This window comes from Bidens hawaiensis, unplaced genomic scaffold, assembly GCF_021521415.1.
Source record: "Bidens hawaiensis isolate Kalapana, Puna unplaced genomic scaffold, B.hawaiensis_p1.1 tig00000237_1, whole genome shotgun sequence".
NCBI classification, from domain to species: domain Eukaryota; kingdom Viridiplantae; phylum Streptophyta; class Magnoliopsida; order Asterales; family Asteraceae; genus Bidens; species Bidens hawaiensis.
Genome location: NW_027491021.1, coordinates 6,223,102 through 6,295,190, shown reverse-complemented (window position 1 = coordinate 6,295,190; position 72,089 = coordinate 6,223,102). Strand labels below are relative to the sequence as shown.

Here is a 72,089-nt window from a genome sequence, read left to right as displayed (position 1 = left end):
GGGGGGTTGTTTGTAACACCTTTGGCAAACACAACATCGTCCCACTCTTAGGCAAATCCCACATCGGTCGTAGACAAGAGAGATCCTTGGTTCATAAGTAAATGTCCTGCCTCTTCAATCACCAACGCGTTTTGGGCTTAGGTGGCTGTGAAGCACACGAAAACTCCACGGTTAAGCGTGCTTAGGTGGAAGTAGTAATAGGATGGGTGACCTCCTGGGAAGTCTTCATCTGGGCAACCGAAAACAAATCCGTGAGCTCTTCGTGGGCAGAGCGGACAATATTGGTGGTGCGAGGGGCCGGATGTTACAATATACACATAAGCATGTCGACTATAATCGTCAATAAAAGAAACAAAGTATCTTTCATGGTTTCTAGACATGGTTCTGGAAGATCCACATACATCTGTATGTATGAGTCCTAACAGATCTCTTACTCGTTCACTTTTATGAGTGAAGGAGTCTTTGGCGAGTTTGTCAGCTAAGCAAGATTCACAATCATCAAAAGAGTCCGGTCCTGTGGATTCAAGAATCCTTTCGGATTGGAGTCTTTTTAACTCTTGCCTTGCTTATGTGACCAAGTCGGCAATGCCATAGAAATGTATCATTGATGCCAGATCTGATACGTTTTGAAAGATTATATACATTATTATTAGTTTGAATATCAATCTCATAAATACCATTTCGAGGTTTAGCCTCAAAATAAAAGATATCATTCAAGTAAGCAGAAATAGCCATGCCATTAAAAACGTACTTAAATCCTTGTTCAAACAACAATGAAACTGAAATGATATTTCTGGTCAAGCCAGGAGCATACAAACAATTATTCAAATAAAAAACTAGGTCAGATGGACAAGTAAAATGAAAAACTCCAGTTGCCAGAACTGGTACTTTCTTCTCATCTCCAACGATGAGTTCCATGCTGCCTATATTCAGTTTCCTTTACTTCTTAGGCTCATGCAAGACATTAACGATGTGGAAACCATATCCGGTATTAAATACCCATGTGTTGCTAGAGACAGTGAAAAGTTCAATAACGTATATGGAAATACCTCGAGAAGAGCCTTAACCATTAGCTCTCTTCATCTTGATCTCAGCAAGGTATTCGGGACAGTTTCGCATCCAATGTCCCATTTGGTTGCATCGGTAGCATTGGCGCTCCTCAGGGGGCGGCAGTGGTATCTTTGGAACTCCTTTGTTAGCATTGGTGGCACGAGGGGCAGCAATGGTAACATTCTTCTTGCCTTTACTCTTATAACCCCGGTTCTTGGGATTAGGCTTCTTGACACCAGCAGATCGGATCATTAGAACTTGATTGGTCCTTGAAGGAATGTTCATCGCAGCCGTCTTGAGCATGTTGTGAAGCTCCGACACTGTCTTCACCCAGACGTTCATATTGAAATTCATTACGAACTGGTCGTAAGAGCTAGGGAGAGAGTTGAGAATGAAATCCGCTGCCATCTCATCAGGCAGGGGATAATCAAGCTTTTTGAGTTGATAGATGTGCCCCTTCATCTTTAGGACATGCGCACTGACGGGAGACCCTTCTGCCATCTTGCAGCTAATGAGTTGTTTCATGGTGTCGAATCATTCTTGACGGGCTTGTTTCTGGAACATGCCCTTGAGTTGTTCCAGCATCTCATAGGCACCAAAGTCTTCTAAGCCCTTAGAAAGCTCAGAAGTCATGGTGGCTAGCATAATACAGGATACATCAGCCGAGTCATCCCTATGCTTGTCAAGAACTTTTCGAGCAGCGTCTGTGTTGTTTTCAGGCTCGTTTGGAATAGGTCCATAGAGAACATACAGGCTTTACCATTGTAAGAACTAGTCTTGAGTTGCGGTGCCATTCGATGAAGTTAATGCCGTTTAGTTTATCCTTCTCAAGGATAGACTTAAGGGCGTAGGGTGAGATTTCGTTTGATGATATCTGATTAAAAAGCAAAAGTAATTTTAATTAGTATTTTCGATATAGTAGTCCTATTATTAATGACCCAATAACATTAATGAAATAGGAGTATGAGAATATGGCTTCTAGTTATTAAAGGCAGCTGTAGCACACAACATTAATAAGTGGTTAGGCAGACTGACAACGATTGCCAATTGTGAATAGATCACAACTCTCGGTTATGAGGCCTATAGAGACAACGATTGTCTGTATCGATACGTTTAGCCTCATATTTGCCCACTTTAAGTCTCCAGACAGCTGCAGCATGTAACAGGAGAATAAAGTAATAGTTATCCTATTGCAGTGACATGTGAAAGAGCCGGACGTGTCAAAGAAACGCTTTCACCTTGATGGGATAGGCTAGAAAACAAGTGCGGTGCTTTAGCTCCAGACACTCGAAATTTCGCAGTATGCCTCAAGCGTGACTTGTAGTAGGATTGACATAAACTACTGGTTTTAAATTGGGATTAATTTTATAATTACCAAATAGAGTAAAAGTCAAATTTTACTGTATTTATTATCAGGACAAAATTGATGAACTCTTTCATCTCTCAGGACACTTAGTTTTAAATAACCTATTAAAAACTAAGTTTGTCGCGATACGGCTAGCCAAGTTTAAGTTAATAGAAAACTATTAAGTTATTAGTTTTTGGAAATCAAAACGCTTTTAATTTGCAAAACATAATTGGTTAATAAAAAATGTTTATTTTCCAAATTTATTTGGTATTAACTTGGTGATATTATAATCCTATTATAAACAATCCAAGCAACAAAAAAGCAAATAATAATTTGTAAATCCTTATGACCAAAAAGGTGATCGGTCTCGCTAGAGCCAATTAGGGAGACCGATCGTGTCAAGGGGTTCACAACACAAAACAATCACAAGGATGGACTTCAAAGTGCATCCCGTCATCTTGTCCGAACTCCCACTAACTCCAAGAAATCCTTGAGCTCGTCCTCGGTTATCTTCGCGTCTTCTTTATTACAAATTTTAATACTAACATAATATGACCTATTACAAATTTGAACCATCCAAATGGCCAAAAGAAAACCGAAAAATAAATATAATAACCGTTTACAATTTTGAACCATCCATATGGCCAAACTACAAGCTCAACAACCAAACAAACATAGGTCGGGACGGATTTACATATTCAAAATAAGTAAAATTCGGTTCGTATTGACTTGGTCAAATAAAATAAACAAAATTTTGACCGAGTCCAAAATTACCCGAAAACAAATCTAGTCAATAAACTTAAACGATTTAAAGTTTGAGATGTAGATCTGGTTTAAACGAACTGGGATCGACTCGTACGTTGTAACTGCAGCTCTGATATCACCCTTGGGTTTCAACGGTGGTTCGGAGAAAACAGTTAAACAATTTTAACATGTTTTAAATTATTAGATTCGTTTAAATAAATATTAATCATATTAATATATAAAACGAACCAAAAACGCAGCGGAAAATAAATGATTAAAGCGAACCCGAAACCCGAACTCAGATCCGGTTACAACATATACGAGCACGAATAAATGAAAAACAACCATAGATTAAGTTAAGGTTTTATACCTCGGTTATCAAAACCGGGTGAGACACCGAGATCTAACGAACAACACTAGATTTGGACACAATCAACGAACAACGACGATTCCGGCGGTGCTAGCAGCTCCGGACGGCGGCGGCACATCGACTAGCAATGGCGGCGCGACGTCGGAGTTGCGGCCGAGGCGGAACAGTGGTGGTGGTGGCGTCGTGGTGCAGCAACAGCAGCAAACGGCAATAGGAAGCTATTGGTGGCGTTTTTTCGGTGGCCGGAAAAACGGGCAGCAACAAAATCCCGCAACAGCAGCCGGAAATAGAAGATCCAGGCAGCAGCAGCAACGTCTGGGCTGTGGTGGGGTCTTGGCTTAGCTGTGGCGGTGCTCTGGTGGTGTGTAGTGGCCGGCGAACGGTGGCGGCGGTTTTCCGGTGGTCGGAAAAACGGCCGGCGGCGGCGGCGGCTGTGTTATGGAGGAGCTAGGGTTTTTGCTTGGTGAGTTGGTTAGTTTAATAATAAACAATAAGTTGTTTATATATTAAAAGATTATGGTTAAAACTTAAACACAATCTTAAACCCATTGGGCTTTTAGCCCAATCACCAACTTAAAGCCTTGTCCACTAAAAGTCCTTGATTAATCATGTCTAGCCCAATTAACGATTAAGTGGGCTCGATGTTTGTTATTCTCGGTGTAACTCTTACCGGGTCATAATCGGGTCGACCCGCGTTAACTTGACCTGAACCGACCATTTTTCCAACACCTACATCTCTATTTTACTAATCTATACTTGTTTTCTACTCCAACTCGAATTCCTAATAATACTTAAACACATAATAAATAAACTTTATCTTTAACTTTAACAATCATCTCTACAACTCCGTGATTATCTTTTCTTTTGTATTGATTATCTTTATCATCAACTTTCAATCTTTCACCCTCGTCTTTATTGGTTTAACTATTTAGCCTGTTTACTTGTGAACCATTAGGATTAACCCTTCACGCATGTTGAGACATTTTAACTCGCAATTCAATCGGGCACAACTTTTAAATGCACAAATAAAAGGAACCATAAACCATAGAGAGATCCTTATCTTATAATTGTTGGTAATTTCTGACTCTAACTCACAAGTTGATGATCAACCTGAGGGACCAATAATGACAAGTCGGTCATAGTTGGTTATGTTTCCTAATTACAACATGTTTCTTTGTTTTGTAATTATAATTGGTAATGTCTTGGCTATCAAGTTAGGTTATTCTATATAAACCAAGTTATGGTTAGATATTGACGAATACACAAGATACAAATGAGTTAGGGTTCATCAAGAACACAAGAGATGCAACCGAGTTAGGGTTCATCAAGAGTTAAACCTTGTTAGGGTTTGAGAGATTGTAATAAGTTTTTTGAGTTATATTTTCTGATTAATATAAACGAGAGTTAGTCATTTAGTTCGTATTTGTTTACCGATTGTTCTTGAATAATGAGTATATACATGTTAAACAATAACAACCGTTTTTTTTTTATATAGAAAAATATAAGTGCGTAAATGGTTTGTTGGAGAGAGATTTTTTTTCTTTCTTTTTTTAGGTAAACCGCATTTACAATAGCTGATCTCAAAAGTTGTTTTGGCATTGTCAGATCTTATTCGACGAAATAGAGGTTTTGTACGAGATCCGCAATTTAAAATGGGGGAACCTATAAAAATAATGAGTGGTTCGCCATAGGGGTGTTAAGGAAATCCGAAATCCAAAAAAAAACTGAAATCCGAAACGAAATCGAAACCCAAATAATTCGATTCGAATAACTAATTCAAATTCGGCTCAGATTCAAATAGGTATTTAAAAATTTTTGGAAAGTTTGGATTATTCATATGGTAGAATAATCCGAATAAATAGCACATTTTTAAATTATTTGAAGTTTAGTTTTATTAGATTATTTTTTTAATATTATAATTATGATGGATTATGGATTTAATTAGACTTTTGTTTGAATTTTGACTTTCATTTGTGTATGCTATATTTTAATTTTTTGGTTTTTTATTTTTATTTAATTAGATGTTTGTTATACAGTTTATTTCGGGTTATTCAGATTATTTCGAATTATCAGACTCAGATCCGAATCCGTCCAAAATCAATTCCGATCGGATAGGAACACCTCTAATTCGGATCAGATAGGGTCTTAAAAGTTTCAAAACCGAACCAAATAAACCGAATAATCCGTTATCCGATCCGATGAACACCCCTAGTCCGCCATTTGAAATGACATATATTGAACGGTACACTGGTCAGTCAACTACATTTAAGATATGATGTCATCTTTTTTCAGGGAGCTCCCATTTCAAATAACAGATCACACATTATTTTATAACTTTCTCTATTTCAAATGCGGATCTTAGACAAAACCTCCAGATCATCGAAAATAAGTGACAACACCAGAACAACTTTTAGAATCCACCGTTTCAAATGACGGATCACCTAAAAAATAAATGAAAAAGAAAAATCTCCAACAAACCATTATACTTGCCGGCTTAATTCTTACCAATTTGAAAAACAAATCAATATTAACCGGTTTTAAGATATAACAAACTAGGTTATTGACTCGTGTGATACACAAGTTGGATAAGTAATAGTTTGTTTTTAATGAATGAATAGAATAAATTACAAAAGACAAAAAAAGTGCATGATAAAGTTATCATAAAAAAATGTCTTTATATACAACATTTATAGTCTTATTTGAAAGTTTACCATCTTCATAAGAAAATAGTACTTTCAGTATGTCTCTGGTTTTTACTCTAAACAACGCAACATATAACTGATCATGACTGAAAATTGGTTGTCTAAGATATAAACTAACACTCGAAAGTGATTGCTAACCATCATTACAAAACAAATACCAAACGGAAGTTGTCTCCTTTGAAATTGAAACAAAATTATTTATATGATAGTATAAAGCTTGTTCTTGAAATAAATATGTGATCTCCGATATTGGTTTCAGATATTACTTTAGCTTCCATAACTCGACTTAAAAATCTTCTTACATGTACTCTTGTTTCTTTGCATAGACCACAAACATTTCTTAGAAGCATGAATCAAAGTCCATTTTATAGTAATAACTTACGATTTGACAATCTAGAAATTTTTAATCCAATTAGATTAAAATGGTTTCACCATCTATACACAGCTGCAAGCCTGCAACCTTGTTTAACCGCTATTAATTTATTACAAAACAACTTACATTAGATAATGATTAATTATTTAAATATGCATTTTTCTGCATTGTAATTTCATTGTATTTCAATTTAAAAGTAAATAAATAAAGATATTGAGAAGTAACATTCTAAAAGATAGATTTCACCACTACTAAAAATATATACCCAAAAGCCATATAAACATGTACATTAAATCTTTCACTTCATACTTCTCGTCAATCTTGTCATCCGTTGGTTTTCAATATAACAAAAAACACAGTAAGATCCCAAATTAAGATCACAAACTTTACATGCGTTCAATGAACATATAGTAGTAATCTTCACAAGATCTTGTATATACTTAAAAACGTTATTCAACTTGACAAACGCTTGGTGTCAGAGTGAATGGTAAAAGTCAGGCTCTGATATCTGAAACATGTCTAAAACCTTTGAAATCTGAAACAATTAAACATTAAGCTAACGAAACATAAAAAGAAAAGGGAAAAAAATCTGAAATTCCTTTATCATCAATTATAATATTATATGTAACAATTAGTGAAACAATAATCACATGATTGCAACAATGTTGATAAACACTCGCATTTTCTTAATATTGTAAGATGTCACATTCATGTTTACTCCAATAACATCATATGGGTTATAGTTTCTCCAGGTGTTTAAACAAACAAAGCACAAACAGCCCAACGACATTATTTGCGAGTGTTAAATTACTAAAAGACTTGATGTACACCACAAGACATAAATCAAACAAACTTATGACAAAACGTGTTTAAACAAACAAAATGGGACTAAAAGTGAGTTTTTATAAAAATGAAATGAGAGGAAAAAATATTTATTAAAATAGGTGATTCTAAAACTATTTTCTAAAATGACTATTTTAATAGTCTATTGTAAATAATTTTTCTTTTATTTTTATTCAACCAACCTAATATATTTTTTAATAGTTTTTTTTTTCAGTCATCTAATTATAGCTAATTTGTATGTTTTTTTAGCTAACTATTAAAATGATTCTCTCTTTATATTTTATTTAAACCATATAGGAAACAATTAAAATCGTCTAAAATTTATATAATGAGTTAAGAAGCATACAAAAAGTTAAATAAATGTTAATAGGGTCGAGTCTGATGATAATTCAGCGTCGATCGAGCCCCAATTTCGATTATGTAATCAAGGAGGCACGAAAATAGATTTTTTTTACACTGGTCGGTATGAAAACTGAATTTTGGTACATTTAGTGAAAACTTGTTAGATACTTAGATCCATGGATGCATGTGATTGTAGAGAAGGACCAATGAATATGGAGAAAATTAATTATAACATTTCGGGTTATTTTCTAACACACAAAATTGATTTTAATGATTAATGAACATAAAATTGCCAAGTGGCCTAATTTGTCCAAATGCTATGTGGCACAATCTTATTTTTGTTTATTATAATAGTAGATTTTAGTATGTTCCATGGTTGTGAAATTACAAAAAAAAAAAAATCTTAAAAATAAATAAATGTGTAGCCGTTCATAAATAAATATAGATTCTCACATAGTCACATTAATTTCTCATTAAAATCATTGATCTCAAAGTGAACCGGGACCATTAATTATGTATCCGATGATAACTATTGACTTGTCTTTATAGTCCGGACTGGTTGAACCGGCAAACTAACCATGATTGGATCGATTTTTATTTTTCTTTAACGAATTAACACGAATAAGGAATCGATATCTGGTTCCGTGTTTGATCATTTGCTATATATATTTTTATAAAAAAAACACACTTTTTTTAGGTTGATTTATTATGCATCATTACATATCTATGACGTTGCATAATTAACGTATAATTGTATGTTATTATATATGTTGTATAATTATAGACGGTGGCGCATAATAATGATATGTAAATAGATGGAGGTGTGTGTATATATATATATATATATATATATATATATATATATAGTCGTCAAATAAGATGCATCGCGGCATCCTTCTTCCTATACTTTGCATGTTAAAAACACTTTGTATATTTGTTTTTAAATCTGTTAAGAAAATTAATTTTGTTGCATATTATTTCATCTACCTGGAAGTTGCCTTGACTTGCTATCCCCAACCCAAAAAAGTGGTAAATGAAAATAAAGTAAAGAGAAGACCTTGACTTGACTTGACTTGACTTGACTTGTTATCCATCTACCTATATAACTTGACTATATATATCCTTGTTGGTTTCTTCACTAATTAACTTGACCAGTAGTATAAGTCTTGTTGGGTTAATTAATGACAATGGTGAAGACTTGTACTGGCATTGATCTGAACGCCACACCCACTGATGATACCCCCGTAGTAAGTGTATCTTAATTTGATTCAAATCAAAATTCATATCCATATATGCATGCTTGGTATATTATATCAAATCATATATAGGTAACATTAATATATAATCATGAAACGTGTGTGAGAATTAATCCATGAATATATCCTCTTTACAAAGTTAAGCGTTTATTAATGTAGCGAATTCAAAAAATTGTTTTTATTCGTATATCCACCTAGGGGTGTCAATTCTGGACACGACCCGAAACCGACACGAAAAAAACAGGTTTTGGGTCGGCTAACATGACTCGTTTAAAATACGGGTCAGGTTCGGGTTGACCTGTTTTCTAAACAGGTCGGGTTCGGGTTGACATGTAAAAAAACGGGTTGACCCGTTAACCCGTTTAATTTTAGATAATTTAAAATTAATTTTATTTTCCCTCTTTAGTTCTAAAATGTGTTGGAGAATTTAATTATTTTTCAATCTCCATGTTATCTTCTTAAGTCTCCTCTTAAATTCTATTTTTCGTGTACGAAACTTTTAAATTCTCGACCAGAATTTTTATTATCCAAGATGCATTTCTCCTGTCCATTCACCAATATACATGAACATATCGTCAAATCCATCTATATCTAAATCGATTCATGCTTAAATTTCATTTGAATTTTGCAATATATGGTTTTGATTTTATTATAGTTTGTATATATAATTATATAAATTAAGTTGTTTAAAAATATGGGTTAAACAGGTCGTGTTCGGATTGACCCGAATTTATGTGTGTGCGGGTTAGGGTTGACATATTTGACACGAATAATAATATGGGTCGGGTTCGGGTTGCACATTTCAACCCGTTAACCCGCCAACCCGCAACCTGTTAACCCGCCAACCTGCCAACCTGACACGTTTGACAGCCCTATATCCACCTAACCCATCGCCCTTTGCCTGATTTGAACTCTCGGTCTCTAAAGGGAGGGAGCATCTAGTATCGTATTAAGAAATTAATGAGTTGTAATTTTTAACTTATAAACAACTAATAATATTCTACTCCTAAATTCACCTTTACACCATTTTATATCGATGCACAACCTACTAATGCTGCTGATATATATAATTTATATATAATCCTAGCTAGCATGTGTTATTTTGTATGGATATGAATATCAGAATCTGGGTGATGACACGGCTGCGGAGCTACACAGGATGAAGTTAGAGAACAATAAGCTAAGGGAAATGCCGACACTTGTTTGAGAAGGCAACTTCATCACAACTCATGTTAACGAGCCAATTGAAGACCCTGAGTTTTTGAGAATATCTAATCAAAACAAAAGAAAGTTGAAAGAGAGTGATTATGAATGCAACACCAGTGAGAGCACGGAGCGCATCAAAAGAGTTTGTAGACGGGATGACTCATCTTACAACACCATGGTACTTTTTGCCTTTTAAAAGAGTTACCACCAAGCTAATTTGTTTATGACTGAAGTTGAATATTGTATTGTGTAGGTAGTAAAAGATGGATACAAGTGGAGAAAGTATGGGCAGAAGGCGACCAAAGATAACCCATTTCCTAGAGCGTACTACAAGTGTTCTTTTCCTTCTTGCCCAGCTAAAAAGAAGGTCATCTTGCTATCAACTCATAAGTAAACTAAAAAACATTGATAAACGATTTTAGCAGCGGGTTATGTCTACCGACGCTGACTAATTTTTAAGAACGGATCCCTAACACAACACTGTTACTAAAATAAAGTGGATTTTGAACTATTCTCAAAAGTGAATTTTCTTCGTACACTCTTTTCAAAATGAGAAAAATTTGAGACCGGAATAGTTGTCAAAAAAGCAGTCATGGTTCAACTGGTCACTAATCAGTCATAACTATCTTTTGTGACAAAGTGTCATTTTGACCGTCGGCAATGCCTTTTTTAATTTATCAAAATGGTAGTTGCAAGTACTCATTTTTAAGGAGTGAAGTGGCTTAACATGTGTTTGACGGTAAAGATCAAAGCAAGACAACATAGTGGATAATCTAAAATGTAGCATATATGATTCAATTCCAGGTACAAGGAAGTGTGGATGATGCAAATTCACCGGTTGTCGTTTATGAGGTGAACACAACCACCAGAAAAGAATGGGGGATGAAGAAGAAGATCTCAACTCTAAACTTGATCAAGTGTTGGTTGAGAAGGTGGCAAAGTCTTTAAGAACAAACCCTGACTTCATTCAAGAGCTTGTTCAAGCCATTTCCTCCAAAATTTTTGAATACGATTTACCCGCTCTTCAATAGATAACGTATTATATGTTGGAAAAAGTTCCTAGTTGCAAGATAGAGATAATAAAGCCGGGATATATTATCTGTTTTGTAAGGAAATCGTTTTCAAAAGTAGTATTTGATTCTTTAGTTCCCGGATTACATGACAACAATATTTGTTTGAAATGTTGAAGCTTTAGCGACGAAACATATCAATATGTCGTCAGTATAGGCTTTACGTCATGTCTAGTCGCAAGTACTTCGACACTAAAGGGAAGAATGCCTTCGTAAATTGTGTCGTCGCCGTATGCTTTCTTTCCTAATGCATGTCATCGCTAAAGGTCAACCTGACAACCATTTTCCCAACTAAAAATAAATACTAAATAAAATAAACTTCATACTTTTACCTACATGTCGTCACAAAATGGTTGAAATGAAAACTATTTTCCTCGTTGAAAACAATATCAAACAAAATAATTTAAATTCTATTAAGACGACATATCGTTGCTAAATGGTGTTTCTTCGAGATTTATTACCGAATACTAATCGAAAGAAAATTGTAAATTGACAACTAATTAAAATTACAAAACCGTCAAATTACATAATTAATTAATGATCAATATGTATATTCTAGTACGGATTATCAAAACTAACTAACAATCATCTTCCTATTTGTCTTCGTCTTCTTCTTGACTCGACCACGCTTTTTGAACCTTTAATCATTAATTTCGTCTTGCATATGTTTCATATGCTTGTTGCATTTCATTCCATTATGTTAGTACGCGGTTTTGCGTCTCGGTCATTGTATAACGTAAAATTTGGAATTAGAATTTATAACAACACATTCTGCGTGCGGTGCTAGTAATATTATAATGGATGAGAGATTTAACTTTGCACAACATCGTGTTTTAAATTTATAAAAGTGATTTCTACTAAAACTAAACACACACAAAATAAGCAAGTGTACCTATCGTATATGTAGAATAGTATTAGTAAGAACCAAGTATCGATCTGTGGACACAAATGTTTCTAATAGTGAATCTTCGTTTTAGTTCAATCTGAGAGTTTTAATCATTTTGAGGTTGATTTTTAAACTTTTTATATAAATAAATACTTCTATATAATATATAGGTGACAAGAAAAGAAATTCTAAACGAGTAGTTCAATTATGTGAAGGTTACCATCTAAGATCAAGAATCCACTCCATTATTCCTTGATGATTATTGAATAAACATGTAATAAACTTGCCCTAATAATATATGATAGACTATGTTCCTAATTTTTTAGTGAACATATTCTATGACATAAAAGAAAATAGCATGCGTATTTTCAAGTCCATCATATGCTTAATATCATGCTACCACGAGAATGTCAATTTAAGTAGACAAGCAGTTGGTAAAGTAGAACGATTAGGATTGACTACGATTTCTCAAATACAAACCCTAACAACTTCGAGTGGCTGTAGTTAACTCACACAACCTCCCCTTGGTTGATTAGATTAGGTTATAATTACACATTCCATTAACATATGATTTCTTTAACTAGCATGATAACCTAAGCAATCGTGTTAACAATGTTATTTTAGAATTATCAAAACTAGAGAAATAGATCATAACCTATATCTCATCATTTCTAAGTACAACATAAGGATCCATGTTTTATCTTAAATAAGTTATCAAAGTATTCTTTTTACCATTTCTAGTCTCCAAGAACATGAGTGATCATGAATGATTTTTGGTCATCAACCTTGATGTATTGAGTTAAAGTGATAAAACATTTCTTCATCAATGGATAATTGCAAAATAACTATGTACTTTACCAAACTAAATTACATGTTTAATATAACCATCAAGTAAAACAAAGCTTCTTCATAGATTTTAGATGGTAAATGGAGTTTAGCTCATAATGAGCATTGTTATTAACATTAAAAGAGATAATGATAACAAACACATGATTAAACTAGAACAATCTAACCAAATGTGGATGAATCTCCCTTCTTAATGATGATGATGGATTATGATGATGTTGATGATGATGGTAACCTCCAAGCCTTCAAACTCTTCACAAGATATTCAATATGAGTGTAATGTGAGTTTTTTTTATAAGAGAAGTCTGTATAGAGATTTTCTTCAAGCACATTTGATTAATGAAACATTCTCCTCTATTTATAGGCAGTCTGAGGAAGTAGGCATGACCCCGCGTCTCTAGAGACACGATCTCGTGCCCAGATGTCCAGTTGCATTAATGCTGTTAGATCTTACATGATGACTCACCACGGGGGCGTGCTTCCTGAGGAACGGCCCCGTGCTTTTTAGTCATATGTGCTAATTCTTTTTTGTCTTATCTGAAAGGTGACCACCGCCCCATGGTTGCTTAAGCACGGCCCCGTGCTTCTTGTCCAGTGTTTGTCTTTTATTGTAGATTTTTGTCTTTTCTTGTGTTCAGAAGCATGGGGGCGTGATTCTTGAAGCACGGGGGCGTGGTTGAGGTTTTTCTTGGGTTTTCTTTCGTTTTTCTTCGTCTTTTCACTTGTTTCTTTGTTTAAGGCTTGGGTTTACCTAAAATTGCATTTTAATGTGATAAGTAGCCTTCTGAGCTATATTATTCGATAAAAGTTGTAGTTTTTAGAGATTATTTGATGCTAAAAAGATATATAATTTTATGTACATCAAACATCCCCACACTTGAACCTTGTTTGTCCTCAAGCAAGCTACTTATAAATTTTCTCTAAAAATAGCAAGTTAGGACCATAGTTTCAAACATTCCCAAAAGAGTTCTAAGAAAATGGGAACAAAATAACTAACCTTAAATCATAGGAATATATGTAGTGATATATAAAAAGGTGATTCTTTTATGAGCTTCTTTTTGCAAAACGTCACGCTGTCACAATGTTCACTCACACTCGGTTTGTATATCTGATCATACATGTGATGTATGTATGTGAACACTCTTAGTCTAAATGTGACCTGTGAAAAATAAGCTTGTAACAAGTTCAAATCTCCACCTTTGTGAAGGGTTGCATAGATTAGAAGGTAATATGGGTTGGTTTTGTCTAAATAGGAATTGATATTTGTCAGTTCAAGGGTTTAGGTTGATGAGGATGGTAAATACAACTTCTGCTGATTGTCGGGAATCTTAAGATGTCTTCAATAGTCAGCATATTTTCTCTCGTTTGTGTGAATTTTTTTTAAACAAACCTAGTGACTCTTTTAAGGTCAGATCGTCAAGACCAGTTTTGTCGAGGATGTGAATCAGTTCTTCCTCAATCCTGCTCTAAACATAACTCCCAATTCTAATGGAACGTTCAGCTTTGAGCCTAATAGCCCCCACCCTCATTAGTTCGGTATATTCATGTTGAGACTGAGTTTGACTTTTCCTACATTTTCCTTCATGGGACCAGTTTCCGCATCCTAAGCATCGTTCATATCTTTTTGTTCTTCTTTTCATTGCGCTTTAGGAAACTCCACAAAATGGTGGCATTTGTTCGTCTTGGCGCCACTTTTTCCTGACCTCATTGCTAAAGAGAAAAATTCTCTCCATAAGTTCTCGAGGCAACCTAGATTTTTCGAAATTCATGAAGCAAAGGAAATTGAAATCGAAAGAATGCATTTCCAGTTCTTTAGGGTATGCCGGTAAAAGACCAGTGTTGTATTTTACCGGTGAGAGGGATAAAGTGGTAAGGTTTTTGTTTAGGGTTTTTGGGGTTTGTAATTTGGAGAATGGTTTGAGGGGATTGTAACAATATTACCTTCTTCCTTATACAACGCTTTGTGCAGTCTTGAAATGAATAATTGCGACAAGTTCTAAATCGAACGAAACATATGGCTCACTCAATGCTTCCAAAAAAAAATATTTATATGGCATGAGGTTTATCTCATAGTAACGGAGGAATTGGGTATAAACGCCGTATTTTGCATAAATTTATTCTCAGTATTACAAAACTTCTTTTTTACTTTTTCACCTTTTGGTTATAAAAGATTATTAGTTGGTTATTTGCAAAAATTTTCTTTAGACTTTCTTTTGGTTTAATTATGAAAAATAGTCTTTGTTTGCAACAAAAGTTTTTGTTTAATAGAGAATTTTATAATTAGTTGAGCAAGTAGTTGGTCAAGTAATTCCCCTCCCCACACTTGAATCTTACATTGTTCTCAATGTGAAAAGATTCATAAAAAGAATCATAATCAGATTTATATGAAGTATGGTAGGTAAAATGGAAAGGTACTTCCCTACGGGTTAACAAAATTTAGAAAGAGCGTCCCCTGTTTTTCGTCCGTTTTCTTGTTTTGTACATGGATAATAAAAGGTACTTCAAGAAGCACGACCCCATGCTTTTTGTCACTGAAATTTTTCTTTAATTTTCCAGCCAAACGCGCGAGCTGGAATTTTTATAATGATGTTTAGCATGTTACATTAACAGTTTGATCATCCTAAAAATTACTTTTCATTAAATTTAAAAGTCCTAAAACAGTTACGGGATAAGCCCGGTTTTCCTAAAAACATAAATTTACTCGGGTTAAGCCCGAGAGTCCTAAAACATTGTGCCTAGTGCACTTATTTACACATGAAAACATAAAACTAAAGTCTCTACATCCCACCGAAAGGTTCACTTCCGTCGAAAGGTCCAGGCAGAGGAAAGTACGTGAAGCGGAGAACTTGAAATTGGAGTTGCTCGTTGATGTCCCGAAGCTCCATTTTCATACTCTCCACAGACTCGGTGAGCTGAATGAGACGTATCTCCGCAAGGAGATTCATCTCGGTGAGTTCTTTAACAAGTTCTTGCAATTTCATTAAAAGCTCGGTTTTAGATACGTGTCGGATTTCGTTCCTCGATTAACGAGGAACGGAAATTTCTTCGTTTATCTCAGCAGACATTATGTTATCCCAAGGGAGAGTGTTTGGTTTTGGGTTGGTGCAAGAAATGCATGGGAAAGAAGTCAATTTATAGACAAGCAATTGTCTGGTACGACACCGTGCTTGTAGAAGCACGGCCCCGTGTTTTTGGCCTGACAATTCTGTTACAAACTAGCCTGACTGAGATTTTTGCAGCGAAGATTCCGGCCCGCACTTTGTGGCACGGGAACGTGCTTCTAAGAGCACGCCCCCGTGTTTTAGGCACTTAATATTTTTTTAAGGAAAACAACAGAACATATTTACAAGGCCTAGTTTAGCGAAGGTCTTGGCTAGACCCTTCTTCCTGCATGTTCATTGGTTTGGGTGGAGGATTATTACCTCCGAAACCTCTTTGAATGGTCCATCGATGTATGGTTTTAATCGATGTCCATTTACTTTGAACTTGTGGCCGTTAGAATTTGAGATCTTAACTGTCCCATAGTAAAAAACTTATTCCACTACGTATGGAACTGTCCAGCGAGATTTCAGTTTTCCTTGAAAAAGACGTAAACGTGTGTTATATAACAACACTCGATCGCCAACTTGAAAGTTTTTGGTTCCCTTCAAATGGGCGTCGTGTAAACGTTTAGTCTTTTATTTGTAAGACAAGGAGTTTTAATAAGCCAGCGCTCTTAGTTCTTCTAGCTCGTGAATTTGATCCTTCCGGTTTTTACTGGCGGACATTAGATCAAAATTCACTGCTCTGAGAGCCCAGTAAGCTTTGTGCTTTAGTTATACTGGTAGATGACATGCTTTCCCATAGACAAGTTTGAAAGGTGTTGGTCTTATGGGGGTTTTTAGGCTATCCTAAGGGCCCACAAAGCGTCGTCTAACTTTTCCGCCCAATTTTTGCGATTCATTCCTATAGTTCTTTCGAGAAGTCTCCTAATCCCCGGATTCGAGACCTCTACTTTCCCACTAGTATGAGGATAATATGGTGTTGCCAATCTGTGGTAAACTCGATATCGGGCCATGACTTTGTCCATTAAAGCGTTACAGAAGTGAGTTCCTCTGTAGCTAATTAGGGTTTTCGGAGTATCGAAACGTGAAAATAACTTTTTCAGACAACGTACAACTACTCGAGCATCATTTGTGGGAAGAGCTTGTGCTTCTACCCATTTAGACACTTAGTCAACTGCTACAAGGATATACTTATTTCCGAATGAGTTAGGAAATAAGCCCATGAAATCTATCCCCCATACATCAAAGACTTCACAAATTTGAATGCCTTTTTGAGCCATCTCATTTTTGGCTGAGATGTTTCCGGCTCTTTGACAAGCATCGCACGCTTGGATCAAAGTATGAGTGTACTTATATATGGTAGGCCAGAAAAATCCTGCATCAAACACTTTCCTAACCGTGGTGGCGGTACTGTGGTGTCCTCCAGTAGGTCATTCATGGCAGTGTTTGAGAATATCTAAGGCCTCCTTTCCTGATACACACCTACGAATAACCCGATCGGCACCTATCCTAAACAAGTATGGATCTTCCCAGAAATAGAACATAAGGTCGGAGAAGAATATCTTTCGCTGTTGATGAGTTAGCCATTTTCTTAGGATTCTACATGCTAAACAGTTTGCGAAATCGGCAAACCAAGGGCTTTCATCCTCTTCCTGCATGACTGCTTGGATATGCATGAGAACTTCTTGTGGAAAATTATCATTGATAATTTCCTCATGATGTTCTTTTGAAGCTGGGCATTCTAAGCGTGAAAGATGGTATGCGGCTACATTCTATGCTCCTTTCTTGTCCTTGACTTATATATCGAACTCTTGGAGTAGTAAAATCCATCGGATAAGTCTGGGTTTTGCATCTTGCTTGTTGAAGAGGTAGCGTATGGAGGCATGGTTGGTGTAGACTATGGTTTTGGAAAGAACTAGGTATGATCTAAATTTTTCAAAGGAAAAAACTACTTTTAATAACTCTTTTTCTGTTGTGGTGTAATTTTCTTGTGCATCATTAAGAGTTTTACTAGCATAGTAAATTGGGTGAAAATGATTTTTTTGCGTTTTCCGAGTACGGCTCCAACATCAAAGTCACTTGCATCGCACATCATTTCGAATGGAAGGGTCCAATCGGGTGTAGTAATGATTGGTGCGTTGACAAGTTTGTCTTTTAATATGTTGAATGATTCCACACATTCTTCAGAGAAGGCGAATGGTGTGTCTTTCTCCAAAAGTTTGGTCATAGGTCTAGCAATTTTGGAGAAGTCTTTTATGAAACGACGACAGAATCTTGCGTTACCTAGAAAACTTTTAATGGCCTTGACTGAAGCTGGCGGCGGAAGTTTAGAGATGGTTTCGATTTTTTCCCTATCAACTTCTAGTCCTGCTTGGGATATCTTATGACCGAGAACGATGCCTTCTTTACCCATAAAGTGGCATTTTTTCCAGTTGAGTACTAAATTAACTTCTTCACACCTAGCTAACATTTTATAAAGGTTTTTTAAACAATGATCAAAGAAGTCTCCAAAGACTGAGAATTCGTCCATGAAAACTTCCATAGAGTGTTCGATCATTTCATGAAAGATGACCACCATGCAATATTGGAAGGTGGCTAGAGCATTACATAGTCCAAATGGCATTCTTCGGTAGGCAAAGGTGCCATACGGACATGTAAAGGTGGTATTCTCGTGATATCCGGAGAATCCATCAAGAAAATAGTAGAACATTTTCCCAGATAAACGTTCAAGCATTTTATCGATAAAAGGAAGTGGAAAATGATATTTTCTTGTGGCGTCATTAAGCTTCCGGTAGTCAATGCAAACTCGCCAGCCTATGATGGTCCTCATTGGTATTAGCTCGTCCTTCTCGTTCATTACTACTGTCATTTCTCCCTTCTTGGGTACTACTTGAACTGGACCAACCCAAGGTAAATCTGAGACTGGGTAGATTAATCCGACATCAAGGAGTTTGATTACTTCCTTCTTCACCACATCTTGCATGTTGGGATTGAGACGTCTTTGATGTTGGACCACGGGCTTGTATTCTTCCTCCATGAGGATTTTGTGAGTACAAAAGGAAGGACTAATGCCCTTGATATCCATGATCTTCCATGCGATGGCCTTCTTATGGTTTTTGAGAAACTTAAGAAGTTCTTCTTTCTCTTCTTTTGAAAGGTGGGATGAAATAATTACCGGGAGTTGAGAGTCTTTTTCTAAAAAAACGTATTCGAGATGGTTCGGTAGTTCTTTTAACTCTAAGTCTGGTGGTTCTTCGATTGATGTTTTTGATTTTTCATTGCATTCAGCAATCTCATATATTTCTTCTGACGTTTCTTGATAGTTATTGAGATTATCGTGTTCTATAATAGGTTTAGTGATGACGTCAGTTAAGATTTGTGTTTCTAATGAGGTGTTAATGGAAGATTTCCGCACATAGCAACTCACGATAGAATCGACGATGTCAACACAATATAATGTGTCACCGTGATGTTGCGAATGTTGCATAGATTTTCCTATGTCAAAAGTGATAGCCTCATCATTGACCCTAAGAGTGAGGTTTCCAGTGCAAACACCAATAATAGACTTTGCAGTGGCCAGAAAGGGAAAATGATAACAAACACATGATTATACTAGAACAATATAACCAAATGTGGATGAATCTCCCTTCTTAATGATGATGATGGATTATGATGATGTTGATGATGATGGTAACCTCCAAGCCTTCAAACTCTTCACAAGATCTTCAATATGAGTGTAATGTGAGTGTTTTTATAAGAGAAACCCGTATAGAGATTTTCTTCAAGCACACTTGATTAATGAAACATTCTCCTCTATTTATAGGCAGTCTGAGGAAATAGGCACGACCCCATGTCTCTAGAGGAACGGTCCCGTGTCCAGGTGTCCAGTTGCATTAAATGATGTCAGATCGTACATGATGACTCACCACGGGGGCATTGAAACACCCTAATTTTTTTATGTATTACTCTTGCAAAATACATATCAGAGTAGGTCCCAGTTTACATTCAAAATATTTCACTCGTGGTGACGTCTTATTTTATTAAAATATTTATTATACAAGAAAACATATTTCTTTACCAACAAACTTTATTATACAAACTTTATAGACGAGAGTGTGGTTCTTTTGTCAGTCCAGTCTTGTCCGTGAAGCTTCAACCATCTAAGGATGCTTTTCCTGATAACATTTTAAAACATATTTTTATTAACTTTCGCTAAGTAAGTACACCATTTTATAAAAATATGTTTTATTTTCATCTTGAATTTAACAGCCAAATTCCTTATATTTACTCCACATTATTTGTTGGGAATTCAACACCCGAATTCCTTGGGATTTCAACATCTGAAATCCTTAATTTTACTCCTTATTATTCATTGGGAATTCAACACCCGAATTCCTTAGGAGCTCATTTTTACCCCATGAGGGTTATTAACTCCCCCTTTTATATTTGGGGTTCAACACCCGAACCCCTTAAGATTTCAACTCCCGAAATCTTTTTATACTTATAATCATAATTTTGGAGTTTTAATTTCTAAAACTCTCGGGACTCGTAACCCATATATTTTTATTAGGGGCTTACTACCATATTTATTTCAAAATTATAGCCTCTTTTTAAGCCACCCATCATATACTTGAACCCATAATCATTTCTTAAATAATCATATATATGCATATCAAAATAAACATATATGAAACGTTTGCAAAAATAACAGGATTATGGTCCGTGTACTTACTTTCTACTTAGAGGCAATACTTATACGAAACTCGATTCCTAGTGAATGCTTCGGTCAACGACTGACTAGTATGGCTACCACTAAACCATCCGTAGATAACTGCTGCTCAATTAACTCACTTACTTTCTTGATTGTGCTACTCCACCAATTACTATTTGGTAGATATATTCTTTGTGTATTTATTTACTTTTGTTTGTAGTTAAAAGTAAATAGATGTGTGGGTATATATATACTAGAATATTTCTTGCTTGTTACGCATTTTTCATAACTAAGATTCTTAAATATTATATATTGATATTATCTTAACATTGCTTACATCCAACGCTCTCTTATTTTCTTGTTAAGGCTTCAAGCCCCAACTCTAGCTTATCTTCTTTGTTTTATTATTATTATTATTGTTATTATTATTATTATTATACACAGCCACCCGTGCACTTCTATTTTCGTTTTAATAATAATATAATATTAAAAGTAATTCTAATTAAAATCCATTTATATCTTTTAAAAGATATAAGATACTCTCGAACGCTCGTTTATATGCCTTCATTTTTAATGAGTCGTTTTACCCGTTACTCGTTTACTAATATTTAAATATAATATTTCAAATATTTTTTTATATACAAAACAGGATGTTACAACTCTCCCCCTTAAATAGGTTTCGTCCCCGAAACCTGTTCATACCTTGAATAATTCAAGGTAATACTTTCTCATTTCTTCTTCAGCTTCCCATGTGGTATCCGAACCTCGCCTATGTTTCCATTGTACTTTCACCTGACTTGTATCTTTATTTCGAAGTTGCTTAACTTTACGATCAAGAATTGCTACTGGTTTTTCTACATAGTTAAGCTTATCATCTGCTTCGATGTCATTTAATGGCACACATGCCGTTTCATCAGCCAAACATTTTCGTAAATATGACACATAAAATGTGTTATGGATTCCGTTTAATTCTTCAGGTAAATCTAGTCGATAGGCCACTTGCCCCACACGAGTAATTATCTTAAATGGACCAATGAATCGTGGACTTAGCTTACCACATTTAAGAAAACGAATCACTCCTTTCCATGGAGAGACTTTTAACATAACATAGTCTCCTACTTGAAATTCAATTTGGCGTCTCCGTTTATCAGCATACGACTTTTGTCGATCCTAAGCCGCTTTCAAATGTGTTCTGATTTGATCAATCTTTTCGTTCGTTGCATTTACCACTTCTTTGTTTGCGAGTTCTCTTTGACCAACTTCTCCCCAACATACTGGGGTGCGACATTTTCTACCATAAAGCATTTCAAATGGGGGAATCCCAATGCTTGAATGGTAACTATTATTATAAGAGAACTCTGCCAGGGGCAAATACTTGTTCCAACTGCCACCAAAATCAATAATACAGGCACGAATCATATCTTGTAGAGTTTGAATTGTTCTTTCACTTTGTCCGTCGGTCTGAGGATGATATGTGGTACTGATCAATAATTTAGTGCCCATTTCCTCCTGAAATTTTCTCCAAAATCTTGAGGTAAAACGTGTGTCTCTATCTGATACGATAGATACTGGCACTCCGTCACCTGACAAAACCTCATTAATATATACTTCCGCCATTCGTTCTGAAGTATATTTTTCATGAATGGGTATAAAGTGTGCACTTTTTGTCAAACGATCGACAACTACCCATATCGTATCATGTTCGTTTGCTGTTTTTGTAAGTTTCATTATTAAATCCATCATAATGTGTTCCCACTTCCATAACGGAATCTCTAGAGGTTGCATCTTTCCATATGTTTTTGGTGTTCAGCCTTAACTTGTAAACAAGTCAAACACCTTTCCACATATTTAACGATATCTCTTTTCATACCAGGCCACCAGTAATTTTTCTTCAAGTCATTGTACATTTTGGTTGCACCTGGATGAATTGAATACTTTGATTTATGTGACTCATCTAGAATAATCATTTTAAATGAACAAGACTTAGGAATCCAAATACGTCCAAAACGAATCTTAACTCCTTTATCATTTTCTTCCAAATGTCGGACTTTGACTAATTCTAACCATCGACGTTGTCTTATGTTTAATTCTTTCTGATCAAAGAAATATTTCAGACTTTTATGATCAGTATAGATAGTGCATTTCGTTCCATATAAATAACGTCTCCAGATCTTTAGCGCAAATACTACTACCGCTAATTCAAAATCATGGGTTGGGTAGTTTACTTCATGTGACTTTAATTGACGTAAGGCATATGATATCACTTTTCCTCTTTGCATAAGAACGCAACCCAATCCAATACATGAGGCGTCAGAATAAACAACAAAGTCCTCTGTTCCTTACGGTAAAGCTAGTATTAGAGCTCTAGTTAGCTTTTCTTTCAAGATTTGAAACGTCTTTTCGTGTTCTGAGTTCCATTCAAATTTGGAAGTCTTTCGAGTTAGCTTTGTTAACGAGGAGGCTATTTCTGAAAAATCTTGAATGAAACGCCGATAATAACCGGCTAAACCTATAAAATTTCTGACTTCAATTGGGGTCTTTGGATGAGACCATTGCATAATAGACTCTATCTTGGCGGAATCCACTAAGATACCCTCCCTGTTCACAACGTGATCCAAGAATTGAACTTCTCTAAGCCAGAACGCACATTTAGAAAACTTTGCGTATAGTTTTTCTCTTCTTAAGGTATCAAGAACCTCACGAAGATGTTGAGCATGATCTTTTTCGGTTCGGGAATAAATGAGAATGTCATCGATGAACACGATGACTGAACGATCAAGCATTGGCTTACATACTCGATTCATAAGATCCATGAAAACTGTTGGGGAATTCGTTAAGCTGAATGGAATCACAACGAATTCATAATGCCTATAACGAGTACGGAAAGTCGTCTTAGGTACATCTTCTTCTCGTACCTTTACTTGATGATATCCTGACCTTAGATCGATCTTTGAAAACCAACTAACACCTTGCAGTTGATCAATAAGTCATCAATTTTGGGCAAAGGATACCTATTCTTTATGGTCAATTTATTCAATTCACGGTAATCAATGCACATCTGCATGCTTCCATCTTTCTTTTTAACGAACAAAATAGGTGCGCCCCAAGGTGAAACACTTGAGCGAATAAAGCCTTTGTCCAATAGATCTTGGCGTTGAGACATCAGCTCCTTCATCTCGTTTGGGGCCAACCTGTATGGCGATTTAGCCATTAGTTTAGCTTCTGGGACTAGATTAATTTTAAACTCGACTTCCCTTTCCTGTGGAACTCCCGACAACTCATCAGGAAAAATTTCAGGAAATTCATTAACAACAGGGACTTGATCAAGTTCCCTTCCTTTTTCTTTTGTGTCAATTACATAGGCGAGAAATGTCTGATGACCATGCTTCATATAACTCCTTACCTTCACCATTGAGCATATTATGATATCATTCTTCCTTTCTCCATAAACACAAATTTGTTTTCCAGTTGGTGACTGAAATTGAACAATCTTTTGATTGTAAACTATCGACACCTGATGTTGAGTGTAGGTTCCCAGCCGGATCTACACAGGAGTATCTCGTACACGAATGGTGCGGAATACCCTAAGTATGCGATTACGAGTGTATAAACAAGATAACGTAATGAACACGTAACCTTGAAGTGTGCTGGTAAACAGTTCTCCGGGTAGACTTTACTTAGAGTATTTTCCTTAGAAATTACTCACCTAGCAGACTTCGATCTTCTTGACCATAGCAAACTTTGCTCAATATGATCTAACGAACAAACTTGTTCTTCAGAGATCCTTTCAACCCTTTGTTAATGAATAACTTATTAGCAAATCCAAGTGTGCCGGTAACACTGTAGCTTGCTCGGAGTTGAACCTTGCCCGACAAAGTCCTTAAGATATTTCTTTATCAACTTTCATCAAGCATTATCGGATCACTGTTTTATTAAAGAGTACCTTGCTAGATCTTCCAAATACTTGGCTTCAAAAGCTTGTTTAGCTAAGAGCTTACTCGGAAGTAAACCTTGCTTGGATATGAAGAACAACCTTGCTAGACATAGTGAACCCTGCTCGGATTGACACTAAAGAAGACTTCAAGAAGATAACCATGCCCGAAAGGCAAAATACATTGCTAGGACAAGTAAAACCTTGCTGGGAGGTCCAAGTGTGCCCGGTTGCCATTCTTAATCATATCTGAGAAGTGTTGAGAAGATTCCAATCTCCCTTAATTTCCCTTAAGTCATTTCAAGTCAAATCTTTGACTCAACAATCTCCCCCTAGATTGGAACACCTCAGCTCTCCCAAAACACCTCTAAGGTTACATACACATAGTCAAAATACATATCAAATCAAAGTCAAATTACATAACAAAATTAACAGATTACATATTTCAAATTTTGTCTGTAGACATTACAAAGCAAAGCCTAAAGGTAAACAAAGTCTTCATCTCCTAGCATTGTGGGCTGCTTGTCTTCTATCAACTATCACTGTTCCTGCCCTTTGCTTGAAAATAGACAATGATTGATGATGAGGGTGATTCTCAGGTATTGTCATCTCCCTTATATCCCTTAAATCTTCATTGCTTACAAAGGTCAGATCTTCATCAGTCTTGATTATACCCAAAATCAGTCCATCGGAGTTGCGAAGAATGTAGTAGTCTTCATTGCTGTTGTAGTCAATTTGAGCAGTTCTACCATTCTTCTGCACCTCGTGGTTGGGTCTTTTCATGCGTCTCCTCATACTGATGCAAGTATTCAAGTTGGACAGTGGGTTCTTGTTTCTGACTTTTAAAAGGTAGCCATATTCAGCACTTCTTATGCTACTTATGCGTTTGGCTCTTCTGTTCTTTTCCTGCTTAGTCAGCTCCCACTTCCTTCTTTGATCCAACAATGGAAAGTTCTTCTCAACTTCACTCTTCAAATACTTTGAAAACTCATTTTGTTGTCTTCCTGCTGTCTTGTTTCTATCATGATAGTTATACAAGTCAAGATTAGCCATAATCTCAAGCTGCTCTTCTTGTAATAAGCAAAATCGTCTTTGAAGACAATCCCCCTTAATTCTCTACTTTGCATTATCACTTTCAAAGTATTTGAGACAGAATCATAGAAGAGTATCATTTAAGTCCACATCAGTTTGTGGCCTTTCTTCCCTTTGAGTTCCAGCTCTTCTTGGCTCATTTCTGGATGTTAAGATGTGTCTCCTTGAAGCAGAGGGCCTTGTAGGAATAGACTTCATTGGTTTAGTGGGCCCTGTTATTCCAAATTTCTTTTTATACATCTCAACAATTAATTCAGCAGGCATCATAACCAGATCAACAAGGTTTTCACCTCCATCCCTGTACAGTCTTCCAATCATTTCAGTAATCTTTTCATCATTGAGTTGATAGGCTGGTACAAATTTTCCACCAACAAAGCTTTTGGGAATTTCCTTTTCATGAAGTAGCTTCTCCCATTCAGATTTTTGTTCATAGAATAGTTCTTTCAATTGTGCCTTTCCCAGCATGTCAAACACATTTTCTTTCATGCCCTTTTTCGTCATTACAACCTTCAACAGTTTAATCATCTCCTCATCCTCCCATGGATCTTTGTGTTCAACAGGTTCTGGTTTAACTTCCACGGGAATAGGAGTCTTGGATGTTTCAGCCTTTTCCAACTTATCCTTTTTCTATCTCAGACACAAGTAGAGCAATCTTGTCAGATCTGCTCATTCCTTCCAGTTCATTCAATCTCCCCTGGCTTCCATCAGCCTCTCCAACAGAACTAATTGTTCATCTTCCCATTTTTTCTCTCTATCCTCCTTGATTTTATCAGCCAATTTCACTAGCCTTGGCTTTTTGGCAGAAGGTTCAGGTTGATCTTTCTTTGATTGATCTTTCTTTGATAGTCTATTGTAATGAGATTCAACCAGTGTCTTTGAGAAGTTATCAACAAGCTCAGGCGCCATGCCTCTATCAATCAACTATCCACACTTTCCTCCATACTTTTTCCTTACTTCCTCTATTCGTTCTTTCAGTTTTGCTTCTCTTATAAATCTTTCCTTCAATTTTTTCTGAATAGTTTCCCTTGTTGTGTTATACTGTCTTTCCAGATCATGGAAACTCATCTTGCTTAAATCTTTCTCATTCAACCCATGCCTTCTCAGATACTCTCTATACTTCATAGAGTCAACATTTTTCTTTTGAAGCCTTTTCTTTATCTCATAGTCATCTCTATCAATCATTTTTTGCAACTCCTCATCAGATAGAGGAGCCAAACTTTCAAAATCATATATATATATATATTGGATAATAAAAATAACAAACAATTGCAAGTCCCGAATCTGGATCACTACAGTAAGATAACACAATATTTTTGGTGATCAAGGCACTAACGGGCTCGTGTATGATTGGGTAATCACCTTTCTGCCTATCATTCGGAGAGATATATGTGGAGACATGCACATTTCATCAAATTGACTCTCCACAGTAAATCTAGCAGATTTAGTTTGTATCACTTTAACTTTTACGCACCATGGAAAGCTACCATGCCAAACAATGATTGTTCTAAAGTCTTTTAAGCTTAATAACTTCACATATTAGGCACACAAAATCAATTTATCTATCATTTTCCAAAGGTTGAATCAATTTTCAATTTAAAAATCAACTTTGAAGCTTCTTGAAAAGCTATAGACTGAATGATTATATCACTTCCCAGAGAAAACAAAAAAACAGTTTAAATTCCATCGCCCCGGTCACTTCTTAGTTCTTAGGTAAATGGCTATCATGTATGTCCAGTTGGTTAACAGGACCAAACACATATAAATATGTGTCCCTCAAACTTAGAGCTACCGACTTATTTTTCAGCGAAGGAATAAAATAAATCACAATTACCCAGACGCTTCCAGTTTTCAGGTGAATGGCTATCCTATTGAATCTACAGGTAGATCAGAGGACTAAACATATACAAGTATATATCCTTCAAACTTGAGCAGCTGACATAATTCTAAGTGAGAGTGAAGTTTTTTTTACAATAAAAACAAGACACGGTTACTCGGGATTTATCATCCCATTTAACTCAATAAGGTTTTGAAAACGAGAACGGTCAAAAGCTTTTGTAAAAAGATCGGCAAAATTATCCAAAGAATCAACCTTCTCAAGCACGATTAATTTCTTCTCAACACAATCCACGGTTTGTCTTTTATCTTCAACCTTTGAGTTATGCGTGAAGCTATCCTCTTCGACAATTAACATTTGAGTGTACATCCATTCTTCCATATCAATGCCTGAAATACTCCCTCCGCTTTCTCCTGCAAAACTTACTCTACCTCCTTGTACAACCTTCCAATCAAGTAACAATTTCTTGTTACTTGTCATGTGCTGGGAACAGCCACTGTCGACAACCCACCTGTTGTTCACAGTCCTTTCGGACTGTTCCTGCATATTTAAAGAAAATAATTAAAAGCGGGGGACCCAAGACCCTTTGGTCTTGGGTTGTTCAAACCTGTTAAACGACATCCAACTAGTTGGTTGCCTAAAATTCTTTGGAGGAAACTTGCCATTCTGTCTGACAGGAAGATTTCCAGAGAATCAATTATGAGACCAACCAAACATCCTTGAGTTTCTAGCATTAAAATATTCGGATGACTCCAAGTTTCGTGTTCTATGGTTAACTGGGAAAAAATGAGGTTGGTTTCTTTGAAATCTTGGATTTACCCAAGGTTTAGTGTTAGAAGAAGTGACATTTGTTCTAAAAACAGCTTTAGGTTTCGTTTTGTTCTCATTTTTGTTTGGTCTCATATTCGTAGATTTCTTTCTTTTCAATGGACAAACACTGACAACATGTCCCTTGTTATGACATCTAAAGCAACTCTTATTCAGACTATTTGTGCTCATCCGAACATCCTTGTCAGGAGAAGCTTCAGAAGATGAGGTTGGTTTACTAACATTTTGTTTCGCATAAGGGGGAACGAATGGGTTTAAAGATGATTTCTTTTCACTAAAGGTATCATTCTCCCCCTTTTTTAGTAACACAACTTCATCAACCACTTTACCATTGTTGGCAGGCTTCATAGATTGGGACTCTTGATTCATGACTGGAGACTTTGTCTGAACCGATTCGTCAATATCCTTATCAACCTCTTCATGATTGATTATATTAACGTCGGTATTGCTTAACTGGACCTTAACGGGTGAAGTGTCTAATTTTATGTTACCCGTTACGGTTTGATCAGTATCAACACATACAGATGGCTGAGTACAAGGTTTATAAGTATAGTTATTATTAAAAGGTGGTGGAACTTCAGAGAACCCAATTCCCCCTTTATTGTTTGGAGAACGTTGAACACCCAGGACATGATTAAGAATCATGAAAGAGTTCCTAAACTGTTCAAGTTTTCTATTTAGTTCCACCACTTTTACTTGATAATCGGCTATCTGTTTGTCCTTTTTGGCTATAAGTTTGGTCTTTTCTTCCACTACTTCATAACTTAAATCAATTACTTGTATTTTCTCAGCTAAAGTGGCCTTAAGGCATCTAATGTCTTTTTCACCAGCTTTTGTTTTTACCGAGTAAGTGTTTTCTTTTTGTTTTGAATAGTGGTGTTCTTCTTTTAAACATTTTAATTCCTTTTCCAAACTTACATACTGATCAGTTAATGAATTCAATTGTTCAGACAATTTCTCACATTGTTCACATTGAGGTTTAGAACATACCTCATTTGATCATCCATTTCAGCCATGTATGCTTGGTCCTCTACTGGTTCCTTTTCACATCTTCCAGTCACAATGTTCACCAGATTAGCTTGTTCAATCACCTCCTCCACTTGAATGTTCCAATTATATCCACCATCCTGTTGAGACACCATGGCTCTTGTCTCAGCATTATTTCCATTCCCATTCTGATGAGTAGTTCTATTCTGACTCCTTTCAACTCTTTCATTAGTGAACTCTCTTACAAAGTGTCTATTTTGTTGATAGTTGTAACAACGAACTTTAGACTTGTCAAACCCCGGTCTCTCTCCCATGAACTTTCTTCCTGTCTTCTTCATAAACCTTTTCACCCTTCTCACTATCATAGCCATTTGCCACTACAAATCCATCTCCTCCATGTCATCAGCATCTATCTGATCAGAATCCTCATCCAAGGTTGCAGGGTTAACTATATTTCCTTTGATGTAGTTCTCATAAGAAGCAATGAAAGAGGAATAAAGTGCAAATTGTTGTTCAGCAGATTTTACACTCATGGGCATCTTTGAGTAATTCACACTTGAAGAACGTGCGGAAGAGTTACCAACTGAAGATTGAGGTTTTGAAGAAGTACTTCCACCAGCAACAAAGCATATATCTCCATCCATGCTCATCACCACATGACCATCTTGAGTAGAGTTTGATTCGCCACCTGAGTAATAAGCAGCCGATTCTGTTTTAGAGCTTGAGTTTGGAGAACCTTTTGCACCATACATTCCCGGATCCTGAACCTGATCAGTAGGCATCTCTTTCCTTATCATATTAAGCTCATAGTTACGTAACTTTTTGACCACCTTTTCCAAATCAAAATTTTCAAACTCTTTATCTTCTCTCATCAAAACTGTGTACATCTCCCATTTTGGTGGAAGAGCATCCAAAAGTTTTTCTACAATCTCACTATCAGTATACTTTATGGAGTAGTTGTTCAACTCGGCCATCAAGTGATAGTATCTTGTGATGATGTCATCAAGTGATTCATTTTTATAGTACTTGAACACCGAGAATTGAGTTTTCAACAATTTTGTCTTTGAGTTTCGAATTCCTACATTTCCATCATAGCGGTTTTCCAATGCTTCCCACAATTCTCTAGCAGACTTGTACTTCCTGAACATATGTAGAATCTCTTGAGGCAGTGCCATGGTTATTGCTGCTAATGCTTTACTTTCTGCTTCATACATCTTCTTCTCATCATCCTCTATCTTATTATACTTCTTCAGTTGCTCACGACCTTCAAATTCCATTGTTGGAGGAATATAACCATCATGAATGCATACCCACATCTTTGCATCCTGGTACTTTATGTATTGCTCAAATCTGTCTTTCCAAGAAACAAAATCAGTGCTTTTAAGTAACTTTGGAGCTTTAGTCATTGACCCAGATTCAACCTCCATCTTTACCAGTTTAGCGATGTTTATCGAAGTCATATTTAACCGAAGGGGAGAACTAAAACTAATTCAGAATGTATTCTGTGAACAGTGGATGGCGAAGTTAAGTTAACATCGCCTTTGTGATAACTTCGCTTATGGAGAAGTTCGAGTGTATTAAGTAACTTCGTTGTATACTATATTCTCAAATAACTTCGCCACTTATATCTTCGCTGAAACCCTAATGACTGGTGACGGAAACTTCACTGGATAAACCATCTGATTTTGAGACGGTTTCTTTGAGTTCAGAAGGTTTAGTGGTAAAAGGGTGTGCGACGAGGGTAGTAGGAAAAAAAATGGACTGAACGAACGGTGTTTTACGTGAAACGATTCCATGAAAAGACTTGCGGGACCATTTTAACACTCGTGTGATAATCCAGAACCACACAATCATGAGCAAATGCTCTGATACCAATTGTAGGTTCCCAGCTGGATCTACACAGGAGTATCTCGTACACGAAGGGTGCGGAATCCCCTAAGTATGCGATTTTGAGTGTATAAACGAGATAACGTAATGAACACGTAACAAACACGAACACGTAAAACAAAGGCTTAATTGTTATTAGCTTCAAGAGCTCTTAACCGATAAACCAGCCGTCCACCAACAAATGACCAGAAAACTTGCAAAAAAAAAGGTTAAAGTTAGGTTATATAGACCTGCGACAACTTCGCCAAACACCCTTGGCGAAGTTGTCCCTAACTTCGCCTATATACTAAGTTCTCCACTAACATAACGCAAACCATCAAGTTCACCAAAACGTAACAAACCATTTAACGATTACAGACACGATAAACTAAAGACTAATGAACTAGTGGCACATCGCACCAACATTGAGATAACCAGTCCATCCCAATAATGACATCAAATTCCCTTAGTGTAATAGGAATTAAGTCGATAGAATATTCTTCTCCTTGAATAATTATTTTAAAATTTCGACATACTTCGGAGACGACAAAGCTCTTATCACTAGCGATATTGACATCTAATGAATTTATTAATTTAATTCTACTAAAAGAACTATGGCAAGCAAAAGTTTTGGATACGAAGGATCTACTAGCTCCAGAATCAAATAAAACATAGGAAGGGAGAGAGTTTATGATAAAGGTACCTGTTACGACATCAGGTATAACCATCGCCTCCTCTGCGGTGATTTGAGAAGCCCTTCCTCGGGGTTTTTGAGCTTCTAACTTCTTCACATTCTCGGCAGTTCTGGATCCTTCTGTCGCCTTTCCATTCCTTGCCTTCAACTATGGGCAATCATTTTTCATATGGCCCGGTTTATAGCAGTTATAACATAAGTTCACTGGACTAGTACACTCTGGTGCCGTATGCCCAAGTCTCCCACACTTATAACAAGTTGGATTCTTATAACGGCATTCCACAAAATGCCTCTTACCACAGAACTGGCAAGTACCATATTCCTTCTTAAAGCTAGGTACTTTTGTAGGTTAAAAAATTTTCGCTTTCTTTGCTGGTGCAGCAGGAATTACAACATCTAGCTTTCGCTTCCCATCTCTTTCAACTTGTCTTTTTAGCTCCACCTCTCGTTCACGAGCCCAATTAAGAAGCTCCTCGAGACTTCCACACTTTGATGGAGAAATAAATTCTCTTATTTATGTTTTAAGGATAAGATGGAAACGAGTCATCCACGCTTCTTCACTAGTGAAAAGAGAAGGGTAAAACTTTGCTTTATCATAGAAAATTCCAAATATTTCATCCACCGTTTCATTGCCTTGACGCATATGAAGAAGTTCTTCGGTGATATGATCAATTGCAACACGGGTACTGAAATGTTTTAGGAAGATTGGTTTGAATTCTTCCCAAGACATATTTCTTATTGTTTCTCTACCTTTTTCCTTTTTGACCATATCCCACCAGTCTTTAGCTTGTTCAACAAATTGGTTCGTTTCGAACATCACTTCATCAGCCGCGTCGCGGTGACACGTGTCAAAAATAGTCTCCATAGCTGTAATCCACCTTTGGCTGACCAAGGGGTCTATTTCTCCCTTAAATTGTAAAGGTTTACAAGCCATGAAATTTCTATACGCACATCGATGCGTTTCTACCTCCACTCTTGGTGTCGCTCCCACGTTCTCGAGAGGCTTTTCCACAATCAATTCATTCTTTTTCAATTTTTCTTCCAGCATAATTCCTATAGAATTTTGCATTTCGGCCAGAAGAAATGGAATATTGGCTTCGAATGCTTTCCCCACCACAATTGCAATTTTCTTGAGAATTTCAAAGGTACAAATTTTATAGCATCATCTTGATGAGGTGAAGACGCGGATCTTTCTAAAGCATTATCTACATGTTTTTCTACATTACGGTTTCTATCACGGTGTATAATATTTCCTTCTTCCTCTGCCATATATTTTTATTGTGATGAATATTTTATTTATTATTATTATTTTCATTGTATAATCTTATCCCTTCTAAGGTAATTTATTTAAGGCATTTATACTCCTCAATCTATTGTTAAGTCTAACAATTAATCTAAGACCATAAAGCACCTTATATGCACGTATGATGCAATAAATTCAAACACAAACATCATTTTATGCATATTAGTTTTCCCCACTTACTCTTTGTTGTTTCCAACATAAAATAATTATTGAGAATTCATGACGGTATGATACATTTACTCTCATACTGGCCAGGCATGAAAGAAATATATTATACTCATCTTGATCTCCCAACTACTATATTGTCTTTTAAACATACAAATTTCAGTTTTCATGTATTTTCTCTTTTATTTTCATTTATGAACCCATACAAAACTCCCTTTGTAGCTTCCATGGACCGCTTCGGGACTGAACCCTCTCGTTTATTTATCAGGAGCACTTATGGTTCGAGTCTAAGTATTTATCCTGAATACTTAAATCTCTCAAACCGTGCTTTGATACCAACTTGAAACACCCTAATTTTTTTATGTAATACTTTTGCAAAATACATATCAAAGTAGGTACCAGTTTACATCCAAAATATGTCACTCATGGTGATGTCTTATTTTATTAAAATATTTATTATACAAGAAACATATTTCTTTACCAATAAACTTTATTATACAAACTTTTATAGACGAGGGTGTGGTTCTCTTGTCAGTCCAGTCCCGTCCGTGAAGCTTCAACCATCTAAGTGTGCTTTTCCTGAAAACATTTTAAAACATATTTTTATTAGCTTTCGCTAAGTAAGTACGTCATTTTATAAAAATATGTTTTATTTTCATCTGGAATTTAACAGCCAAATTCCTTGGGATTTCAACACTCGAAATCCTTATATTTACTCCACATTATTCTTTGGGAATTCAACACCCGAATTCCTTGGGATTTCAACACCCGAAATCCTTAATTTTACTCCTTATAATTCTTTGGGAATTCAACACCCGAATTCCTTATGAGTTCATTTTTAACCCATGAGGGTTATTAACTCCCCATTTTATATTTGGGGTTCAACACCCAAACCCCTTAAGACTTCAACTCCCGAAATCTTTTTATACTTATAATCATAATTCTGGAGTTTTAATTTTTAAAACTCTCGAGACTCGTAACCCATATATTTTTATTAGGGGATTACTACCATATTTATTTAAAAATTTTAGCCTATTTTTAAGCCACCCATCATATACTTGGACCCATAATCATTTCTGTATGCATATCAAAATAAACATATATGAAACTTTCGCAAAAATAACATGATTATGGTCCGTGTACTTACTTCTACTTAGAGGCAATACTTATACGAAACTCGATTCCTAGTGAATGCTTCGGTCAACGACTGACTAGTATAGCTACCACTAAAACCATCCGTAGATAACCGCTGCTCAATTAACTCTCTTGCTTTCTTGATTGTGCTACTCCACCAATTACTATTTGGTAGATATATTCTTTGTGTATTTATTTACTTTTGTTTGTAGTTCAAAGTAGATAGATGTGTGGGTATATATATACTAGAAAATTTCTTGCTTGTTACGCATTCTTCATAACTAAGATTCTTGAATATTATATATTGATATTATCTTAACATTGCTTACATCCAACGCTCTCTTACTTGCTTGTTAAGGTTACAAGCCCCAACTCTATCTTATCTTCTTTGTTTTATTATTATTATTATTATTATTATTATTATACACTACCACCACCGTGCACTTCTATTTTCATTTTTAATAATAATATAATATTAGAAGTAATTCTATTAAAATCCATTTATATCTTTTAAAATATATAAGATAGTCTCGAATGCTCGTTTATACGCCTTAATTTTTAATGAGCCGTTTTACCCGTTACTCGTTTACTAATATTTGAAATATAATATTTCAAATATTTTTATTTATATACAAAACAGGATGTTACAGGCGTGCTTCGTGAGGCACGGCCTCATGCTTCTTTGTCCAGTGTTTTTCTTTTCTTGTAGATTTTTGTCTTTTCTTGTGTTCAGAAGCATGGGGGCGTGGTTCTTGAAGCACGGGGGCGTGGTTGAGGTTTTTCTTGGGTTTCTTTCATTTTTCTTCGTCTTTTCACTTGTTTATTCGTTTAAAGCTTGGGTTTACCCAAAATTGCATTTTAATGTGATAAGTAGCCTTCTGAGCTATATTATTCGATATAAGTTGTAGTTTTTAGAGATTATTTGATGCTAAAAAGATGTGTAATTTTATGTACAGTATGGATGCTCTCGTTATATTAGTATATTACCGACAACCTTAATCTCATTTCAAATGTGAAAGATATTCAAGGGGGTTATGTGGCGTTTGCGGGTAATCAAGGAGGGTTGATTACAAAAAAGGGAGAAGTCTCAAATGGTCATATTACATTCGAGAAAGTAAATATTATGATAAAGTGGATCATAATCTGTTGAGTGTTTCACATATTTGTGATAAGAAGTGCACCACTTTGTTCACCGATAAAGAATGCATTATACTCAAACCGGGATTTTTTATTCCCGAGGATATGGTTTTCATGCAGTCACCTCGATCAAATGATATCTATGTACTTGATCGATATGGTTTCTAAAGTATTATCTTCTTCAACAGCAACGTGTTTTGTCTCATAAGAAACTGAGAAAGACATGATCCTATGTCACAAAAGTATGGGTCACATTCACCTTCGAAAGGTGAATCAATTGACGGCAAATGATTTGGTGGATGGCGTTTCACTGAAAAATTTCAAGATGACCGATCAACTCCATTGATACTCCGTTGAAGCAGATCAACTCCATTGGTACTTCGTTGGAATGACTTCACATGGATTTATTTGGTCTTGTGAACCGATCTAGTATTGCAGAAGATCTCTATTGTTTGGTTGTCACCAAAGATTATACTAGATTTTATTGGGCGTTATTTATGAGCATGAAGGATCAGATACTAGTTCTTGTGCAAAACTTGATCACTAAGATCGAATTGCTTTATAAATATAAAGTGAGACGAATTCGAAGTGATAATGGCACGAAGTTTAAGAATAGTATGCTTGACATTTTTTTGTATTCATATTGAATTCAGTTCTCCTTACGTGCCACAGCAGAATGGTGTTGCTGAGAGGAATAATAGGGGGTTGATTGAAGCGGCTAGAACAATGTTGGTGGATTCTAGGCTTACCGTTCAATTTTAAAACGAGGCTGTGAATACTGCATGCTATACATTATATCATGTTCTAACGGTTAAGAAGCTCAAGAAGTTAAGTTATGAGTTGCATAATAACCGTAAGCCAAACCTTCAATTTCTCAAACCATTTGGGTGTCCTTGTACGATGTTGAAACAAGATGCTGGTAAATTTGAAGAGAAACTGATCGAGAGTTACTTTCTTGGGTATTCGTCACCTAAGAAATGTGTATTTAACTTCTCTTCTAGGTGTGTCGAGGAATGGTATCACGTTAATTTTCAGGGATACACTACACCACCTGCAGGTAAGGGACATGACAAGATGTTTGACTATGAGGGTATATATAATTTGTTTTCTTATTGTGTTGAAGTACAAGCAAAAGACTTGGTGTGTGCCTATTTGGAAGAACAATTGTTTTCCATTCCAAGATCTTCTAATTGTGAAGATAACATTGTACATGATCAACCAAAAACATCAGATGATGTTTTTGTTTCTTCTGATGATGCCGACTTTGAAGTTTCCTCCTCCACTCCATTTGTTGAATCTCAGGATGCTCCTGAGGTACAAATTGAAGAATCTTCCCAACCTTTAAATGATCAAGTGGAAGAAGAAAATGTCACCAATCTTCAAGACAATGTTGAAGTTCATGAGAATCCAACACTTCGGATTCATTCTTATCATCCTCGGGAAAACATCATTGGTGAGTGAATGAAGGAGTTCGTACGCGATGATAAGTTGCTAATGTATGCGATGATACTTTATTGTGTGCATACATGGATATGCATGCATCAGTTATCATGAGTATCACCAGATACACCTGCTTGTTATCATAGATAGAACCAACAAGTGTTCCTATGGCACATCAAGATCCGTATTGGGTGGAAGCAATGCAAGAAGAGTTGCAGCAGTTTGTAAGACCAGGCGTTTGGGATCTTATTAAAAAACAGGGTCAGGTTAAAAAGGCTATTCCGATGAAATGGGTATCTAAGTTTAAAAAAGATGATCGTGGGGTAACCGTGCGAAACAAGGCACAATTAGTTTTTCAAGGGTTTAATCAGCAAGAAGGCGTGGACTACACTGAAGTATATGCTCCAGTTGCGAGATTGGAGGCTATACGTATATTCTTAGCCTATGATGCCTTCAATAATTTCAAAGTATATATCAGATGGACGTTAAGAGTGCGTTTATTAACGGAGAAATTCATGAGGAGGTGTATGTGAAGCAGCCTCCTGGTTTTGAAGATCCGGATTATCCTGAGCGTTACCAATTAAACAAGTCTTTATATGGTCTTCATCAAGCCCTGAGAACTTGGTATGGCACACTTGTTGACCATTTGATCGATAGTGGCTTCAAACGAGGGACTGTGGATTGTACTTTTTTTTATAAGACTATGGAAGTGATCTCCTTCTAGTCTAAATCTATGTTGATGATATCATTTTTGGCTCAACAAGCGACAAGTTATGTAAGGACTTTGAAAAGACGATGCAAACAAAGTTCGAGAAGAGTTCGATGAGAGAGATGATTTTCTTCTTAGGGTTGCAGGTTCACAACTCTAATACTAGAATATTTATTCATCAGAACGAATATATGAATGATGTCTTGAGCCGATTCAAGATAACTGCCGGAAAAGTCCCTTGTGTAATAAATCAGACTTTTAATATAATAATTTTTATCTGTTACCCGAACCGTTTCGATGTTCGGAAATTTTTATCCATAAAATATCGCGTCTATCGAGTATTTATTATTTTATTAATATTTTTATTATATTTATTTAATATATATATATATATATATATATATATACATATAATAACTTTGTTATATATACATTTATTACCCTAAACTATTTTAACCTCATTTTGTGTCCATAGTTCAAGGACCAAACAACAAAATCTGATATATTATATTCCTTAAACCCATTAACCCAAACCCTTATACCCACAACCCATGAACCATGACCCGTTTAGCTTTACTGAAGCTTAATTCTCGTCTCAAATATGGAAATTGATATGTGCGTTTGATTCTCCTTTTCTAAACGAGTTCACTGACAAAAGGAATTAGGAAATAAGATCAAATATGATGCGTATTGACATATTATAATAACCGGATTCGTTATATGATCGATATACCATTTACGTATTGTAACTTTTCATTTAAACGAATACCCATCTTCCCAGCCACATCGCCGTCAAAATGCCTATAAACAATTAAGTTAACGTCGATGTTTAATTCGTGTTCTTAATCGTCTTTTTTCCGGCTTCAGTTTGATCAAATTAACCCTCGATTTAACAGTTTTTAAGGTAAAAAATCATACTAATAGATAGCCTTGATCCACTCTTCATTAACCCCATATTCAATCGGCCAAACATACAACGTTTTGGCCGATTGATTGTGCTAGGGTTCATATGTATTATGGTATTGAGTTTGTGTGTTTAAGTAATATCAATTCCATGTTATAACCAGTTAACACCCTAGCCCAGATGGCTAGGGTGGTTGGGTTAGCACTCGGACCGTTGGGGGGCGCGGGTTCGAACACCCCCCCCCCCCGGCCCATTTTTGTTTCCTTTTTATTATTAATTCATTTAAATCATTATATTAATATATTTAATCAATTAAATTATATTATAAATATATTAATTAATAAGTGTTTTATTAAAACCGACATATTAACTAGTTGTTTTTCTGAACCTTTGTTAAAACCCTATATCATTATATAAATAGGTATATATTTTATATAATATGAATTGTTAAAGATTTTAATATTAAATATTGGGTTTTAATTTAAATATGCATAACTAAAATATACTTTATTAATTAACATGTGAAAATAATTATTTGTACAAATATTTTGTAAACAAATGTGTTTTTATATATTATTATTATTATTTACTCACAATTTTTAATTAAAGCTAACCATTCTAAATAAATAATAAACTAATTAAGTTATTATTTCAAATATCCGTTTATGTCTCAATTCGCTATTAGTCCATCTTTTAATTCGTAGTATTCTTCGATTCTTATTATTACTTAGGATTCGTTCGTTGATATATCTCGTCGAGCGTGACATTTGTTGCTACCATTTCTTACCGCATTTATTTCCCTCTCTTATTGTTAAGGTGAGAATTCCACTCCCCTTTTTTACTTATTTTAAACCTTTTGGGAACATATGCGTATTTACAGTAGTTTCTTATAAATATTCACACTAGCCACTATTATCCTTATGTGTTATCAATTATGTGCCTAACTTTCTACTAGTAAATTGGCTTATTTGAACGCATTTGGAGAGGTCTAACATATTTTTTAGTATGATCATACGACTGTCGTAGTGGTCTGCGTCCAGTCGCCTGACAATGGTTTCACCTATAACTCACTCATAAACCAACGCCAGATTCACATGGAAATGGTTTAGCCCATATTTTTATTATCTGTTTGAATTGTTTACATTCTATGGCTTAATTGTATACCGCATTAAGGACAGTTTGCTCATATACTCATATTATATTGTATTGACATAATTGGTGTTTTACTCACTTAACCTCGTGTTGATAAAATTATTTGTATTTTATAGGCCTATGCAGGTCATCGTTTGAATTAATATCAGGAGTTTTGAAGGGTTTAGGATTAATATTTTAGAAGAAAATATTAAGATATAATAAGTGTGACATCCGTCAAATTCGGGTATCGAGTTGTATTAGTTTTGTAAACTTGTATAAGTTTTGTAAACTTTTAAACCTGTACTGAACCATTATTGAAACTTGGAGGGCCTTTTCTGTAGATTTGTAACATATGTATATAAACCTTACAAAAATAAAACCCTAACCCTAAACCAAACATTCCCAGCCACCCCACCTCTTCTCTGCCGATTTTCCGGCGACCTCGGTATTCCGGCAACATCCGACGACGACTCCAACGGCATTTCTGGCCACCCCGTCTCCCCTGTTCTCCGACACCACCACACCACCCACCTCCTACGTAAACCCGACATGTTTCCGGCCACCTTTTTCCCTATCTCCGGCGAGCCATTTCCCCCTTCCGGCCGCATTTCCGGCGAGTGGCTCTCCGCCTCCCTATCACCCCGTCTCTCTCCCTCTCTCTCTCTGTAACTCTCTCTCTCTCTCTCTGTCTCTATCTCTCTCTCTTGCTCCCGTCTCTCTCTCTCTATATATATATATATCCGTCTCTCTCTCTATCTCTCTCTGGATCGATATTCCGGCGCACCTCCGGCGGCCGGAATCGGCCTCCAACGACCCGGTAATCGACTTGGTTCCTTACCGGTATAAGCCACGACTCGCGAACCTCTAAACGGTAAATTAATATTGGGTTTAGTTAACAAATCGCTATCTTGGTTCGGTTGGTTCGCACGTTAGTTGTTGAACTTGAGGTCACGGGTTCGATTCCCTCCGTGACCAACTTTGGTTTGTTTCGTTAACAAATTTCTCAAGTAAATGTTAACATTACATTCATTATCTAGATTTTATTATTATATTTATTATTATTATTACCATTTACAAGATAGTTATTATTATTATTATTATTAATGTTATTATTATTATTATTAACAAAACAATTATTATCATTATTTTCATAATTAATAGATTATCATTATTATGATCATTTTTATTATGATTATTAAGTAATATTACCAAATTCTAATATTGTTGATGTTATCCACTTATTTATGGAACCGAAACCCATGTCAGGCCTAGTTGCCATTTAACGTCGTCGTCACTCGAGTTATATTTTTTATCACTAATACCACTATTATTAAAATGTGACAAGTATTACTTTTATAAAAATAGTTATTATTATTAAAATTTAAAAATCTATTAATAATGTATTTAACGACAAAAGTAATAATTATTATATTTATTATTACTACTACTATTATTAGTTGTAACTACAATTCTCAATTGGTAATATTACTATGTATTATTATCATCATTTTCTTATATATCTATATATATATATATATATATATATATATATAACATATTCTAAAATCATTATTATTATTACTATCATTATCATTAATAATATTATTATAAACTTTATTATCAATTCATTTTTATAAACCGAACTCTTGATTTAAACTCATCTGTTTCTATTTAATATTGGCTTAGTTAATTAAAAGCCCAATAAAATAATATTATTTTATTTTAAATTATTAATTAAGTACGAGTCCCTAATCGTTAACAAATTAATCGGTAACCCGACTAACAACCGAACCTTCTCGTTTATTGTTTCAAATGTAATTTCAACTAAAGTTCAAGTTCATTAATATATTTTATTTATTCGTTTTCAATTAGCTTTCAAGTCGGATTCGTTTGTTTCGTTTACAAGCTTTCTATATGTCGATCACTTATTAGTTTCTCAATTCGTCAATCGAGGTGAGTACTTTCATACCCCTTTTTTCCATCTTCCGTTTTGGGGTGACATTTCATACTTATCAAACTAAATGCTTTATTTACTTGAATCTTAAACCCACAAACGTGATTGTATATATTACTTAAATACTTGCTTGATTTGGTGTTCTATGCTATATGTCTATGTGTTTATCGCTTTCGGTTGGTTGAATCTATAAATCCTAGACTACTTGGCATCCCCCTGTAGCAAGGTGTCGTTAACATAATGCAATTAACGATATTCTATTAAATCCTAGACTACTTGGCAACCCCTTGTAGCTAGGTGGCGCTAACGTAATTCTATTAGCGATTGTCAATTTATCCAAGTTGTTGCTTTTATTTATTGTTTTGTATACAAGTTTTGTGGCTTTTTATTACTATATACTTATATGCTCAAACTTATGAATTGCTCACCAACCTTTGTGTTGACAAACTTTATTTTATGAAATGTTACAGGTTTGACTTTTGTTGACTCGAGTGTTTGACGGAAAACGTTACCAAGACTATTAGGGTATTAGTAAAACGAACAATATAAATGTTACTTGCATTCAACTTGTTTGTGTGAACGAGATGTGTTGTTTATTGATTTGTTGAAATGAAAGAGTTGATTAAATATTGTCACTTTAAATAGTGTCTTGTGTATTTGTCCAATCACGTTGCACCCTGACATGTTCCGTCGCCTTTGGTCGGGGTGTGACAATAAGACTAGTCAAATTTGATCTATTTATTTTGTTTGCTTTATTTATGAATTTTGTACTTTGTTTTATTTGGATTTGTTTGAATATTTAATTACAAATGGATATTGTCATTTTAATTATTGCATGATAGTACCTTGAGAGCTGTGAGCAATCAGCTCACACCCCGGCATTTCAGCCTTAGGTTGGGGTGTGACACCTTCTATTCTTCTTCTTGTGGGTCAAAATTTAGTTGGAGGATACCGTTGATCCAACCCTTTATCGAGCTATGACAGGGTCTTTGATATATTTAACTACATAGCGTCCTGATATAATGTTTGTTGCTTGTTTATGTGCCAGGTATCAATTGAGTCCTCGAGTGACTCATCTGGCAGCTGTGAAGCGTATTTTTCACTATCTGAGGGGTAATCCTTACATATTGGGATATGGAATCCCAGGATGATAGTTTAGATCTTACTGCTTTTTCATATTCTGACTATGGAGGATGCAAAATCAACTTCAAGTCTACTACAGTGGGATGTCGGTTTTTAGGAAACTGACTTGTTTCGTAGTAGTGTAAGAAGCAGACAACGGTCTCTGCTTCATCCGCCGAAGCCGAATACGTGGCATCCTCGAGTTGCTACATGGGTTTTGTGGATCCAGCAACACTTGCGGGATTACTGTTTGAAGTTACTTACGAATCCAATATTTATTGATAATAATGTTGCAGTATGTATTTAAAAAAAACCCATTCACCACTCAAAAACGAAACATATTGAAATTCGTTATCATTTTATCCGTGATTGTTATGAAAAGAAATTAATTGATATTGAAAAGGTAAACACGGATCATCAAAACGCAGACTTTTTTACCAAAGCATTTGATAAAACAAGATTTAACTTTTTGCTTGGTTTAAATGGTTTAAAATCACTTGCTGAAATTCAGAAGCTCGGTTAATCACTTTATTTGTTTTTGTACAGTTTTTCTTTTCTTTTCTTTTCTTTCTTTAATATATTGGTTTTTAGGGGGGGGGGGGGGGGGGAATTGAGAAAAATAAAAAAAAATCTTATGCTTTCTATTTGTATTAATAAATCCAAAAATATTCAAATATGTGAAAGTTCCAAAAACATTAAAATAATTGCTCATCAAAATGAGTTTTTGAAGCAAAATGGATAAATAATAGTACATTGATCATTTGAATCCTACATCCAGTAAGAAATATGTGAAAAAGACTGTGTGCTTAATTGTATTATTGCATTGGTAGGTCTTAAACAAACGAGTAAGGAAGAGTATGTGACATAAACATAAAAAATGTCAAAATGAAAGAGGTGTAAGTCTCTTACAAAGTCTTGGTAATGAAGGCAGAAATATAATAGCATGTCATACTCAAGCCTTAAGTCAGTTTGATCACCAAAAAATGTTACAGATTAAAATTGTTTAAAGCTTCTAGTAAATGCTTAACACTTCAACGATGAATGGTCTTATGGTCTTAAATCCTATATCGATGGGATGCTTCAAAAGTTCCGGACTTCATTGGGTCTTTATACGGTTTCTCATCTGGGTATTCATTTCGGTGAACATTATTATTCTCAAAGGTGAACCCGCAGTTTATCTGTCATTATAACTCATTAAAATTGATCACTATTGACTTGATCAAACCACGTTGTGAGGCATACATTGTCCCTTTGCTCGCGTCTTATTACTTTTAAGAAACGGACCACAAAGGACACAATGTATGTAAGCCATACAGATGAAATCGTGCATACTCATCCATGGGAAAGGAATTCGAGATATTGCTTGATAACGGGGTATATCTTTGTAGTGGGGAATATTTGCTAGCTTGCTATTGTAAAAACTAAAAATCAAAGTATTTTGATCTACTAATTTCAAGGTTTAGGTTAAGATGAGGTGACATGGTAAAGCATATCATTTTAGAACTCGTAGAGAACGACTTTAGATATTTTAGATATATTGTATTTTAATTATGCATTTTGAATGAACAATTTCACGTACTTTTTTTTGGTTATCCGATATTTTGTTTAGTTTCTTTTTTATATGGCCCGATCTGATTCGACCCGAACAGAACGGTCGAACCGGAACGAAAAAAATATTTATATGACTGAGTACCGACCCAAAATGTTCCGACCACTATGAGAAAATTTTCTGGGTTCACCACTGTCTAATCTGATTCGGTTTCTTCCTAGCCGGTTTTGACAATTGATCAACCTGAACCGGTTTGGGATATAACCCATTTGTACATGTCTAGGTATATACTTTCTTGTCAAAATACATGCATCACATCCGTCTTCCTATACTTTGCATGTTAATTTCCTGGAACTTACACACTGCATATCCCAACCCAAAAACATGGAAAAAGAAAATAAGCGAAAGAGAAGACCTTGACTCCTTGTCCTTGACCATGCCTTGTTATCCATCTAGCTTACCTATATAACTTATTCACCTTGGCTGTACTTGATCAACACAAGACTTGCTGGGTTAACTAATAATAATGCCGAAGATCGACTTCTCTTAGAATTTTTTACAGAAGTGATGTCGTTTGAGTTTTTTATTTCACATCTAAACATGGGGTTGAGAAGTTTTCAAAACTAATGCAATCACCATTAGTAATGACAACTTGAAAGAACCCTACTGGGTTGGTCAAGGAATGTAAGATTCAAATTATTGGGAATGTATAAGTTGTCGTTACTAACGGCAACTTCTGCTATATTTTTGTTAAGTTGCCATTAGTAATGGAAACTTACGCAAAATTGCCATTATCAATGGAAACTTATGTCATTTTGTCATTAACAATGGAAACTTCTGACAAGTTTTCGTTAATAATTTTAACTTCAGCCAAGTTGCCATTACTAGTGGCAACTTTTGAGAAAACATAGTCACATCAAATCTTTCTTTAAGTCACTTGTGGTTGAAATTGAATTACTAGAGTTAAGCTTTTAGGTAGAGAATAATAAATGCATGCATGTAATAAATAATACATACATCTTTTACCAAACAAATAAAGATGTGTGAATGCATTTGTTTTACCAAATCATCTAATTAGGGGGATGGGGCATCACGTGATGGATCACCCATCACGCGTGGTGGGTTATTCAACACCGCCGCCACTGCCTTATCAAGCTTGATGGAGGAGTTTTGCGTGATGGCCATCACGCGTATAGTGGGTTTGAGTGATGGAACTCTCTTTCTCTCTCTCTCTATATATACCCTAAATACACTCCTCTCACTCACACAAAAACCTATATATATATATATATATATATATATGTATGTATCTATACCAAAACCTATCACACCACACCATAACACACCACCCCTTCTAAAATCCATCAAATGTGATATATTTGGAGCTGGTGATGTGGCACACCACCATTGGATGGTGTGTGTGAGGAAAAATGGAACCGCCCACCTCCCCTCCCCCCCATGTTAGATGTATGCATCCTTTTAATTTGGTGAGAAACAAAACAATACAAATATCTTTTTAATTATGTTAAAATAATCCAATATAAGTAAATTGAGGGGAGATCATTATTTAAAAAAAATCTTGTTAGTTATGGCAAATTGTTAACGAGGATTAAAGTGTACAACTTACCTTTAAAAAGCTAGAAATTAAAGAGTCATACATTGCTACATAGCTACCAAAAAAAAGCTAGAAATTAAAGAATGATGGGTAAGTCACCTTGAATCATATCCAGACGACCACGGATAATTCTCCAATGCCCTTGGAACAACGCATTCACCACAAGATATCAGTTCACAATGCTCTCCCTTCTTATTAATTGAAAACCGCTATACGACCATTAAACAGTTCAAGTTAGTTCCGCTCGTGTAGGATGATACGTTTTTGAGAGTGAGTTTAGTTCATTAGCTACTGTCATCTTTTTTAATACTATATTATCCACTAGGTTAAGTACCCGTGTGTTACACATGTTGATCAAATTTAAATTGTCAAGTAAAAAATATATAAAATTGTAATAACAGCCTTTTGTCAAAATATCCTAAAAACCATTTCACCTTTAACTAATTTCCTATTTCAAGATGGATACAAATGGACAAAATATTGACAAAAGGCTATCAAAGATAACTCATAGCCTAGACCCTATTACAAGTGTTTTTTTGCACCTTCCTGCCCAGTTAAAAAGAAGGGCGCCATACAAAAATTATGATGTTGTGACATGGATCTTTAAGAAAAACTAAAAAGATTGATTAATTATTTAGCAGCGAGTTTTATAGTTGTTGATGTAACAAACGGATAGAATATAACAGCGGATCGGTAATAACATAATGTCGATATATGGTTGCAAAGCATGATAAGAAAATAAATTGAAAAAAAAAATCATCATCATAATCGGTTGCAAAATTTGAGACCGAAATATTGTTTGTTAAAAACAGCAACAAATACTCACCTGGTAAGACTTTTTTGCAGCTAGCATTTTTGTGACCGTCATTTTTGTTGCCCAGACCTGATCTTTAACAAACTTGATTGATTAAGAAAACAAAGATGAAACTGAATTAAATCAACAAGACTTTATTGATAAACTGATAATACAACGTATAACAATTATGAATGATTTTGACTTTGCCTATTGACCCCTATTTATACACAACTAGAACCAATCCTAATCTGACATGTGTATAAGGAAGTTATAAACTTTCCATTTAACACTTCTGGACCCTATACTTACATAAACATTCTAAATACACACTAATCATAGTTTGACTAATTACAACACGACCCCTAAACTTTGACACCCATGGATTAACGAAATTAATTTTGCCAACATCTCCCCCTTTATTTGTTAATCCATGTCTTCAACATATTCTAAGTTTAATCTTCAATCTTCAAGGGAATGGAGTCTTCATCCTCCTCCTGAATTTCATCTCTAGCACTTTGATTCTTCTTCTTATCTTTCTCATCACCTTGTGTTTCATCTCTGATAATTGCCATTAAAAGTGTTGGTTCCTCGTCTTCTTGCACTAAATTGGACTCTTCTTGTGCTTTCCTTGGACAATCTCTTGCATAATGTCCAACTTTTAAAACATTCTACTTTTCTCAGATTTCCTCCAAATCTGCTTTGATTTCTAAAGTATTTGCTTCTTCCATCATGGTCACCATAACTGTTTCTGAACTTGTTGCGTGACATATCTCCTTCTCTTCCCTTTCGTGGACGATTTTCTTCGTCTTCTTCTTCATCATTTTCTTCGTCTTTGTCTTTTTCTCTAGACTTTTCCTTACGCCAATTTCCTGGTGATGGATTAAACTTTCCTCGCTCACGATTTCCAAATCTTCTTTCACATCCTAAGTTGTTGTCATGGCGTGAATACAACAACCTATCTTGACTATCTCCAAGGCTTGCCTTCTTGAGCCTTATCCTTTCCTCATAGGTCTTCAACTTCCCGACAATCTCATCTATTGAGACTTCATCCAAGTCGGTACTTTGCTCTATCGATGCAATAATCCGAATAAACCGGTCCGGTACGGATTCTATAAGTTTCCGTACAAGCACGGGTTCATCCAAGAATATTCTTAATTCACTCGCCTTAGTAGCATATATGTTAATCCTCTCCATGAAGGCGTCCACTGTTCCTTCATTTGCATCATTTGGAACTCCACCATTAACGATTGTAAACGAGCCTTCTTCACTCGTTCAACACCGACATGTCTTTCCTCAACGCTTCCCACACTTCCTTCGCTGTTTTGCAATTTGCCACTTGCAAAATGACACCCTCCGGTATCGCTTGATACAGGTACGCAATTGTTGCTTTGTCCCTCCGGACATCCGGTTGCGTATCACCTATAGGTTCTATCAATTCCCATAACCATTCGCCTCAAGAATAATCTTGATTTGAATGAATCAAACCGTGTAGTTTGTTGAATTTAAAATAGGGCATTGATAATGGGTTAACGATCCTACTTGTTTGTGTGTAACCATTGCGTTGGTATTACCCGGTCCTCCCGAATCTGGCATACTTTCTATGCGTATAACCTTCACTTTGACTGACTTTTTGTGTAACCCACAACAAATCCTTCAGTCACCCTCGATTATTCCTCAATCGATACTTGTTTCCTCTTGAAACTTGTTATACGAACTGATCAAACCGAACCAGCCCTTGCTTATCTCTTTGTTGGTTTGAATCCTTCAACAAAACCTCTTATTTTGTTGGAATAGGTCAACTTTGATCTTTAACCTCGGTTTCTGATTCGTACTTGTAACGAACCACTGTTGTTATCTCCTTTGTACACCGGATACCCCGCCGGAATTACTACAGCCCGCAATACAACTACCACGCTGCCCCTTTGACTTTCGGTTACCCCGTCGGAAATCCCACCGACGCCTTTTTTATGCCACCGAAAATCGCAGCCGCTACCCATAACAAATTCTCTCTTAATTTGTTGAATTTGAAACCGGAAATCACCACCGCCACTAAAGCTAAGCGTTATCTTCAAAATGTTGCTGTACCAGACACAAATTTAACCGGAATTCGTTGCCGGTAAGATAGGTTCGCCGGAAAATGAGTACCGTAGAAATAAACCACACCGCTATCTTTTTCTAGTGCCGGAAGCCTTCAATCCACTGCCGGAAACCACCGACACTACCTGCTGTTCAAAATCTGCCCGAAAAACACCTTACCGGAAAATCGTGTTTTTTTCTGGAAACGTCGTCGGAAAAACGTTGCTGCTGCGTTTTTTTTTCGCCAGAAACACTTTCTCTAACTTACGTTGTTCAATTTCGCTCAAAAACTTTTGCCAGAAAAACGTGGCTGCCGGAGTTACGCCGGAATCTGCTGTTGCGTTTTTTTGTTCACCAGAAATCACAACCGGCCACTACCAATCTTCTGATTTTCGATTAACCGATCAAAGAGCCTGATGCTTTGATACCAATTGTTGCCCAGACTGATTTTTAACAAACTTGATCGATTAAGAAAACAATGATGAAACAGAATTGAATCAACAAGGCTTTATTGATAAACTGATAATACAACGTATAACAATTCTGAATGATTTTGACTTTGCCTATTGACCCCTATTTATACACAACTATAACCAATCCTAATCTGACATGTGTATATGGAAGTTATAAACTTTCCATTTAACACTTCTGGACCCTATACTTACATAAACATTCTAAATACACACTAATCATAGTTTGACTAATTACAACATGACCCCTAAACTTTGACACCCATGGATTAACGAAATTATTTTGCCAACAATTTTCGATCACAAAAGACATATTGTGACCGATTGTAGACTGAAATGGCAGTCATAAATACTCAATTTTGTAGAATATGCGTTAACTTATGATGAATCAAAGAAGGACTATTACGTACATGTGGCATGCTTTAATCCAAGTTCAGGTACAAAGAAGTGCACAGGATGCCCATATCCTAGTCACCACTTACGAAGGTACCATAATCATGAGAAAATAAGGGAAAAAGGAACATTGATACGTACCAACCCGAACATGTGCGAATTTGGACATGATATATTCAAGTATCCACAAAGCACCTTTAACAAAATTTCAATTTTTGTTTTGAGATTTATCCTAGAGGAATTTAATTAAGTTAATTTTCTGCAATCAAGTATTCAACATAGCCTGAGTTGTGTTATAACACAGCTTGAATTATTTTAGTTCTTACTTGTGAATGGCATTAAAATAAAATAGTTGATGACATTAGAACCACTAACAAGATATTATAAACTCTTTGTTATCGATTTGCATACACCGACTGGTATAACTCTTGGACAAATTCCACTCTATGCCAGAGCTAGAAAAATTGTGTAATTATCGAGTTCGTTGAAATTGTAGTGCATAAAGGAAATTGTAAATCAAACGAAACAGATCGTGATGGATCACCACCCCGAGGGATGGTTAGCTCCGGTTATGTCATTGTTGGATGACGGCTAAGACCCTCCTAAAATCACACCGACTCAAGAGATGTAACAAACATACCCTTATACCTCTTCCTTAGAACACCCATATGACAAATACCGAATGTGTGCAAGAAATTAATGCGTGTATATAATGTTTAGATAGTTGTGAAGTATTTTGGACACCCCTAAATGACATGGAGTGCTAATCATATTTGGTAGCTACCAACCGATCTAGGGTCAAAAACACGAAAAAACACAGTTCATCAAACGCTACAACGTTTCACTAGTCTCTTGGGCATAGTAGACCGAGTGACTTTGTTGTCAATCCATTATGTTGTCACCAAATTTTAGGCACACGTACGGAGTTTAGGATGATGAATGAGGATATCTGATACTTGAAAACCCACAAGAATTTCTACTCTACTAAATGTTTATAGCGTATTCCATCTCAATTTTCAACAACCTTAATTCCAACAAGCCATATCCAAATTGAGATTATGTCTGCATTGTGGATGTGACCGTCGGCATGCGAAGACGGCAATGGAGGACTAGATTCTCGAGGTTTAGTCGTTGGGCCATGGAGGCTGGATGGAGAGGAACTACGTATGAAATGTTCGTAAAGGGAATTAGGGTTTATATCTCTTATATGCTGATGAAAATTATACATTTAAAAATATTAAATTTAATATTCGGATTCGGATGCGGATTCAAATACGGATGCTTTTGAACACCCCTAACTACATGCACATGTTTATACTAAACTACACAGGTCGTACTAACATATTTATACTAAAATTACATCGCCTCATCTGAATGGCATCCCCCATGACGGTCCTCCTACTCTTTGTTGTTGTAGTAGAAGCGTTCTTATCATTTGTTACAGTTTGTTATGAAGGATCCTACTATTGACAGTGACGGTCGTGATGTTAATAATACCGATCCCATCGAACCCAGGCTCTGTTTGATCCGAAGCTTTGTGTCGATCGAGGCTCAGTTCCTATCATTTGAGGTGTCACGCCTTCATCCAACGTAGTTATGCCTAAATCTATCCATCTCTCTTCGAAACTAGAAAAGTGTACATCTCATTCAGATACCAAAATTCGTCATAGCTTAGACGAATCTCATATCAAATTATTCTGCCTATAAAGATATTGAGTCATAAGAAATGGGTCACCCGAAATATCACCAGCACGTATTGTACGAAATGTGTGCTTATGAGACAATAATTCAGAGTTAAAACGTATCTAGACAGAGCCCCGAGGTACTTCAAGGATGGCTGGACCTCATGTGAAGTTTCATCCAGGTAATTTTTTTTTTATTTAAATATTGATCCTTTTATATATAACATAAACCGAACTACATCTGGATAATGGGTAAGCGAGCAACAAGCTGCGCCGCTATCACCTTTTGAATCGCAAAACCTATTCTACTAAATATAAATCCTTGGTTCCTCGGGCTCTGCGAGTCACTGTGGACCACCTTCTGCACCCGCTCCAAGAAGCGAACCGCCTCGGGAGCTAGGGATCCAAAAGTGTCGAAGGCAAATGGAATGAACACGTGCTGATTCTCCAAACACGATGTCTCATGCTTAGCAACCTTCCTAGACTCCGCTCTCGAAACTGCCTGTCCCGGTACGAAGCCATTGTCTCTCAGCCCCACCAACGGGGACACCCCAGTGAGGTCAACACACGCATGCTTACCCCCTGCCCAGCCAAACACAAGAACATCCGCAGGACGCAGGGTAGATCTTCCCTCACGCGGATCAGTCAAAAAGTTAACAGGTGCCTCTTTCATGGCTGAGATCCCGGCACGTCTAAGCACATCCCATAACATATCTCTAACCCAGTCATGACGATACTTGAATCCCGGCAATTCCTTACAGTGGAGGCATGCTCACCGAATCTATCCAAACAAGCTTTTTTACAAATGGGGCATAATTCATCTGGAAGGAAAAGGGGAATCATAAGCCGGTATTTAAGGATGACTCTGTATTCAACTGCCGACATCTGTTGCCCAAGACCTTCAATGGGCACAATAGTCAAAAAATCCTGGGCATGAGCCCCCTTGAGACAAGCTAAAACTGCCTTTTGTCTCGGGGTCATATCGAATCGCTCCTCCAAATCATGTACGTGTTTACCATAAAGAGCAATCGCCAAGGTTTGTTGAGGTTTCTTGGGGGCGGTCTCCTTATCAGTAAAACCGCCTATATCAAGGTTCGGGAGAGTTGTTCTAATATTACCAAGTGCAAAAGAGTAGTCAGGATCTACCCCCGTAACACCAGCGTTTCGCAGGACGTGGTCCTGCAATTTCCACGACGGAGACCTGGAAGCCACAAATGCATATGCGGAGACATCCTCAGCCGAGAAAATTCCTAAGCCTCCGCAACGCATAGGGAAGGAAGCCAACCTCCATTGGAGGTCCCCAAAATGCGGTCCTCCACACACAACACCTCTTTGACATGTTCAGGTTGACAGGTCCGGAGCCCAAACACTAACTTAGCAACCCCCATGCACGAGCGTAACAAAAGGAGCTCACTTTGGGGGTCCCTCAGGTCCGGCAGGCGTTTCATAAGTTCAACCGCCCTCAAAGCTCTTTTAGTTGCCAAAGACCGAATAAACCCTGCATCCCGACTAACCGCTCCCCCCAAGAGTTTAACTCCAATCGCAGGCCTGCTAATCTCTCCAGGGAATAAACCCGACACTTTCTTCGAATCATCACATGACGGCAAAAAAACCTCTGTTTTTCGAATATTAAGCCTAAGCCCTAGAGACGCCCCCTCTGAGCGAATATTGCCCAACGCTCTAGCGACCTCCTCAGCCTTACCAATAATAGTGCCATCGTCTAAATACCAAGCATGGAAGGGCAAGGAACAGGTCCCCTGCACCCTAAGAATTAGCGGATGAAGAACCAACGCAAAAAGAAGAGGGCCAAGGGGGTCCCCTTGCTGCACCCCAGTAGAAGCCCCGATATGAGTATTCCCCACATATAAACGGGCGGGGCGGGCATATAAAAACTGGACCCATGGGAAGATGGATGGACATATGCAGCTAACTTCCCTGAGAAGGGTCGTCCGATCCACCTCGTTGAAGGCGTTAGAAAAATCAACAGTGAGCATAGCCAGGGACCCGTCAGAATGAAACGCGCTCAAAAATCTGTTAGCACTATGCAATACCGCTTCTGCCCCATTAGGGATCCCAACCCCGAATTGGAAATCACTTAGATAAGCAGCCACCTTTTTCCCTATTTTACGCATAGCGACTTTCGACACCAATCTTCTCCAAATGGCCCCCACTGCGATGGGTCTAATTCCATTGTCAGGCTTCAACAGGAGATCAACGGTGCCGAAGCAATGAACTCCGCTAGAACTTTTGGACAAAGCCCCCCAAGCCATTGATTGATATTCAAGACTAATTCCGACCACATAATTTGTTAACAATGGCTTGATATTCAAGACTAATTCCGACCACATAATTTGTTAACTGATGTTCACGCACTATTATGGCGCGTGCCCATCCTAGTCGAAAAACATATTTTATGATGCTTTTATTGCCCACAATATTTGAAACTCATGTTCCCTTTACCCTCAAATTTCATAATTGAAACTATAATTCATCGTTCAACTCTAAACACCATTAACAACAATAGACTCCTGCTGTGTTATGTTTGGTTTTATTTATAAAATAACCTAATGATAATGTTCTTGAAGACATCATTCAAAATCCTGCATATGTTCATTATCGTGTTACTCCAAAATGCAACGTAAAAAACACCCGAGAGACCGAATCAGAATTACATGAACATGATTTTCATCTCTTTTATTGACCCGAAAACCTCTTTCAAGAAACACATAAATTAGTGCCACTCTCTACCAAAGAACGATGCCCTGCTGTTTTGAGTCTCGTCTTACTATAAATATATTTGTATTTCACGGACGTGTTTATTTCTGCTGGCTGTAACGTTTTAATGCATAGACATCAACAATGCCAGGAGGGAAAACTGGATCAATAGCGCCTCTAACAGCAACTTTAGCTACAGCTTTAACATCCACAGGCGGAGTCAACACTGGTCCAACTATAGGAACCTGAGTCAACGGCTTTGCGTATTGCATAACCTGCATTGTTCATGACACCAATTATTTTCAAAGGTTTCGGTTAAAGATGCCAACTTTGACCTGTTCACTTACAAACGGGTCAATTTGGACTTCTTGTTATCTAAAATGATCACATAAAAACGTAACCGGAGACAATTTTCATTACAATACTCAATATTAATTAAAAATGGTGAAAAACCTATATGTGGGTCAAACCTAAGTTGACTGGCCTGTTAGAAGTACAAGTCATATTTTAAACGTACCATCTCTAGTGGAGAACCGATTACACCAAGAGGTACTTTCATGCTGCCAACTCGACGCGTTCCATAAATGAAACCAGGCCTCAAAATCACATCTAAAATTAAAAGATACATGTTAGTGTGAATTTAGACGACTAGAGATTAGAATTATCAGTGAAAAAACAAAGTTATGTTTAGAGAATAAGTGCATGTTATAGAAAAAGGCGATAGAAAACTCACGTCCATATGGAAACTTTGTCAGCAACTCTGTTTCAGTAGCTCTCTGCATTATACAATACAAAATTGAAATGATAGATTCAGTAGAAAATAGTATAAAACTACAATTTTGGCTTAAATAGACTCCCATTCACGTTTAGCTACATATAAACTACTTGCATATGATCAAAAAGTACCTTTCCATCATAATATCCTTGTATCAAGTAATTAATCACGCCAAAGCCAGCAGCAGATATGTAGACAAATCTTTTAATCCCTATAGACGTAATCAAAAATAAATTACAACTAAATTAAGGTTCAAAAACCTTTAAACATTATAAACACAGACCGTTTAACAATTATATTTTGTGTCTTATATCAGGGTTTATCATTTACTACTAAGGGTGTAAACAAGCCAAGCCGAGCCGCGTGTGTGCTGCTCAATATCGGCTCACTATAAGCTCAAAATAAGCCGAGCATAAACGTGATAGAGCCTAAAGTGAAGCTCCTTTAGTAAACGAGCTCAAGCCTAAACTGAAGCTCCTTTAATAAACGAGCTCGAGCTTGACTAGGTTCAGCCCTTAAGGACCTAAACAAGCATATAATATATATAAATATACATATACACACACTCATATATAATCATTTTTATTTTGTATATCATTTTTATTTTGTATAACAAATATATAAAAGCATAATACATATTATTCTATACATAAGTATATGATAAAAGTAATTATTGTATCTGTGTATAAATAAAATAATAAATATTTAATAAATAATGCCCGAGCTTTAGAGTTTAGACATAGAGCTTGAGCTCTCATACATTACACGAGGTGAGCTCGGGATCAACTCGTTACTAATTGCTAAATGAGTAATAGCATAGAAAACAATAAAACAAATAGAAAGCACAACTGAATTCAGATTAAACCTTTTTCAGCTGCAGCTTTAACAGCATTGATGTTTGCAGTTCCATTGATCTTGTACATGTGCGCGTTGGAACCGAAACCACCGACACATGAGATCTGAAAGATTTAAGCAAAAAATCAAGACTAAATTTGTAAAATCTATAACAAAAAGAAAAACCAGTGCTAGCTATCAACCATCTAACAGAAGTTATGTTTTCTTCTGTTTTCATAAAACCAATTGTAAGACATATTGATGTTTTCTTAATTATTAGAAACATTTAGGAAGAAATAGAGACAACACATACAACAGAAGTGACTCCATCGAGTGCTTCCTTCCATGAGTCACCTGACAGCAAGTCCCCTGTCATCACACGAAGCAAAAGATTAGTCATTTTTCAAATTATTGGGCAAACAATATACTTTGCTTTATATATGCAATATGCCCATTTGATACCAAAAAATTCATATTTCTGGACTTGTCTTGTTATGTTCAATAAATTCTTTTATCTTGTTTGTCATGTAATCAGTTGTTAAACTTATCTGCACCTATTTAGGTGTTCTTTCATCATTTCAGCTCATATAATATAATACCTTTACGCCAATCCACTTTGTTAGCCCATGATTCTTGGATAGATGACTTGCCGGATCTGCCACATAAATAATAGAAAATTAGGTGGACAAATCGGCAGCATATTAAACCAACACATGAAAGATAGCATTTTCAAAGCTAAAGATAACATATTCAAAGCTAGTTAAGTAGATCTTTTATTGTTAAATATCTAGGGTTTGGGCCCATATACTACAGCAACAATAAGATCAATTCAATGTAAAATTTTCTAATGTGTTTATTAATGCGAATGTGATCAATCCACATAAGTTACGACAAAAGTGTAATAATTTAAAGCATATCATAGATCATATGGGTGATACTTTTAACTCAAAGAAAATCATTTAAAAATGAAGTAAAAAAAATAAAAGATGATTACCTGCTAAGGCTCGCAACTGACAAGCCGCGATCCAATGCTTCTTTGCATATGTGTGAGCCAACAAACCCATTTCCACCAAGAATAAGTAACAGATTCCAAAAAAATTTAAAAACAGATAAATATATGCTTATTCTTATATACATATACAAACATGAAAGCATCAATACATATGCAATCCAGTGTTTTAACAAAACGAACGATTCACCCATCCCATAAAAGATCCAACAATTTCAGCTCTAAATTTTTCATACTATCCCAAGAATGCAATATTTCCTGTTTGCCATACATTACACCATGTGCTAATAAACATTGATTCTAGAACAATGGAATTAGCATTTGAATATGTAAAACCTTCTTTTTGAATGGGCATTGTGCAGTCAAATATCACTATATAAACATGATCCTCTCACAACAGAAAAGAAAAGAATTCAACATGAAATGTACATACACACATAACCTAAAACTAGTACCTTCTCTAGTGCAGGAGGTGGAGTCTGTAGAGTTTCAGCTTCCTCTACTTTAAGCGGTTCGTCAATCTTATTAGATTCCGTTGACAGAAACCTTCCTCTTCCAGTTGAACCAAATGTATTCCTTCAATTTCCACAACAAAATCATCATAAGCACAACTACTAAGCCTAAAATCACACCCCTCATGAAACAACCAGTTGTTTTCTTGTAACTAACACATATTACAACCGCATTTGATTCAATTAGGTTTTTAAACAGACTTTTTAGGGGCCCGACACTGTGAAAACCAGGTTTTGGGTTGACTAACACGACCCATTTAGAAAACGAGTTGACCCATATAAAAATGGGTAGACCCGAACCCGTTCATAGATTTCTAATAAAAAATGAAGGATTTGAGATCGGGAAACTTACAGTAATTGAGAAGGTGATAAACGAGACATGATCGTCTGATTGGTTGCTTGAATCGAAGGGAGGGTTGGTTATTCGAAGAGGTGAAATGAAGGCAAGATGAAGCGTAAAGTGGTGACACGTATCATGTACACGTGGATTAATATTGGCCTGTATCCAGATCACGCGAAAAGTGTATTTTTACAAACATGGTCCCTCAACTATTGTTAGTTAATTTGTAGTTGTGTACAGAGGTGTAGAAAAAACTAGGGGTGCGAGCATATTTCGGTCTGGACCGAAAAAAACCGACACCCGATCCTAAAATAGACCGAAATCGAACCGAATCTGTTTATATTGGTCAGTTATTGGTTCTTTAAAATTTCGGTTTCGGTCTCGGTCTTTGTTCTGAAAAAACCGGGGGCCCGACCCGAATGAAACCCTGTAAAATGCAGCTTTGAACACAAGTAGGTGGGATGAGATGAGAAGAAGATGGAGTGGAGTGAGGTTATAGCCAATTCTGAAAAGACTTTATTTTAGAAACTTACAAACGCAAACTCATTTGGTTCTCTTTTCTCAATGCCCGGCAGTGTGGATATGCTCGACGACGTCGCTAAACTTAGAAGACACCCACTTGAACGAAGGCTTTCAAGAAGGATATGAAACTGGTTTAGCCTCGGGAAAAGATGATGGACGGGAAGTTGGCTTAAAAACCGGGTTCACAACTGGTGAGGAGTTAGGGTTTTACCGAGGCTGCATTGATGTCTGGAACTCTGTGATTCATTGTTCAAGCTATATGTGACTTTTATCAGACCTCATTCATTGTTCAAGAGAGTGTGCTGCGACTTGTATCTGCAAACAAAGTTTTTCATGTTAACCCACCACCTAGTTTCGGCCATTGTTTTCAAATTTAAGTTTACCAATTTTTTTAATTCTAATTGTGAAACTTTAGTTTTAAACTTTTAATAGCGAATTGCGTTGACGCTGACAATTTGAATGATAACTGGTAAGATGGTTGTATATAAACAATCCGAGTAAGGTTATGTAAGCATTACAAATACCAGTCAGGTTATGAAAGTGTTATCTTGTTTGTCACTTTTTGTTATTTTTATTCTGAGGCATTAGTTAAATTTACTATTTCTTAAGAAAATGACTAGAAGTAGGCTATTATGTCCGGTAATTAATCAGATAATATAGAAGAAACGGAAGACATATTTCAAAATAAAATATAAAGAAAAATGAGTTAGAAGTTTTGCCTAAAAAAATTCTTAAAATTTTAGAGATGAAGATCCTGTTGGGAGTGTTAAGTGTATTGTGTCTTGTACAAGTGTTAAGAGAGTCCAAGATCATGGATGAACATTTGCTGAATTACAGTTTGATTCCCAGAAGTGATTCAAAATTCAAGTTAAATTTGTAAAAATACATTACCACTTTAAACTTTTTAATACAAACTGATGATTAAAAACAAAATAGGTTTTGATAACAACAGAATATATTATAGATTAGTCTAAACTTTATTGTTTTATTCAGGTAGTGAAACAAAAAAAATTCAAATTGGTAAACTGTCAAACCAGTAAAACCAGCCAGTTTAGTTTGTCGTTTTCCAGAAATTCGACCCAAGGTCGTCTTCTCGACTCTTCTTCAGAACCTGCCAAACCACGTTATGACTGCACTAGTGTTTTTATCTAAATATTTAGATTTTTAATTTTTTATAGTTTATAAATATTTAGTATTGAATATTTAGAATGTTAACTAATAGCCAACGTTTAACCCATTCAACTCACTTGAAGCCTTTTCATTTCTTTACGAAATTAGTTATCCAAATTGAAAAACTTCCAAAAAAACAATATGTTTTTTTTCACTGTAAACAGATAGATTAAAGGCTTTCATCAACTTTATTGTTAGAAACAGCAAGATATAATAAACAAGATGAAAATTTCATTCTATTATTGTTATATACAGTATACAATATCTCATACAACACACACGATTCATTACATAGGCTCAGTTTACACAGTCGGTTTTCGCCTTTGGAAAACAAACACCGAGCCTCGAGACCCCTTCCCTAACCTTAACTTATCATCGATATATGTAATCTCGAGCTGCACTTCACTTTCACCACCAAACTGAAACTCTATTGAGCCTAGCTTAAGTTGTGGCGGCTCAAACACCACCTTAATCCATTTCTCGTCTAGAACTATCAATTTTCCTACACGTTGGCAAAACAAGAAAACCAGTAGGTGAACATTTCCAAATAATATAAACATAAAACTCAAACATAAGAAACTCAAGATATGGTGTTCGATTGCATAAACATAGTTGACACGGGCTAATGTTGGTAAACGTATTCCTATGCAGTTTAAGCCCGACAAAACTGATGAGTTGGTTAACGGGTCAAAACGGGTTTTGACCAAAGCGGGCTCCAGTTGTAATGGGTCATTTTAGAGAGAGGGAGAGAAAACAATAGCAGTAAAATGGTCTGCCTGTTATATTTGTTTTATGTAAACTACAGTTTTTGTTCTTTATTTTTATACAACCTTGCAGTTTCCGTCCTTAAATGACGAAAATTACATACGAAATCATTCATTTAAAACGTTGTAACACACTACGTCCTTTCCACTAATTGGTGTTAAAAATCATTTACTTTTTACAAATCTCTTATTTTCTATTTTTTTTCTTTTTCTTGTATTTATTTATTTATTATTAAGGGGTATTTGGTCATTTCACGCCCTATTAACAGAAAAAGTTACCACCAGCTAGTGAAAAGAACGTAACGTGTTACAACTTTTCAAATAAAGGATGATTTATGCATTTTCCTTAGTGTATAAACAGAACCTGCAAATTGGTATATAGGGCAAAAAGTGTAATTTACTAATTTGTTTTTATTGCGACTACTGACACACCGTACGGTATATGCAGGCGGATAAATTGGCAACGGGTGGCATTGACCTTTTTAGACCCGTCCTAAGTAAGCTACTTTGACAAGAGCCACCCATTTAGACTCATTAAAGACTCCCTTATGACCCCCCAACTAATCCAATTTTCATTATTGATAATTGCCCGGAATTGGGTGTTTGGGCTGGTTTTGCATTTTATGATAATTGTTTATTTTAAAGGCGGAGTAAACATACCTTTCAAGGAAACTTCTCCATCAAGGAAACCAAGAGCAGAGAAAGATACTTTGTTCCTCACAATATCAGGAGCTTCAACAACTTGAATCATTTCATTTGTTTTAAAAATAAGGCGCCCGAAACCACTCCTGAAACCTCCACCAGGTGATGTAGGATTTGAACAATACACCACATCCCATTCTGTATGCAAAGTCATGAGTTGGTCAAGATTTCAGAATAATCATAAAAAAGCTAAAACTGAAATTTAAAAACGGATCGCATTAACAGTGTACCTCCAAAAATCAGAGGGCATGTTACAGGTGAATCTATACAATATTTACTCAATTCGCTTGTTAATTCAGCTACTTGCAGGTGTTGTTCCTTTGTCAGTGTAACTCCTCGATCTGTTTGCGTGACCTAATTTAGATATACATACAACTAAGTTCATCATGTCATGAAATTTTCCAATCTAGGAAAATTAACCACATCAACAATCTAGGGTTCCACATAGGCTTGTAAACGAACCTAATGTTCAGTGAACTGTTCGTTTGTTTGATAAACAAATGAACATGAACAAAAACAATTGTTCATTGGTTAAACAAACATTCGTTTATGTTTGTTCGTTTACGTTCATTTATGTTTGTTTAATTTTGTCTGTTTATGCTCGTTAATATATTCATTTAAAATGGTTAGGCCTGTTTCAAGTTAGTTTAGTTTTAACTGGTTTTAGCTTAGCCATATTTGTTAGTCTATGTTAAAGTTATGTGTATCTGTTTACGTTCATGAACCGTTCGCATATACTATTTATGAACGAACATCAACGAAGAACATGTTCATTTTCTTAACAAACGAACACGAACAAGAAAACCTTGTTCGTTTAAGTGTTCGTGTTCGATCGTTTGTTTGGTTAAAGTTAAACGAGCGAACACGAACATGCTCCATGGTGCTCGGTCAGTTTACAAGCCTAGTCCAAAGGTATCATCGTTTTTAAGGAAGAAAACATTTTTGAACTCGGATCATTGCAGAGATGTGAATGTTAGCATATGAAATCTATTGATCTTGGTAGATTGTTTGATCTAATTGTGTTAGGTTTCATTGCTTATATTCATGTTTGTGGACATGGAATCAGTCTCGTGGTAACTAGATCTCCAATAAGTTAGGTTTTGAGCAAACTGAATAATTTCATCGAGTTTAATCATAAGTTTTGGATTCAATTCAGCTCAGATATCACAAAAACCTAATTTATTTAAGCACAAAACCTAAAATCTGTTAAGTAGGCAAACTTAACTACTTGACTCATAGTCTCATACTCGTCCTGATTTGGCTTTTGTTGTTCAAATTTTAAGTCAATTTACGCAAATCCCACGGCTATGTTAAACACAGTTTCTCAAGGGTTATTCTTCAATAATACTCCTACATTAAACTTAGCAGTCAATTGTGATTCTCATTGAGCTTCATGTCACAACAATCACCGATCTGTTAGTGGCTATATTTTTTCTTTGGGTGGCAGTCCTATGTCATATCTCTTGGAAATCAAGGAAGCAACAAACGGTTTCTCTTAATTCTGCGGAGGTTGACTATCGGTCTATTAATCGAGTTACTGCTGAACTAGCTTGGCTCACACGCTTGCTGAATGAACTTCAGGAATCCGATCCTATCTCCAATTCCTCTCAAGTCAAGCTGTTATTTACATTGTCAAAAACTGTCTTTCACGAACGTACAAACCATTTTGAACTCGATTTGTCAATTCGTACACAAAAACACCTCACTAATCTGTATCATACTCGTACTACTGAACACCTAGCCGACCCACATGGAAGTTAACTTTCTTTCCATTTTGGCTATTTTTGTACGTCAACTTAAGGGATGTTACGTTAACATTAACAACGTTTTGCTGCCATTGCCATATGTCATTTAGTTTGCTAAGACTGGTTAAATTAATCAACCTATATAGTTAGTTCGATACAACCTTACACATATCGCATCTTTATTCATACTCCACATTATGCTTTACGCTTAACGAACTAATTACACAGAAAGAATTAATTGAAACGGCCTTGATAAACTACTTGACTCGTAGCAATGACAGTAGGACAATATCAATGTTAACAAACACACAGACATGTGCCTAAGAGAATAAAAGCAAGCAAACCTTTGAGAAAATGGAAGCTGCAAGTTCATCCTGCGCCGGAAACGACACCGAAGCGCTAATAATATTTCGACTGGCTCTGCAATTGCGAGTTCGAAGATTATGAATTCCACGAGGGTTTAGTGGTAGTGAATTTAGGCGAGTAGCAGAGAGTTGTTCAGTAGGTGAAAATGAAAGCACTGAGAAAGCAGCAGGAGAAGAAGCAGCCATTGTTGATGATACAGGAAGACGAAGAACAACAATGGCAATGCGTTTAGGGTTTGCGAAGAAGAAAGATGTGGTGAATGGTGATCAACTAACTGATGATATGTGACATTAATGGGTTGGCTGCAATTCTGCCACGTCATCTCTGGATGGAGAGTTACAGTTGCATAAAACCAATCCCCTAAATTACCTATGTAACATGTATAAATCTGAGGAAACAAAGTTCACGTCTCTTTATTTTTTAATATTTGTTGAATTGACCGTTGGTAGAGAAAGAAAAAACTGTAATTATAAATAAAAAAGAATTATTTAATTGAACAAGAGAGATAAACGTAGTGTTTTTTAATGTAATTATATAGATAGAAATGAGGGACGGGTTGTAATTATAGGTTTTGGAACCCGTTTTTTGAACCCTCAAAGAGTTTCTCTCATAGTGCATAACCCCTGGTTTTTGGGTCTTCCTCGTATCCTCGGAGAAACCTTCTCCTTTGATATCATTTGACACCAATTACGCCGCCACAAGAGTCGAACCCTTGTAATGCAGAAAGCCTACCATTTTCGCTCGGATTCGAATTTGCAATGTTTCATTTCCATAACCAGTTGGGTTAGCCCAAAGGTTAGAAGTAACCACAAATATTATTGTTTTTTTTTCTAGAATCGTACTAAATATAACATTGGTGATTTATATTAAACAATACAAATTATCAAAAATGTTTTCATTGAATTTATTAGGTGAACCATAATGCATATGTAAATTTATATGTGATATTATTATGTTCATCACGTCAGTTAAAGTCATTAATAGAAAAGTCTTGTATACGCATAAAAGTAGATACATCATGACTCTTGATCATGTGTCTCATGGCTAAACGGATGATGTGTCAATTCGATCTATATTTTCACTTTGATCGAACTAATAACGTGATATTAATTATTTGCCATAGTATTTAAGTAGAAAAAGTGATGGTTAGTCAATATGGAATGTGGTGTTTGTATTCTATATGGAAAGTACAACCATAATTTGAGACTACTTTTGGTCTGATATTAACAAAAGTAACTGTTATCACATAGTCTCAGATTAATGACAATCGTTCTTCTCATCTTTAATTACATGTGAACACGGGCAAAAATCGTATATATATAAAACGGGCATGCAACTTGTTTTCATGTAGGTCAAAAACCGCATTAACGTATATGGCAAGGTGCTTAAAGAGATGTGAGCGGTATTAAGTTAATAAGCTTAACGACCTTTTTAATGATTTTTAAATTTTTGGTATGAAAAGATATATAAATTTAAATAAGCAAATCCCAAAAACAGCTAAGAATTAGAGAGAAAGAAAATTTAGTAACCATGTCATTATATAAATAGAAGAGGCAATTTCAAATTTATAATGTAAAAGATAATAAATTTCACAAATCAATTAACTTTCTTGTATCAACGGACTAATTATTTTTCATCTAAACTATTTATTCCCAATCTGAAATTCATTAAAGATCAAAGAAAAGAAACTACAATGTATAAGTTACAACATATTACAAATTACAACTCCACTTAACAACAATTAACTAATCTAAACGATGAATTATTAGTTCAAATACAAATACAAATACAAACACATAAACCCTAGTCTAAAACCAGCCACTACTAGAACTACAAACAACACAACACAACAGTGTAAACAAACACTAAACCTTACAATATCACTGATTCTCTAAAAGTCATCTTCACTTGCCCCGGGCCCTCCCTCTTCTTGTGTTGTACTTTCTACTTCTTGTCACGGGTCGTTTAACAGACGGGCTATTGCCCGCCTTAGTAGAAGCCGGGTCACTCGTGTTTGAGCTGCCCTGAGAGAGATTAATGACATCAGTCACTTCTGCACGTTCAGTAATTAGTTCGGGATTGGCTTCAACCAGAGTGACGTCATCACTCGTTTTATCATTTTTAACATCTCCTGTTTCCTCTGCAATCTGTAAAGCAAAACATAGAAGAAAGTTTTTGATCAGGAAATCATACATTAATTACATAACTTCATTATCGAATTAGTCGATCAAAAGGACTTGAAAACTTTTGAGTGACTTTCAGCCCACTCGATCTGTTTCATTTCTAGACAACTTAAAGTTCCATTTAGGAAAGAAATATAACCAGGCCTGTAAACGAACACGAACAGACCATGTCCGTGTTCGTTCGTTTAACTTTAACCGAACAAACGATCTAACATGAACAGTTAAATGAATGTGGTTTTCTTGTTCATGTTCGTTCGTTAAGAAAATAATGTGTTCATGTTCGTTCGTGAATAGCATAAACAAACGTTCACGAACATAAATAAACGAGCATAACTAAAAAGAGATGAATGAACATAACCGAACTAAAAACCAACCAAAAGTAAATGTGGAAAACAATGTGTTAGCCTTAAAAACTTATTAAAATTAGAGAAATTGTAATTAGCCAATACTATTTAAATGAGCATATTAACGAACTTAAACAGACGTAAACTAACATAGACAAACGAACGAACGTTCACGAACAAAAATAAACAAACGAGACTTGCGTTCATGTTTGTTTGTTTGTTTGACTATATGAACACAAAATTTTGTTCATGTTCGTTCAGTTATTATATTTGTTCAACCGTTTTTCACATCAAAAAACAAGAAACTTTTTCTGAGCATTGATTACCGGATGTTGCTCCTCGATTGTTGGAAGAGAAAAGGTTTCAGTTGATGCATCATCTTGAGTGTTCGTATCTGAAAACCAAAACAAAATAAAAAAGCTGAAAACTAAGAATACAGAAATGCAACTTATTTTTATATTTGACTAACAATCGAAAACTCAATAAACTATTAAACTACGTGATATATCAAATATAGTCTTCAGTTTAGACAAAGAGGGTAGAGAAAATGGAATAATCGAGATACGCGAGACAAAATAACCAACCGTTTAAAACCAAGTTAGCAGTTTCGTTCTTGGCTTTTAGTGCTTCTAAAGATATATGCTCGTCTGGTTTCATAAGCTCTATGACCTTGGAATGCAACCGTTGCATTTCATTCTGAATCTTCCAAGATGCATTTGAATGATTATCCATCTAAACGTGTAATAAATAATTTAGCAGAATGTCAAATCAGATAAAGAGAAATTGAAAGTTAATACTAACATTCCCATGAACGCCATTGTCCAAGTTTGATTTTGAACTTGTTCCGACCATGTTCTCTGAAATTATTTTTCTTGCTTCTGTGATGGTTTTGTCGATGATATCTGGATTCTCTGTTATAATTAATAAAAAAAATACAACATTATTTTATATTATATTAAAGAAAGAAAACGATGTTCAAATTAATGATTCCTGCTAAGAATCTTACTTGGTGCAGCATTGATTCCCTCTTTCATGGTACAATCAACAACTCGCGAATTGATAATCTCGATTAGTTTATCACGCTCTTCCCTGTTTTAACATGTTAAAAAAGTTATATATAAGTACAACTGAAACTTAATTTAGTATGAACCACGAAATGTTGTAGAAAAGATTGTTACCTTGAAAAGTGTTCAAGCATAATTAGTTGTTCAATTAGATAAAAAATCTCACTCTTCCCGGATGAACTGCCTTTATTCTGGTGAAATAAGATTACATATTAGATGAGATAATTGCATTTAAAGATCAAAAGTTTAAACAAAGAATCAGTGCATTTAATAGCCTCATAAATTCACATTGCCTAGAAAGAGTGCGCAAATGTGCAACGATCATAAAGCTATAACTATATCACAAATGTAGTAATGTATATGCAGGGTCCACACAAGTAATCAAATTAAATATTAAGGCGCCCATCTATTGAAACTACTTTATAGGCCGTCCCAAGTATATATCTTGTTTCAATCATAGAAGATAGATTCATACCAATTTAGCCAAAAACAAATCACGATAAATGCCCTTAAACATCTTAACAAGGCATTCAAATCTAGACAAGGTGTCAACATGATATAGATTAAAAATGTTGTTTTTGTTTATTTTGGAGCATATTCATCATTCAGCATGTTTTTTTGTCAAAATTGGTATAAATTAAACAAGATGCATACTTGAGTGTCCTATGAAATTTTTTAAAATACTGAGTGCTTTAATGAAAAAAGTGCCCAAGAAATACAAAAAAGGTAAAGATAGTTAATGATCATAAATCATTTTCATGCATTAACCGAGACAAATCGATTAAAAAAACTATGAAAATACCTTAGTCAGCTCAGCATCACCATCAGGAAGGTTTGCATCAGGTACACATTCGTCTTCTATACCAACTTCTGTAATCAACACAACCGAATTAACAAGAAGCAACTTTATACAAATAAACACCAATAACTATAACTAACAAAATCAACACTTTCATAGTCAAGTAACAAACAAGTAAACAGGAAAAAAGGTACCAACGCCAACAGAAACTAAACATTTGTCTTTTATTACGTAAAGTTTCGGGTCAAATAATTGTCAACCCAATCAATTTCAAATCTTTTTTCTTAATCCAACAATAATTCAACACCAACACAACAAGTAAACAAGAAAAAAGAGCACCAACACCAACAGACACTAAACATAAAACATTTGTCTTTTATTATGTACAGTTTTGGGTCAAATAATTGCTTTGACAAAAAGTTAATCATCTGACTTAGACTATGCCCATTGGTGATCCAATGCCTACAAGATCGGACAAAAAAAAAAAAATTAAAAAAGCCATGAGAAGATTGCAACCACGATCAAGATTGCAACCATGTTTGAAGATAATGGAATCCAAGTGTCACACTTGGGTTGGTTGGTTTTTATTTTTTTTTTTTGATTTTTCTCTTAACATAATTAATTTTAATTATAATTTGATTTTTCTTAAATAACTTATAATATTTAAAATTTTAAAAAAATTTAAAAACACAATCTTGTTTAGTTTTTTTTTGTGAACATTCCGGTATAAATTTTATTAAAAACGGAGTTCGTTTCAAAATTTGCATTTTTAATACAAATTAAATATTAACATTATCTTCGTTACCACATGTCACGGTTTTACTAATTGCTTGGATTTTGTTTAGATAACATTATCTGACGAATAGGGCACAACTTCGTAATAGAGAAGCTCATAACATTCTAAAAAACGATTTGATTGAGCATATATGGCAGAAATTTGGTGTTGATGAATAAGTATGTAGTTTTGTATCATCAATATGTGTAATTTTGTATTTCATGCTACTATTGTAACTTATTTTTATCTATTTTATAAAATGTGTTTGATTAATATATATATTTAAAGTTTTTTATATTTAAAAAAATATAATTACTTAATTATATTTATATAGTTAATCAAAACTAATTATAAATTGAATTTATTTAATAAAAAAAGGATGAGATTGGGTTGTTAATGGGAGTAAAAGATTGGAGTGGGTTAAATTTTGTAGATTGAAGAGAGAGAAATTAATTTTATAATTTAGGATTGAGATTCTGAGATTGTGAATAGTAGTCTTAAATGAGTACAAACTACAAAGTCAACCCAATCAATTCCAAATCTTTTTTCTTAATTCAACATAATACCAAAACCCCACAAAACTTTAAAACCCCATTTCAACTTCCATGACATTAACAAACCCTAATCCCAAATTCTCCCTTAAAACACAATAAAACCCAAAACCCACATCACAAAGCACTCAACCCACATGCAATTGCCCATACCCACCCTCAATTCACACTCAAACACACACACAAAAAAACCCTAATTTAGAACAAAAACCTGAATCGGAATCAGTTTCTGAAGACAACCCGTTTGAGCCCCAAGTTTTGGGGTTCCAAATCGAGGAAATAAGTTTAGTTGCACCGCCGGCGACGAATTTGACCGGAAAAAGAAGTCCGTTACGCCAATTGGAGGGTTCCGGTCGGTCGTACGGAGTGGTTCTGTGGGAAGTTGTTTTTCGTTTTAATATTTTACCGCCGGATCTGGCTCCGGCGGTGTCTGCGGCGGCGGGAAGACCGGAATCCATGGTGGGAATTGGAAGAGAAGAGATGTGAATCGGCGTTTGGTGGTGGTTGGTTATTGTGTGGGAGTTCATAGATAATAATAATAATAATAAAAATAATAAAATGGTTTTATTTTGTCATAAATAGTTTAGAAAATGCATGACATGTGTTACATTTAATTACACATGAATGGATTGGGGTGATATATCCGTATATGATAACCAAAAACGGATATATCAAGTACTTGTGAATTCATCTTTTTATTGTTATATCTTTCTATGTACTTTTTTTTTATAAATTTGTTGCATGGTAAGAGTAGAATTATATTTAACAAATGGCATAAACGTCTCCAGCTAGAAACTGAAATAAGGTTATAGTTTCTAAAAATGAAAAACATAAAACTTAAGCTATAATAAGAAAAAAAAAAACTACATAGAAAAAATAGTCATGTTGACCATGTGTTTTCCATTTCTAGTCATGGTTTCCATAAAATGCTTAAAATGAATGCTCAAGAACAGACGAATTGAAGTTTCTTAGACAGTTGGCCACAAAATAGACGTGCTACCTGACGAAGCTCATGGACTAGTAAAATAAAAGCGAAAGTTGTCATATTTCTATGTGTCCAAGCAATCAAATTATGAGTGTATATGGAGACAAAAACCTTACTCTAATAAGCTTAATAAATTATGTATTTATATAAGATACTTATTGCACCCCGTAGTTTGAAGGAAAGAGGGACAAACATTCAAACAATAATGAAAATCAATAAACATATAACAAAAACGCTTGATACGCAGTTGTAAACCACATACCTTACCCGATCTTATCTATTTTGAGTATCATCCATACTCACGGGTATCGTGTTTACCCGTTAGTTTGTTAACACAAAAAAAAATACCTCTTTAGGATTTTTCAAGTATATCTTTTTCTTTTCCTTTTTTTTGTATTTGAGAACACTTCTAAGTATTACAAATTTTGGCATAAACATGCGAAATTGGGTTGAAATGAAGGAATTGACAACATATAGTGTTCACAAACACAAAACCCGAGAAAAAATGGATTTAACGTCCACGACCACTAGATCCAGAGGTTTTCTTGAATTGGGCATACTCGAGTTCAAGTCTTTCCCAAACCAGTTTTTAATAGATTTTGTTTTCTAAAAAAATTTCATTCTTTTTATATAAAACTACAATCGCTATATTACATATATATTAATATAATTAGTATTGCTATAAAAATTCATATTTAGACCCTAAAACAACTAGTATAAACATTTATAAAAGTTAGTTTTCATTGAACTCAAGAAATCGTTCATCTTTGTTCGTTTAATTATTATAACCTCACTCATAGTAAATTTTGTTCTAACTAAATCGAATGTTTTATTTAGGTTATGTTAATTTATAACTTAATTAATTGTTTTAGTTAAAGTGTTTAAATAAATAATTTATACAAAACCGTTAAAATAAACTAGTTGACGTTTTATTGATTTAGTAAGTTATAAACATAATGTTTAAATGATATTTTCATATAAAAAAGAACCAACGTTGAATGTGATTTATTATTACTATTATTATAATTTATTTCTAAAATGTTTACAAACTACTAAAAATTATGAATGTTATATTATATTCTTCTTTATTGTCATTATTTGTATTTCTCGAATCATTTTCATTTAGCTACTCAAATCCCCAGATATATGAACCTTAGGTCCCTGTATAATGTAAACTCTCATTTCGTTAGACTTGTTATTTAATTCTAGCATCTATACCTTGCTAGGATAACTTTTGGGATTTATTCCAAAAATCACGCTTTAGCATACTTTATTCAAGCTTATCGTAACCGCCTCTTTATCAATGTAAGTATTCATACCCTTTTCTTACACTTTCACATTTTAGGGGTAGCGTGCATTACCAATTATCAAACTTGTTTTATCTCAACTATTTTATTTCAAGTTACATATTACCATTCAATCTTATGTTTGTGTGTAAATTACGTGATTTACGTTTATGTCTTATTATATGTTTATTTGTGATTATTTGCTCATTTCTCATGTATTGGCTCAAGTATATCTCAAACTCAAATTGTATGATCGTACCTTATTCATATACGTTTGACTTTGTGATAACGACAATGAATACACATCGATTTTTCATTTATCCATTTTAAATAATGGATACACATTTTTACTTAGTTGGTTTACATATTCATAAATGCTTGTAATTACGCTCAACATGTGAATTGTAGTTTTTAACACAAAACTTATGTTTACTCAGCAACTACTTGTAACATCCTACTTTTGATAATAATAAATATAAAAAAAATTCCGGTTAGTTAAGGGTGTGTTGTTATTTAGTTAAGTTTAATAAATAATGAAGTGTGAGCTTGAACAATAATAGATGGAATAAGGGATGGTGATGGACCTTAGGTCCATGGGCTTAGGGGTATATAAACTCCCTTAAACCTCCCTAAAACCCTAAAACCCCCATTTCCATCTTCTAGCCTCCATACACACTCAAAAACACACACAAACACTCTCATCCATTACGGTCCAGATTTAGATCCGAACCAAGAAGGGTTTTTTTGATAGATCTTTCTTATACAAACAAGTAAAACGTCTATAATCGCACGTTGAAGCTATCCTGTAACCGAAATACGCCAAAAAGTATGTTTTAGATTAAATGTTACGTTTTTAAGGTCGGTTTGCCCTAAGATTTGATACAAAGGCAAATCGGGCCTTACTAAGTGGGAAAGTTATGAACTTGGATGTAAACGAGGTGTTTTGGAACGAAGCGGGACAAACGGGTGACGTTTGGACCGTGTTAACGCAAGGAAATGATGTCGTTATAGACCAAGGCTCGTTCCTTATGCAAAACGGGCT

General features: G+C 35.4%; 3 protein-coding genes and 1 pseudogene across 3 annotated transcripts; 1 reads left to right on the top strand and 3 right to left on the bottom strand.

Moving 5' to 3' along the window:
* The first annotated feature begins 9,289 nt into the window (after nucleotides 1-9,289).
* LOC143598327 (putative WRKY transcription factor 60) lies at nucleotides 9,290-11,276 on the top strand (annotated as a pseudogene).
* A 42,789-nt stretch (nucleotides 11,277-54,065) lies between these two features.
* Nucleotides 54,066-57,708, bottom strand: LOC143598228 (uncharacterized protein At1g32220, chloroplastic-like). Its single transcript, XM_077076524.1, has 11 exons — nucleotides 57,653-57,708; nucleotides 57,395-57,515; nucleotides 57,130-57,197; nucleotides 56,925-57,056; nucleotides 56,530-56,585; nucleotides 56,244-56,299; nucleotides 55,962-56,055; nucleotides 55,228-55,307; nucleotides 55,055-55,097; nucleotides 54,839-54,930; nucleotides 54,066-54,596 (listed from the first exon to the last, which is right to left on the bottom strand). Exons 1-11 carry the CDS (start codon nucleotides 57,706-57,708, stop codon nucleotides 54,423-54,425), a joined length of 972 nt encoding a protein of 323 aa, XP_076932639.1. The 3' UTR covers nucleotides 54,066-54,422.
* A 1,955-nt stretch (nucleotides 57,709-59,663) lies between these two features.
* Nucleotides 59,664-63,245, bottom strand: LOC143605974 (putative plastid-lipid-associated protein 8, chloroplastic). Its single transcript, XM_077081926.1, has 4 exons — nucleotides 63,039-63,245; nucleotides 61,180-61,303; nucleotides 60,908-61,087; nucleotides 59,664-59,985 (listed from the first exon to the last, which is right to left on the bottom strand). Exons 1-4 carry the CDS (start codon nucleotides 63,243-63,245, stop codon nucleotides 59,786-59,788), a joined length of 711 nt encoding a protein of 236 aa, XP_076938041.1. The 3' UTR covers nucleotides 59,664-59,785.
* A 1,458-nt stretch (nucleotides 63,246-64,703) lies between these two features.
* On the bottom strand, nucleotides 64,704-69,292 carry LOC143605888 (protein KAKU4-like). The gene is made up of 8 exons (XM_077081863.1): nucleotides 68,988-69,292; nucleotides 67,454-67,521; nucleotides 66,766-66,842; nucleotides 66,594-66,676; nucleotides 66,389-66,498; nucleotides 66,172-66,319; nucleotides 65,914-65,981; nucleotides 64,704-65,207 (listed from the first exon to the last, which is right to left on the bottom strand). Exons 1-8 carry the CDS (start codon nucleotides 69,232-69,234, stop codon nucleotides 64,965-64,967), a joined length of 1,044 nt encoding a protein of 347 aa, XP_076937978.1. The 5' UTR covers nucleotides 69,235-69,292; the 3' UTR covers nucleotides 64,704-64,964.
* Nucleotides 69,293-72,089: the final 2,797 nt, after the last annotated feature.

Bases quoted from the DNA above. Each gene is read 5' to 3' on its own strand.
- LOC143605888 (XM_077081863.1), bottom strand. From the start codon at position 69,234: ATGGATTCCGGTCTTCCCGCCGCCGCAGACACCGCCGGAGCCAGATCC. The intron at 66,843-67,453 runs GTATTTTCATAG...TTATTTCACCAG, and splicing joins GTGATGCTGAGCTGACTAAG to AATAAAGGCAGTTCATCCGG. The intron at 66,677-66,765 runs GTAACAATCTTT...ATGTTAAAACAG, and splicing joins ATGCTTGAACACTTTTCAAG to GGAAGAGCGTGATAAACTAA.
- LOC143598228 (XM_077076524.1), bottom strand. From the start codon at position 57,708: ATGGGTCGTGTTAGTCAACCCAAAACCTGGTTTTCACAGTGTCGGGCC. The intron at 57,198-57,394 runs GTACTAGTTTTA...TATGGCAAACAG, and splicing joins CACCTCCTGCACTAGAGAAG to GAAATATTGCATTCTTGGGA. The intron at 54,597-54,838 runs GTACGTTTAAAA...TGAACAATGCAG, and splicing joins TCGGTTCTCCACTAGAGATG to GTTATGCAATACGCAAAGCC.
- LOC143605974 (XM_077081926.1), bottom strand. From the start codon at position 63,245: ATGGCTGCTTCTTCTCCTGCTGCTTTCTCAGTGCTTTCATTTTCACCT. The intron at 61,304-63,038 runs GTTTGCTTGCTT...TATCTAAATTAG, and splicing joins CAGCTTCCATTTTCTCAAAG to GTCACGCAAACAGATCGAGG. The intron at 59,986-60,907 runs GTATGTTTACTC...GCCAACGTGTAG, and splicing joins TGGAGAAGTTTCCTTGAAAG to GAAAATTGATAGTTCTAGAC.